This window comes from Muntiacus reevesi, chromosome 5 (genome assembly GCF_963930625.1).
Source record: "Muntiacus reevesi chromosome 5, mMunRee1.1, whole genome shotgun sequence".
NCBI lineage: Eukaryota > Metazoa > Chordata > Mammalia > Artiodactyla > Cervidae > Muntiacus > Muntiacus reevesi.
In genome coordinates this window covers 48,312,512-48,370,558 of record NC_089253.1, presented here as the reverse complement: position 1 = coordinate 48,370,558, position 58,047 = coordinate 48,312,512, and the positions used below count along the sequence as shown (strand labels likewise).

General features: G+C 54.6%; 2 protein-coding genes across 10 annotated transcripts; one reads left to right on the top strand and one right to left on the bottom strand.

The window, feature by feature from the left end:
• Positions 1–14,401: 14,401 nt before the first annotated feature.
• Positions 14,402–40,993, top strand: PTDSS2 (phosphatidylserine synthase 2). Of its 2 annotated transcripts, none has more exons than XM_065938116.1 (12): positions 14,402–14,623; positions 20,510–20,611; positions 27,525–27,607; positions 31,077–31,144; positions 36,756–36,890; positions 37,176–37,226; positions 37,624–37,737; positions 37,889–38,007; positions 38,320–38,434; positions 38,505–38,650; positions 38,750–38,935; positions 39,054–40,993. In XM_065938116.1, exons 1-12 carry the CDS (start codon positions 14,442–14,444, stop codon positions 39,211–39,213), a joined length of 1,461 nt encoding a protein of 486 aa, XP_065794188.1. In that variant the 5' UTR covers positions 14,402–14,441; the 3' UTR covers positions 39,214–40,993. The 2 variants fall into 2 exon arrangements, with proteins under 2 accessions (XP_065794188.1, XP_065794189.1); XM_065938117.1 differs by having other exon boundaries at positions 38,877–38,935; positions 39,054–39,209.
• Positions 40,987–57,766, bottom strand: RNH1 (ribonuclease/angiogenin inhibitor 1). 8 transcript variants are annotated; one of them, XM_065938112.1, is made up of 10 exons: positions 57,685–57,766; positions 49,003–49,108; positions 43,463–43,633; positions 43,152–43,322; positions 42,635–42,805; positions 42,374–42,544; positions 42,116–42,286; positions 41,682–41,852; positions 41,375–41,545; positions 40,987–41,176 (listed from the first exon to the last, which is right to left on the bottom strand). In XM_065938112.1, exons 2-10 carry the CDS (start codon positions 49,086–49,088, stop codon positions 41,089–41,091), a joined length of 1,371 nt encoding a protein of 456 aa, XP_065794184.1. In that variant the 5' UTR covers positions 49,089–49,108; positions 57,685–57,766; the 3' UTR covers positions 40,987–41,088. The 8 variants fall into 8 exon arrangements, with proteins under 8 accessions (XP_065794184.1, XP_065794183.1, XP_065794180.1 ...); XM_065938111.1 differs by having other exon boundaries at positions 57,629–57,758; XM_065938108.1 differs by having other exon boundaries at positions 57,598–57,738.
• Between the last annotated feature and the right edge of the window lie 281 nt (positions 57,767–58,047).

Sequence of the window (58,047 nt, the reverse complement as noted above, 5' to 3'; positions counted from 1 at the left end):
AAGCCAGGGGGGTGCGGGGCCACTTGCTAGCCGGAGGAGGTGGGGGGTCAGGAGTGAAGGCCTGAGAGGGGCCGTACCCCACCCGTGGTCAGGGCAGCAGCTGGAGGCGGCTCTGGGCCACCCGAGGGAGATTGTCCTGGGGGCGGTGGACTGCCCCCACCAGGGAGGGGGGGTGCCCAAGCTCTGACAGCTGCAGGGCGCAGAGCAGGGGCTCAGGAGAGAGGACCGGCAGGCATGCCGAGCAGCATGGGGGCAGCTGCAGGAGCGCAGGGACCACTTTGGTGTCGTTGGGTCAGGATGCTGGAGTACCACGCTGTGCAGCCCAGGCAACCCATGCGGCCGACCCGCGGATGACAGCTCTAGGTTCCCCGGGGGATAAGCTACCCCCCCACTTGTCTGTTTGGGGGACCCCATGGCAGACTGTGACGGCAGCAGGGACTGAACCCTGAGGTAGCAAAGGCAAGAGAAGGAATTGGCAGCACAAAACTGTGAAACTCTGAAGGAGGAGTCTGGACAAATGTATTAAGATTCGTGTGACAGAAGACCCCACGAAGTAGCGGCTTAAACAAGCCTGTATACCTCTCCCTCCCATAAATGACATCTGGAGGCAGTCCTCCCAGGACCGGTTCGTAACTTGTTGGTTCCCGAAAGCACATGGATCCACCACATGGCTCAAAATGGCTCCCAAGTCCCAGGCATCAGGACAAGCAGACAGCAAGGAGAGCAAAGGGTGGAGGAGGGGCATCCCAGGCCGCCTGTGGCCAGCCGGCTCACCACACCCTACTGCACGGAAGCCGGGGAAAGTGCGGCCACTCTTCCTGAGGAGGAAGGTCGTTGTTTAGTCACCAAGTCGTGTCCAACTCTTGCGACCCCGTGAACTGTAGCCCACCAGACTCTTTGTCTGTGGGACTGCCCATGCAAGAATACTGCAAGGGGATTTTTCTCCTCCAGGGGATTTTCCCGACCCGGGGATGGAACCGTCATCTCCTGCATCGGCAGACAGATTCTTCACGGCTGAGCCACCGGGGAAGCCCAAGGAGAAAGGTGGAAGGACCCTGACCCTAACTCAACCTGCTCAGGGCAGGCAGCATACACTAGTTCCCCACTCAGACGTCACTGCAAGCGTCAGCAAGCTGCCCTCTCTCTCACTGGTTTCATTTGGCGTTCCCAGTTTCAACACTCCAGAAACGCTGCCTCGTCTCATTCCTGCCTTCCAAGGGTCTGAGAGAAACGAAACTTGTATCCAGTCCAGCCGCCTTGCAGCTCAGGCACCTCCACCTGTGGCCCCCGGGGCAAAGGCAGCACCTCCTTCCGGGGGAGGGCAGGAGGGGGGACCCTGGCCTCGCCCGCAGAGGACGTTCCTCCCAGTGAAGGACAGAGGGCAAAGGCGGATCTCATCCAGTCCTACCTGGAGAGGAAACCGGCGTGGCTCTTCGGGAAGCAGTCCAGCAATAAGGATCTAAAGCCTAGTAAAGTGTTTATACTTTGGTCCATTAATTTTTTCTAAACTATCCTAACAAAAATCCAAAATATTGAAAATATGTATTAATATGTCCTTTGAGCAAAAAGTATAAACCACTTGAAAGTGAAAGTCGCTCAGTCATGTCCGACTCTTTGCAACCCCATAGACTATACAGTTTATGGAATTCTCCAGGCCAGAATACTGGAGTGGGTAGCCTTTCTCTTCTCCAGGGGATCTTCCCAACCCAGAGATCAAACCCAGGTCTGCTGCACTGCAGGCGGATTCTTTACCTGCTGAGCCACCAGGGCAGCATGGGAACCCCTTTGGATGATCAATAATAGGGAAAGGGCTTCCCTCGTGGTCCAGTGGCTAAGCCTCTGCAGTCTGATTGCAAGGGGCCTGGGTTCAATCCCTGGTCAGGGAACTAGACCCCACACGTCAAAACTAAAAATCCTTCATGCCACAGCAAGGATAAAAGATCCTGCATGCCCCAACTAAGACCTGGCGCAGCCAAGTAGAAGGATAAATAATAAACACATTAAAAAGTAGAGCAGTATCTGAGCAAACATAGTGTATTCACATGCTGCTTAAGCAGCCATTAAAAATGGTGCTTTCAAGCCAAAGAGTTTATGACAACATAAGAAAATGCTTCTCTTATACTGTTAAGTGAAAAAGACGTAAGTGTAAACATGTATACATTTTTATCTCAACTAAGTTAAAATGCAGTAAAATAAGGAAAGAGTGGGTTTAGCACTTGATATTTACGTTTTCCTGTGGATGGAAGAGGGCTGCCCAGGTGGCAGAGTGGTAAAGAATCCCCCTGGATTTGCAGGTTCAGTCCCTGAGCTGGGGGGAACTCCTGAAGGAGGAAAGGGCTGCCCACCCCAGTACCCTCACCTGGAAAACCCCGTGGACAGAGGAGCCTGGTGGGCCACAGCCCGTGGGGTCGCAGAGTCGGACACGACTGAGCGGTTGCACAAGCAAGCACGTGGACGGTGCAACTGTGGGTGGTGGAATTGTGCTTCTCTGCAGAGAATTTGCTTCCTCCGACACACGTCACTTTCATAAGCTTTATATTACTAAATGTACTTTGTTGTGTGAAAGTCTATGATTATGAACTTTGTTCAGACTCAGCCCCACTCTGGGCCTTGGTTTGAGTACGTCCCGTGAAGAAGCCACACCCTGGCTGTCGGCAGGGCTGACTCTGCCCTGTCTTGGGCAGAGAACCTTAGTTGAGGTCCATATGGGCTTCTTACTCTTCTCTGCAAACCCTGGACCCTGCCTCCTCCCAGTCCAGAAAACGCTGTCCACCTGCTGTCTTCCCTCCCAGGGCCAAAGTGCAGCAGGAGGCAGATCCCCCGTTGCCGCTGTCTCTAGGGCGCCGCCCCACGGAAGAGCTCCGAGTGACCAGTCAGCCAAGAGAGCCCCAGGCTCATTCCCACCCGGGCAACCTGGTCTCCCAGCCCCAAAGGCCTGGACCCTGGGCGTGGACAAAGATCCTCTGGGATCTTGCTGGGGACCCTCCCCAGAGGCAGCACGGTCGGATCGGCTGAGGCCAGACCCTCCTGAGTCCTCCCCAGCCCAGTCCCACCCACACACACACCAAACTCCCAACGCCCCCCTCCTCTAGTCTGCGGGAAGCAGGCGCTTGCCTCCCACACCAGGATGGCAGTGGAATGGGGACCCAGGCCGCTGATGTCCTCACCCAAGGGACACTTCTGTCTCCCTGCTGCTCCCCACCAATGCCTCTGGGACTTTTACATTTCCACTAGTTCCTGTTTTCTTTCCGAGGGAGCAGGAGCCCTTCTTGGTTGAGTTTAGAGACCTGCTGTTTCAAGTCCCTCCATCAGCCCTGAGAAACTCCCCAGTGGCAGCTGTGCATGGAGGGGATACAGTTCTCCATAAGTCTTCATCTCTGCAGTTTGTTGTGATCCACACAAAGACTTTGGCACACTCAGTGAAGCAGTACGTGAACTGTGAACTTCCAGATGTTCAAGCTGGATTTAGAAAGGGCAGAGGAACCAGAGATCAAATTGCCAACATCCATTGGATCCTCGAAAAAGCAAGAGAGTTCCAGAAAAAAAATCTACTTCTGCTGTATTGACTACGCCAAAGCCTTTGACTGTGTGGATCACAACAAACTGTGGAAAAGTCTTCAAGAGATGGGAATACCAGACCACCTTACCCGCCTGCTGAGAAATCTGTATGCAGGTCAAGAAGCAACAGTTAGAACTAGACATGGAGCAACGGACTGGTTCCAAATTGGGAAAGAAGTATGTCAAGGCTGTATATTGTCACCCTGCTTATTTAACTTAAATGCAGAGTACATCATGCAAAATGTCAGGCTGGATGAAGCACAAGCTGGAAACAAGACTGCCAGGAGAAATATTAATAACCTCAGATATGCAGATGACACCACCCTTATGGCAGAAAGCAAAGAAGAGCTAAAGAGCCTCTTGATGAAACTAAAAGAGAAAAGTAAAATGTTGGCTTAAAACTCAACACTCAAAAAACTAAGATCATGTATTCCAGTCCCATCACTTCTTGGCAAATAGATGGGGAAACAATGGAAACAGTGACAGACTTTATTTTGGGGGTTCCCAAATCACTGCAGATGGTGACTGCAGTCATGAAAGTAAAAGACACTTGCTCCTTGGAAGAAAAGCTATGACCAACCTAGACAGCATATTAAAAAGCAGAGACATCACTTTGCTGACAAATGCCTGTCTAGTCAAAGCTATGGTTTTTCCAGTAGTCATGTATAGATGTGAGCGTTGGACCATAAAGAAGGCTGAGTGCTGAAGAATTGATGCTTTGAACTGTGATGTTGGAGAAGACTCTTGAGAGTCCCTTGGACTGCAAGGAGATCCAACCAGTCAATTCTAAAGGAAATCAACTCTGAATATTCACTGGGGGGACTGATGCTGAAGCTGAAGCTCTAATCCTTTGGCCACCCAATGCAAAGAGCTGACTCATTGGAAAAGACCCTGATGCTGGGAAAGATTGAAGGCAGAAGTAGAACGGGGTGACAGAGGATGAGATGGTTGGATGGTATAACCGACTCAATGGGCATGAGTTTGAGCAAGCTCCAGGAGTTGGTGATGGATGGGGAAGCCTGGCGTGCTGCAGTCCATGGGGTCACAAAGAGTCGGACATGACTGAGCGACTGAACTGAATGAAGCAGAAGTAGATGTTTTTCTGGAACTCTCTTGCTTTTTTGATGATCCAGTGGATGTTGGCAATTTGATCTCTGGTTCCTCTGCCTTTCTAAATCCAGCTTGTACATCTGGAAGTTCTTGGTTCACGTACTGTAGAAGCCTAGTTTGAAGTATTTTGAGCATGATCTTGCTAGCATGTGAAATGAGTGCAATTGTGCGGTAGTTTGAACATTCTTTGGGATTGGAATGAAAACTCACCTTTTGGAGTCCTGTGGCCCCTGCTGAGTCTTCCAAATTTGCTGGCATATTGAGTGCAGCACTTTCACAGCATCATCTTTGAGGATTTGAAATAGTTCGACTGGAATTCCATCACCTACACTAGCTTTGTTCATAGTGATGCTTCCAAACAGTATCCACCCTTTTGTTCCAGGAGGACTAAGACTTGATGTGAGGTGTACAGTTGTTGGCTTACCCAAAGTGAACTTTTTTGCCTCTTTTAGCAGTTTGCTGGTGACAGCTACTGCTCCTAAGCAGGGAGCCAGCCATTGGCTGTGGAGTCCAGCTGTTTTGAAAGATAAGCTGCTGATTGGGGAATGTCTCCCATGCCCAGGGCCAGCCCCTGCCTCTCATGCACACATAGTTTGAATTCTTCCTGGAAGTCAGGCAGGCCTCGGACCAGTGCAGTCATGAGTTTGTTTCAGAGTCTCATAAGCCTTTTGGCAATTTTCTGTCAAACCAGAGGTTCAGAATCTGCATCTTCCAAAGCACAGTATAATGACTTTCCAATTAGCCCAAAGTTTGGTATCTACATTCAACAAAATCCCACCATTCCGAGGAAAACCCTGGAGTTGTCTTTGGCTTTTTGGTCTGTACTCCAGTTTTAATAATTTGTTAGTTTCTCTAATTTTAAACGGATTCATCATTTGGCTACCAATAAATTATAAACAGACTTCTTATAGGCCTAAGACTCACACTCACGCAATAGAACAAGCCACAAAGATCAGATAGAACATTTACATCTCAAAAACACATAGAACGTAAGTTTCCCCTACGAGGTCTTTGTTTAAAGTTGCCAAGCCAGTTTGCTTTTTTTTGTAATCACCTTAATTACTTACTTATACAATAAAAAAGAATTCCCTGGAAAATCATTTTTTTATATGTGTGATCACCTTTAATTTCCAACTAAGTAAACACTTGTCATAATTATAGGTTGACCAGTCACTTAGGATTTTCCCTAGGGACTCTGAGATGGAACTTTGGAGGAAGGCTTCCCATTCTAGCTTGAGCAGTTAGTGTCAGAAGTCTGCGTGCACAAATCAAAGTATACAAACCACACTACGGGAAGTCACCAAAAACAAAGTGAATGGCAAAGAGATGCCCAGAAATCCAAAAACCAAATGGCAAGATTGCCCCAGATGTGACTTCCAAGTCTCACTAGGCCTGTGACGCTTCTCCAAAGTGGCACCTTACAAACGGGGCCCCCGTTCTTAGGAAGAAACCCGCAAACTGGAACTGCACCGGTTCCCCAAATGGAAAATGTCAAACAATCTTGATCTGCACCTTAGGGGACTTACCAAAAACTAGCAGGTGTCATGAAGAACCAGACGCCCTCTTCCTGATCCTCCAGTATTTAATGTTTCTGAGTGAAAGCCTGGGCTGACTCGATGAGAGAAGAAAAGGTGTCCTCAAGGCAGCAGACACCTTGGCAGCTGCAAACGCAACCTCTCTCCCATTCTCGGCTTCAGCCTGGAGGTCCACAGTCAAGTCAACAGGTTAGGTATGACGGGGCACAGGTTCAGAGAAACCCCTCAACCTACTGCTCTCCCAAAGGAGGCCAGCATAGGGAGAGACACTGAGCATTCGATCTAGCCAAGGTCCGTGCAGGGACGCCTGCCCACGATCAGATCCTGGATGAGCCCCCACAGTTGTTGCTGGCCAAAATCTTCGCTTTCTCTGCCAATCAAAGCTATATAAAAAAAATTACAGAGACAGAGTTTGAAAGAAATAGAAAGGTGGCTTTAATTCTCATCCAGCAGAGAGGGGAACACAGTAGGATCATGCCTCAAGAACTGTGCCCGCCCTCTCCTTCCCCTATGAGGCGTATCAGTTCAGTTCAGTCGCTCAGCCGTGTCCGAATCTTTGCAACCCCATGGACTGCACTGCAGCACACCAGGCTTCCCTCTCCATTCTTGGAGAGGGAACTTGCTCAAATTCATGTCCATTGAGTCGGTGATGCCATCCAACCATTTCATCCTCTGTCGTCCCCTTCTCCTCCCTCTTCAATCTTTCCCAGCATCAAGGTATTTTCCAGTGAGTCAGTTCTTCGCATCAGGTGGCCAAAGTATTGGAGTTTCAGCTTCAGCATCAGTCCTTCCAACAAATATTCAGGACAGATTGACTGGTTTGATCTCCCTGAAGTCCAAGGGACTCTCAAGAGTCTTCTCCAACACCACAGTTCAAAAGCATCAATTCTCGGCATTCAGCTTTCTTTATAGTCTCACATCCATACATGATTACTGGAAAAACCATACCTTTGACTAGATGAACCTTTGTTGGCAAAGTAATGTCTCTGCTTTTTAATATGCTGTCTAGGTTGGTCATAGCTTTTCTTCCAAGGAGCAAGTGTCTTTTAATTTCATGGCTGCAGTCACTACCTGCAGTGATTTTGGAGCCCCCCAAAATACAGTCTCTCATTGTTTCCATTGTTTCCCCATCTATTTGCCAAGAAGTGATGGGACAGGATACCATGATCTTAGTTTTTTGAGTGTTGAGTTTTAAGCCAGCTTTTTGACTCTCCTCTTTCACTTTCATCAAGAGGCTCTTTAGCTCTTCTTTGCTCTCTGCCATAATGGTGGTATCATCTGCATATCTGAGGTTATTGATATTTCTCCTGGCAGTCTTGATTCCAGATTGTGCTTCATCCAGCCTGGCATTTTGCATGATGTACTCTGCATTTAAGTTAAATAAGCAGGGTGACAATATACAGCCTTGACATACTTCTTTCCCAATTTGGAACCAGTCCATTGCTCCATGTCTAGTTCTAACTGTTGCTTCTTGACCTGCATACAGATTTCTCAGCAGGCGGGTAAGGTGGTCTGGTATTCCCATCTCTTGAAGAATTTTCCACAGTTTGTTGTGATCACACACTAAAAGGCTTTGGCGTAGTCAATAAAGCAGAAGTTTTTCTGGAACTCTCTTGCTTTTTCGAGGATCCAATGGATGTTGGCAATTTGATCTCTGGTTCCTGAGGTGTCTAGGGGCTTATAGAAGATGAGGGCTTGTAGTCAGAAGTCAGTGATGAGGAACAAAGGTGTTAGGATCTTGATATCTTCCTCTTGCATTGTTTCAAAGACAGTCATAGACTGGTATCAGTAGTCAGTAACCCAGCAATTGAGCCTGGCAGTTCAGGGGCTCGGTGGCCTTCTTTCTGATATGTAACTACAAGGGGAAGGGTGTTATAAGGGTAAACACCAGATACAGGACGTATTTAGCACAAAGGAAAATCGGTGCAAAGTGTAGCTCCACAGAGTTAGGGGGAAGAAAAGCAAACTTAGTTACAGACATACAGAGTTAGGAGCAGTTAAAGTCAAAGCTATGGTTTTTCCAACAGTCATGTACAGATGTGAAAGTTGGACCATAAAGAAGGCTGAGTGCTGAAGAATTGATGGTTTCAAACTGTGGTGCTGGAGAAAATTCTTAAGAGTCCCTTGGCAGCAAGGAGATCAAACCACTCAATCCTAAAGGAAATCAACCCTGAATATTCACTGGGGGGGACTGATGCTGAAGTTGAAGCTCCAATCCTTTGGTCACCCGATGCAAAGAGCTGACTCATTGGAAAAGACCCTGATGCTGGGGAAGATTGAGGGCAGGAGCAGAAGGGGACGACAGAGGATGAGATGGTTCGATGGCACCACCAACTCAATGGACATGAGTTTGAGCAAGCTCCAGGAGATGGTGAAAAACAGGGAAGCCGGGCGTGCTGCAGCCCATGGGGTCACAAAGAGACAGACACAACTGAGCGACTGGACAACAGCCAGCATGTATATGTCAGTTCCCGTCTCTGAATTTACCCCTCCCCCTATTCTCCCCTGGTAACCCTAAGTTTATTTTCTACATCTGTGACTCCATTTCTGTTTTGTGAATAACTTCATTTGTACCATTTTTTATATTCCACATATAATCAATGTCATACAGTATTTGTCTTTGTCTTACTTCAGTTAGTATAATAATCTCTAGGTTCATGCATGTCACTGCAAATGGCATTACTTTATTCTTTTTATGGCTGAGTAATATCTCATTGTATATATGTATCACATCTTCTTTATCCACTCCTTTGATGGGTATTTAGGTTGCTTCCATGTCCCGGCTGTTGTAAATAGTGCTGCAGTGAACACTGGGGCGCATGTATTGATTCAAATTATGGTTTTCTCCCAATATATGCCCAGCAGTGGCATTGCTGGGTCATATGGTAGTTCTCTTTTTAGTTTTTTAAGGAAACTTCATACTGTTCTCCATAGTGGTTCTACCAGTTTACATTCCCACCAGCAGTGGGAATTCCCACCCACATCCTCTTGTTTGTAGACATTACGATAATTGCCCTTCTGACTGGTGTAAGGTGATACCTCACTGTAATTTTGATTTGCATTTCTGATAGTGATGTTGAGCATCTTTTCATGTACTTTTTGACCATCTATCTGTCTTCTTTGGAGAAATGTCTATTTAGAGTGTCTGCCCAGTTTTTTATTGGGTTGTTTGGGTTTTTTTGACATAGAGCTGCATGAACTGTTTATATATTATGAAGATTAATCCCTTGTTGGTTGTTTCTTTAGAAAACATTCTCCCATTCTGTGGGTTGTCTTTTTGTTTTATTTATGGTTTCCTTTTCTGTGCAAAAGTTTTAAGTTTAATTAGGTCCCATTTGTTTATTTTTGTTTTTATTTTCATTAGGAGGTGGACCAAAAAAGATCATGGTGTGATTTATGTGAAAAGTATTCTACCTATGATTTCCTCCAAGAGTTTTATAGTGTACAACCTTACATTTAGGTCTTTGATCCATTTTGAGTTTATTTTGTGTATGGTGTTAGAGAGTGTTCTAATTTATTTTTGTGTATGGTGTTACATGTAGCTGTCCTGTTTTACCAGCATCCCTTATTGAAGAGGCTCTCTTTTCTCCACTGTATATTCTTGCCTCCTTTGTCATAGATTAATTTACCCTAAGTGTGTGGGTTTATTTCTGGATTATCTATCCTGTTCCATTGACGTATGTTTCAGCTTTTGCGCCAGAAACACAGTTTTGATGAGTGAAGCTTTGTAGTATAGTCTGAGTCAAGGAGTCCGATTTCTGTCTTTCTTTCTCAGGATTGTTTTAATTACTTTATTTGTTTTATTTTTATTTATTTGTTTATTTTTGGCTGTGCTGGGTCTTTGTTGCTGCTCGGGCTTTTCTTTAGTAGCAGCAAGCAGTGGCTGCTCTCCATCTGTGGTGTGCGGGCTTCTCACTGCAGGGGCCACTCCTGTTGCAGAGCGCAGGCTCCAGAGCAGCGGCTCAGCAGCTGTGATGCAGGGGCCTAGTTGCCCTTCTACACGTGGAATCTTCCTGGACCAGGAATTGAAACTATCTCTCCTGCATCAGCAGGCATATTCTTAGATTCTTAACCACTGGACCACCAGGGAAGTCCCTGACTTCATTTTAAAGGAGCTCTCCCTTCATTCACTTTCACACCTGCCACCTGATCACCTGAGCCGCAAAGTGTGTGGGCCTTGTCGATGCCCTGCCTCTCCGCCTCTAGCCAGTCTCCAAGTCTTGCGGTGGAAGGGCTGAGAGGGCTGCATCCAGGGCGAGGCATCATGGTTAGGTCAGGGGCTTGGTGGAGGTGAGCCCGAGATGTCAGGCTCCACATGCAAAGCTGCAGGTGCAGAGGTGTCTGCGGAGTAAGGGCTTCGGGGGAGAGGCTCCAGGCTCCAGAGGGGAGGAAGGCACTGGGTGAGTGGGCTCCCAGCCTTTCCATGCCTCAGCTTCTCCTCTCTACGCCAGAGATAAACATAGAACCTAAGGGGATGCAAAGATGAAACCAGTTACCATTTGTAAGGCTGTTGGGAACTCTTCTTGTCCTGTAGCCGGAGTTCCATGGCCCCAGCTACTGGCAGAGTGTGCCTGCCCCACCCCGCCTCACCCCATTCCCATCCCTCCAGTCTTATTCCTGCCACCCCAACTGGTTCTGAGCCCAGGGCTGCACGCTTGACCCCAGGGTCCATCTCCACACTGGGCCTCTGCACACTGGGGAGGTGGAGGTGGCCCCACTCAGCCTCAGGAGAAGTTTGGTGCAGTTTGGGGGAAATACCCAGATCCAGGAAATGATCCTGACAGCACCAAGATGCATCTAGAATGTGAGTAACAGCCCTGGGCTCAAAAACAGGGGCTCGAAGGATGGTTCCAGGCCCTGAGGGCAGGAAAGGAGGGAACCAGGCCTGTGGGGCACTTGCTGGATAGACAGTGTCAGCAGGAGCTGGCCTGCTCATGGGTCCAGCATCACACACCTGGGCAAAGGAGATCCAGCACATCAGCCTCTGCAGGCCAGTGCCATGGAGACCTCACGTCCCAGTCCCCTAAAATGCATCCAGGTGATGCCAACCTCATCATAACTCCCTATCCCCTCAGGAAGGATATCACGGTCCAGCCACGGTCTTCCTCTCCAGCCCCACATCCATTCACTGGCACACACACTCACACACACCCTTGAGGATGGCCACAGCCAAGCTGGCTGCCCAGGCCACCCTGGAAACCCCCAGTGGATGGGGTCCTGGCTTGGGGTAGGGAGTGGCCCAGGGGCAGGCAGAGGGCAGCATCCAGGCCCAGGAAGTCCTGACTGCACCCTTTCTGGGGCCAGCGTGTCCTGGCACGTCTGTTGGTCCTTGGACTGTTGGGAGTTGGTGGTCAGGAGCTGAGGCTCCACATTACAATCAGACCCCTTGCATGTTGGGAGAGGCTGCAAAGAGGGAGCTTGGAAAATACGTATATGTATATTACTAACAGCTTTATTGAGATATAGTTCATATACCACATAATTCCTGCATTTAGAGTAAACAGTTCAGTAGTTTTAAGTATACTCACAGATACATGCAACCATCACCACAGTCAATTTTAGTACATTTTCATGGCCCTAAAGAAAAACCCAGGGACTTCCCTGGTGGTCCTGTGGCTAAGACTCCATGTTCCCTGACCCAGGGGGCTCAGGTTCAGTCCCTGGTCAGGGAAGTAGATCCACAATGCTACACCTAGGAGTCTGCAACTGAGAATCCCACAGGCTACAACTAAAGATTCCATGTTGCCTCAGTTAAGACCTGGTACAGCCAAATAAATAAATAAACACATATTAAAGGAAAAAGAAACCCAGTACCCTTGAGCAATCACTCCACATTCCCTTCCTAGTCTGTGGTGACCACTATTCTCACCCATGATTTGCCTGTTCTGGTCTCTGGATATTTCATATAGGTGGGTAATATAACACATAGTCTTATATAACTGGCTTCTTTCATAGCATAATATTTTCAAGTAAAATGGACAACAACCCATGTTCCAGCATGTGTCAAAACTTCATTCCTCTTTATGGTTGAATAATTTTCCATTGTGTGGATATACCACGTTTTTTCATGCATTCATCTGTTGGACATTAGGTTGCTTCCTTTTGGGGAGTTATGGATTATGTTGCTCTGAATATTGTGGAATTAATTAAAGCAACTTCAGCTAAAGTTAGAGTTGGGACAGGCCTGCACGGGAAACTGTCAAGCCCTCTGTGCATTATCAATCACCCCAAACAATAAGAGATACCCCCGTCACCTCTGACAGTACGGCATCTCTATTTACTATCTAGTAGAAAGAAGAAAATTTCTCTCTGCTTCATTCTGATTGCAGTTGAGATCGCAGTGCTCCAACCTATAGAAAGCCTCCATACCTTGGACCTCCAGCTCCTCCAATAGACTCTGTTTATCACAGTCCATCCCACTTCCCCCTTTTTCCTATAGTAGCAAGTCCCCCCTTCTTATTCTCTGGATTTGCCTATGGTTCACATATCTTGAATTGCAATTTCTCTATATTTCTGAATCAACTTTTGCTGATAAAGTAACTGGTTATTTGTATTATTGAAGTTGATATATGTGGTGTCAGAAGTGGGATCTGGAGGTGAATCCCAAGAGGTGAAATCGACTGAGGTGTTGAACCAGGCTCCCTGTGCTTATCTCTTCTGTGGGTCACCACCAGCTTCTGATTTGACAAGTCTCCTCTCAAATTCTGAGCTCTGCTCATTTTGCATTTTGAGCCCTCAACTTTATTCCTAACCCTAACCCTTTCATGGGTATGATGGTTTTGTCCTTGGTAAGTACTCAATTGTTTTCTGGAGAGCATGTAACAAGGTTCTCTTTGGGGGATTGAGGTAACTGTGATCTAAGAGTTCTGTTTTATTCCTTTTGGAATCTAGGCTAGGACTCTGGCAACTTTCTTGGGTTTTCAGAAGAACTTAGGGAAATGGGATCCAGTCATTTGAATGCTCTGAGGGCAGCCCTCCTTTGGGGACTCCAGTTGGTTTCATGCTTAAAATCAAAGAACCTCCCCATATAACCATTTTTTTAACTAAGTGGGTCAAACAAAGTAGACTGTAATTACAATGGCCATTATGGGAAACTTGATCTCCCCAAATTCATTTTTCTTAAGATTAAATTGGAAGACTGCAGTTCTAAAATTAAGCAAAATTGAATGGCATATTTATTTTCATTGGTAGTGCAAACAGAAAAAGACCTACCTCCCCCTATACCCCCAACAGGAAGGCATCTCTCCTTCACATTCAGCAGGAGAAAGCTTCTCTCCACTTCCCACAGCCCAGCCAAACAGAGACCACAGAGGCTCAGCCCCCTGAAACCTCCTTATTTTGGATCCCCAGCTCCTCCAATGGACTCTAGTTATCACAGCCTCTATTCCCAGCTCTCTCTTTTCCCTAGAGTAGCAGGTTCCCCCACCTTGTTCTCTGGATTTACCTTTGGTCCACCACTGCTCACATACCCTGAGTTGCAATTCCTCTGCTATTCCTAAATAAGTCTGCCTTTGCTGGTGAAATAACTGGCTAATTTATTATTAAAGGTGACAATATCCATGTACAGTTCTGCATGTTTTCATTTCTCTTGAATATGTACCTAGGAACGGAATTGCTGGGTCACATGGCAACTCTGTCTCACCCTTTGAGGAGCTGCCAGACTTTTTCAAACTGGGTTCACTGAATATTTTTGCAGGGTGCTCTGTCTATATTAATAATCTGAGTCAACCAAGATCAGCACGTCTACTCATCTCTTAAAGAACTACTCTTTGGCCACCAAGAGGCTAGAGTCTGGAGATCCCAGTGAAGACTGGGAGAACACGCCTGGGGACAGGCCGCCTGGGGAGGAGGGTTTGGGGCGTGGCTCAGGGCAGACAGCCCAGGAGGAGCTGCCTAATCTGGGGCAGCCTGGGCGCCCCTAATTAGGGAGACGTCGCTCCTCCCGCAACTCACGCAGCGCTAGTTACCTAGCGACCAGGTGGCATCCCTCCCAGCAAGCTCTGTTCCTAACGCATGACATCGGAGACTACGAGTCCCAGGACACCCCGCGCCCAGGCGCTCAGACTACAAGTCCCACAATGCACCGCCCGCCCTTTTCTTGCCGCCCCCCGCCTCTGCTCTCCAGAGACCCTGCGGAGCGGGCGCCGCGACCCCTTCCCGGCGCTCTTCGCGCGGTCTCGCGCTGACTCGGGTGCGTGGGGTCAAGGCGCGGGGCGGAGCGGCTGGGGCCCGGGCGTCATGCGAAGGGGCGAGCGCCGGGGCGCCGAGGGGCCGCGGCCGGGGTCCCCGGTGCCAGGGGGCAAGGCCTCGCCGGAGGAGCCGCCGGACGGCGCGGCCGCGGGCGGAGCGAGCGGGCCGGCCGCGAGCCGCCGCAGCACCGAGTCCGAGGTCTACGACGACGGTACCAACACCTTCTTCTGGTGAGGGACGGCGGTTCGCCGGGTGCCGGCGGGGTCGCGAGGGGCGTGGCCATGCCGCGCGGGTGGAGTGTGCCCCGGGACCCCGAGACCGGGCTCTCGCCGCCGCCCCCCGGACACGGCCTGCCGGGTGGTCCAGCCCCCACCTTTGACTCCTGTCCCCTCTCCCGGGAGGGTTTGGCTCCGAAGTCACCTCAGAGCGGGTTTTCCTGACCTCCCTGCCCGCAGTACCCCGCTGCCCTGCCTCCGGCCCCTTTCTCTGATGGTGCGGATGCCCTGTGAAATGACACCCTGCTCCCCTGGCGAGTGGGGTAATATCCGCGCCGCACTCCACGCCAGGAGCCCAGCGGACGAGTGTGGAGGGAAGGCGCTTCCTCTCAGTGGCCCCGCGCCAGGCCAGTCCTTTGACCCCTCTACAGCTCTGACCTGGCCAAGCCTCGGCGTCAGGCCGTCCTTAGGTCTGCCTTCATGGGGGAATCACCGAGGGAGGGGCAGCCAGGAGCAGAGTTGGAAGAGTTCATGGGCAGAGTTGGGCGCTTTTGCGTTTGAGGACCCAGGAAACCAGCCTTGGGTCAACAGGTCCCAGACATGGCTCGTGCACCTGATGACCCAGTGACCTTGGGCTACCCTTTGCCTGTCTGAGCTTCTCTTCCGTTGCTTGTTAAGAGGGACCCTGGAAGGTGTGCTTCTTGAAAGGAGGGCTGTGGCTGTTCTTTGCTGCTCAGCTCAGGTCCACCTGAAGTTGAGTCCCGTGATGGGCCCTGGGGACAGTGGTGGCTTTGGACCATAGCCCACAGGGATGCTGCATGGAAGCAGCTTCTTCAGCAGGTCTGGGAAACCTCAGAGGAGGTGCACGTGGGGCCACATGTGTCATATCTGACCAAGGAGAGGCCGCAAGGGGAGGGTGTGGTGGGGGAAGCAGCCCTCTGATGAGGTCAGTGTTATCTCCTCTGTTGTGCAGGCAGCTGCTTCAAGGGTGGGGTGGGAGAGGGGTGGGTGACGCGACGACCGGCCCTGCTTTGGGAAGCTGCTGTGCACCAGTGACCTGAAGTCAGAAGGATGGGGAAAGGATGGGGTGCCTTCCTCAGTGAGGGTGCAGCCCCAGAGCTAGTGACTTGAGCACTGTGGGACCCTGCTGGACATTCTGTGAGCGGACCAGGCCATCCGCTGTCCTGCTTGTGGGGCAGGGCCCCTTCAGACTGCAGGACAGAGGGCACAGTCCTCCCACACCCGAGCTGCTGGCCACTGAAGGGAGACAGGTCCTGGAGTGGTGGCCAGGCTTGCTTTTCTTCTTTCCCATTCATTCATTGCATGTCTTGGGGGATGCCACTTGCTGCTTTAGGGCATACAGCAGAGAATGAAACAAGAAGCTTAGATTCTGGCACAAGCAGGCTTCCTGTGCTGGCCAGGGGTTGCTGAGCCTTGCCCTGATCTCAGAAGGCAGAGAGTTAGAAGAGCGAGTGCAGATATCTTTAGAAGCACAAGTGTCAGCCCATGGGTCCCTGCCCATGGGGACACAGAAAGGCCTGCCGTAGTTGGGCTATCCTGTGGGGAGATCTGATGGAGCCTGGAAGGCTCTGAGGAGGGCATGCGCCAGGGCTGCTGGATCCTGGGACCTGCCTCTAGGGCGGGTGCCCCAGCCTCTCCCCCACAGATGTTGGGGTGCTGGTGTATGTGGTCTTTGTGGCATCCCGGGCTTCTGCCCTCACCTGAGTAGGGGAAGAAGCCTCATGTCTCCGTCAGGCAGGTCACCAGACGCTCACCGGCGAGGATGACTCTTTTACTGGTAGGGCCCAGCCACTTTCTGTGTCTCCCATCGTCGACTTGCTCTGCTGGGATTTTAAAAAATCTTTCAGTTTAATTTTTTGTTTTCGGGAGTTTTAGCAATGAGTGAGACCAAGAAATTAAAGACTAAAAGGTATATATTTGTGGAAATGACTATATGTTCCACAGTTACTCAAAATAACTCTTCCATGTTCAAAACTTTGTTCTAACAGTTTTCGTTTTCAAAGAAGTTTGGGCTTCTTGGGGGTCAACTTATCAGCCACACAGTTTGGAATTCAGATTGAGCCTCGGCTTCCGAGTCTGGGCTGCTTCAGGCTGGAAGGGGCAGAGGCCGGCAGGCTCCATGGTGACACCGACCCCTCTTCTGCCGGCCGTGGTGCCTTCGGTGGGGGACACCTCAGGGAAACGTCAGGACCACAGATACTGGGGAAGCATGCAGAGATACAGCAGCTCAAACCGTCTCAGCGTTGTTCCAATCGCTCTTAGAGACCCAGTGCCCTGACAGGTGCTTCTAAATGTTACCGCCTGTAGGTGGAAGATAGGTGAATCAACACTGGGTCACCATGCTTCAAGTCAGGGAAGAGATGGATGGCTGTGACGTTTGGGAAACGCTCGTTGTGTGCTCACATCTACAACACTGAGCCTTCGGTGAGCGCCCTAAACTGATTCTCGGGGCTCTGCTGTTAACAGTACGCTTTAAAAGTAGCGATGAGAATCTGCAGGGCTTGTCTCAGATGCCCCAGGTTCCGGGAATGCCTTCTCAGTCATCGTGTGTTGGGGTTGGCCAGCTTCGCCCACATCTGGGCAGCATGAGTTGCCAGCTGATGCCTTTTTGGTCAGGCTGGTCGTCGGCCCTCGGTGCCTCTCGCCGGCCTGGAACTGGCCGTCTGGTCGTGGCCTTACCTGGCTGTGCGCTCAGCCTCACAGCCACGCCTTCTTATCTTCTCTAAGTGGTTTGGGAGGCTGCCTCCCTGCCCACGCGGCATAGTGAATTGGTCATCCCGAGAGGGGCTGACAGCTGGGCATTTTCCACTGGTCGTGGCAGGGAGCCCAATGTCCTCATGCCCTCACGCTGGCCCAGTGGCCGAGTCACAGGATTCACGGCCGAGTGATCCCTTTGCCAGGATCCCGCGTCCCCTATTAGCCAGGCAGCCAGGCGATGCTCCGGGAGCTCTGGCGTCTGGAGGGACATGGAGTCTTCCTGTGTCCTGAGCCCCAGCGTGTTGTCATTGCAACATCTCTGTTCACAGTGAGCATTCCACAGCATTCCCAGCCCTGGCATACACACTTGGCCACATCGAGTCCGCCTTGATCCATCCAGCCTTCCGACGTGGGCCCTGGTGGCCTCGCTCAGCGTTCATGAGGACAGTGCCTGGAGTGTCTTCCTTCCCACTTCGGTGGCTCTCTCTTCCTGGCCACCAGGTTTCCCTCGGATGTCACTTCCCTTCTGTCAGGATAACTTCCCATGGTGTTTCTTGCAGGGCAGGTCTGCTCCCCAGATTCCCGCCTTCTTCGTCCGCCTTCACTCCTCAGGGTTGGGGATGCTGCTTCAACATTTCTTTCACTGCTTTACAAATTTTGTCCCACTTCTGGGCTCTGTGGTTTTTGAGGAGAAATCTGAGCTCAGACTTGGTGTTTGAGCTGAAAAGGAGCCTGGCTAGGAGTCTGTGCTGCAGGGGCCTTTGGGACCAGTTCTAACACCTGATTTCTGACTTCATTCCTGTTTTTTGCTTTTTTCCTCTGAAAATGTTCACCAGGGTAAGTGTGGCCCCTGCCTCTCGGGGCAGGCAGATGGGCGTTCTGTAGCGCAGGGGCGTCCGCCTCCCTCGGGGTGCAGGCTGCAGACACCCGGGGCTCGAGCAGCCGTCCTGTGGCTCCACCCCATCCCCCACAGGCAGGTGTTGGCAGGCCTGGAGCTGGACACCAGCGGCCCTGAGTGGCTCTGCTCAGCCCTGCTCTACCCCTTCCTCCAGCCACGTGGGCCCCGCTGATGGCCCACCCTGTGCTGGCCCTCAGCTCTTGTCTTACAGGCCTGGACCTGCATCTCCAGGTCCAGGGGCTGCTGTGAGGCCTTCCCCGATTCTGCGCCCCACCCCTACCCACCTCATTTTCCCCCATATCCAGCCCTCTGTTTGTCTTGCTCCAAGAGCGACAGCTCAGGAAGGCAGGATTGGGGTTTGTTGGCGCGTGGTAGGCATTCTAGCCAGTGTGTTGTCTGTGTTGCCTGGGAGCACTTGCCCTGGGCCTCCTAGACTCACAACACGGGTGTGGTGTCGGTGTGCTGGAGCCGTCCTGGGCAGGGCTCAGACCCCAGGCCCCCATCACCAAGCTGAGTGACCCTGGCAACGTGGTTCAGCTCTGAGCATCCACAGGGCCAAGGTGAGGGGGAGTCCCATGCCTCGTCATTGTCAGCTCAGCCCTGGTGCAGTCTCAGCGGCTCTGCTTCTCCTTGTGCAAACTGGGTGGGAAGGGTGGGCCGTGTCCTCGACCCAGGAGAGGCAGCTGAGCTTGCCGAGTCCCTCTGTGTGTAGGCCGGCGTCCAGCAGCAGTTGATTTTCTGGGTCACCACCTCCAGGGAGCCTCAGGAGTGACGGCCTGGACTTTGTGATGTCATCTGCGCCCGTCTCGGGCCCTGAGACACCGTGTGAAGTTCAGCTGGAAGGCTGAGGTCCTGGAGTTCCCTCACAGCCTCAAGCTCACATGTGAATTTGTTAATATTGAATTGTATTAGAACAGTTAAAATAGGAGTTTGTTCACTTCTGACAGTTTTAAATGCCAGTGTTGTTAAAAGAATGAATGCAGTGTCTGCTTTCTTCACTTGGAGCTGACTTACCTGAATGTGACTGTTTCTGTTTTCATAATAAAGAGCATAAAATAACAACTGAATAGATGGAGAGATGATGGAGAGATATTCATTGTCTTGTGGGTAGGGGAACTTGCATGTAGTGTTAGTCACGTATCAATTCTTCCTGTACCAACCGAGAAACTGCAGTTCCAATTAGACTCCCAGTAGCGTCTTTTGTGGCAGCTGTCAGACTGCTGTCGAGTGAAGATGGGAGAGAAACGAGCTGGTCAGGACGGGGGAGTGGGGGGCCTGCCGGAGGCCGGGCTGGGGGCTGCTGCAGCATCCCCATGCAGCCTCACTGCTTGTCCGCTCCCACTGGCCAGCGAAGCTGCACGCCTTCCATGTGTTGCTGGCCAGTTAGGTACCTTTTTCTGTGAAGTGTGTGTCGAGTCTTGTTTGCATTTTCAGGAGATTGTCCTTACTGTTGAGTTGTTAAGAGCTCTTCGTGTGTTCTGGGTACAGAGGCCTCTGTCGGGCACGATTATCTTGAATGTTTTCTCCAAGCTCGTGACTGACTCTTCCATGTCTTCCCTGTTTCACGGGGTTCTGACGGCAGGCAGGGAACTGACGCTCGGTGGCCAGTCCTGGGCTTACTGCTTCCCACATGTTGTCCGCCTGTTCTTCAGGACATCCCTCAAGGCTGGAGGTGTCTCTCCAAGGACACACTCTGCTCTTTTGGGTCTAGGAGTTGGGTCTCTGCCTCTTTTGCAGACAGCTGTTAGCAGGCAGGGGCTCCGGCAGGCACGTGGTGCTCAACACAGTGTGGTGGCTGCGGCCGTGTTTCCAGTCAGGCAGGCCTGCTGACTGCCGAGAGCCACCTCCTTGCTCCTGCATGGGGCTCTGGAGCCTCAGCCAAGTAGCCAGGTAGAGGTAGGGGCTGCTTCCCAGCCCGTCTGGGCAGCCGTCCCACGCCCTCACTCTGGGTCCCAGGGCCTCTCTGCACCTGTGTCTGCGTCACCCTCACGGGGCTCTCGCACTCGGTCACAGCATAAACTGCGAGGTTGGTCTCTCGGCGTCATCTGTTGTGTGACTTGAGCTGTGTGACTTGTGGCCCGGTCCCTCTGAACAAGAGCTGCCCCCTGCTCCCCGCTGCATACCCGCCCAGCCAACACGCAGGCAGAGGACCGTCCAAGCATCACGAGACTGGCAGCCAGCCGTCAGTGGGTTTTGAGCTGCAGGTCAAAGATGGAGTGCGCTCCTTGAGGGGCGTGTCTCCGCGTGCTCTCCGTGTGCTGATGCGGGCTGTGTTTGCATTGCAGGCGGGCCCACACCCTGACCGTGCTGTTCATCCTCACCTGCGTGCTGGGCTACGTGACTCTGCTGGAGGAGACGCCGAGGGACACGGCCTACAACACCAAGAGGTACCCGCCCAGCCCGGCAGTGGGCAAGGGTCGGCACTCCTGGGGCTCTGGGGCCTTGCAGCACTTTCAGCCCCTCTTCTACGCGGCCCAGCCCGGCTCCAAGACGGGCTTGGGTTCAGGTCAGCTTCGATGGTGCAGCATCCCCCCCCCATTCACCTGGCACCCCAGACCTCGCCTGAGCGTCTGGCAGGCCAGCTCAGCGCTGATGCCGTCCCCTGGGCGGCGCCAGGCCGCACGGCCCAGGCTCAGCCCCGCTAGGCTGTGCCGCCCTCTTAGGCTCAGTCGCAAATGCTGCTGTCACCTGAGGCCCCCTCCTTGGGCTCAGGTGGTTTGCTAGAGTGGCTCCCAGAGACCAAGGAGCATTTTGCATGTTTATCATAAGTTACCACAGACTAAGGGACCCCCAGATGGGGAGGCGCGGGGCGGGTGGGGGCAGGGGTGCTGAGTGCCTGCGCACCCCCGAGACCCCTGGGGTCGCTCACCCGGCCTCTGGGCTCTTCGCGCTGCGCGGTTGACTGAGGCGCAGGCCACGCGCGGCACCCTCCCCAGAGGGCTGGCGGGACCTGTGCTTGGCTCCCCTGGCAGCACCTCCCATCTGGAGGTGGGATTCAAAACATAACGAAAGACAGCTTTGTAGCCCTCAGCAGTTAGGGAACTCCAGGGGCTTTAGGAGTTCTGGCTAGAAACAGAGGAAGACCAAATCCATATTTCTTGCTGTGAGTCACAGTGACTGTGAGTTTGAGTGTCTGGGCTTTCTGGAAGGCCAGGAGTGTTTCCATCAGTTAGCGCTGCGCCCTGCACTGTGCTGATAAGAGGCTGTTGGGAAGTTTTGGCCCGGCGTGAGGAGTGTGGCTATCTTGTCTCGTCTCCAGAAAGAGACTAGTTGGCAGGATTGTGTCCTCTGCCTGACTCCAGTAGCTTCCGGGGCCAGTCTCAGAAGTGCGTGGGGAAGATTAACTGGTTTTAGAACTCGTTTCTGTGTATTTTCTACACTGGATGGACTCACCTCTCCCCTCTGGTCCCATGAAGCCCCGATGGCTGTTCCAGTCCTGGGACCCAGGCCGCACCTGCTCTGGGAGGGCAGCTGGAGGAGGCCAGGCAGGAACAGAGGCGGAGGGCGCCGCCCAGAGCCGCCAGGAGACTGTAGGTCAAGTTCGGTGGGTGGACTGGGCTTGTCCTCCTCCGTCCGTGGGGTCTCGCCCTCCAGCCGGACTGTGACGTGGACACGAGGGTCCAGGACACGGGAGGCACGTCTCGCCCTCCCCCATGAGGTGCAGGCCTCCTGCCCGGGCTCCTGGCTCCACGCTCTGTGAGGTCCCCCGCCTCCCTCCTGCCTCCCCGTTGGCTTTGCTGGGCCTTCCTCTCGTTCCAAGCGCTACGTGCCAGCCCCTGAGTCTAGCACCTCTGAGTGCCCCGCCCTTCCAGCCCTCCATGGTCACACTGCAGGCCGGCACACGGGGAGTGGGGCCTGGCGCCGAGGAGGCAGCTCTGCTGCTCTTGGATCGCTGGGTGGGCCCCTGGGGCTGCCCCTCCCCCACCGCAGGGGGCCCCAAGGATTCAGGGGGCAGTGAGGCAGTCTGGCCGGGGCGCTGCACTTGCCTCGAGGGGGTTTCTGAGAATTTGGGCGCTCGCCCCGCGTGGAGGGCTTGCACCATCTCCTGCGCGCAGCCATGCAGGAAGCCCGGAAAGCAGAACTTGGTCAGACTGAAGAGGTGTCCCGTGTGGCTGTGAGGTTGGGCCAGAGGCGAGCAGTCCTGATGTCACTGGGCAAGCATGGTCCCAGGGAACAGCCACCCTCACCTCCCCCCCCAATACAGAGTGTCTCGGAACACCATCCCGGGGGCAGGGCTGGGTCTCACCAGACGCTTGCTGGGTGAGTCACAAAGCCTTGCTGCCAGGGACCCCCACTCCAACCCCCAGTGTCAGGGGGGGCTTGTTGGCTGCCCCCAAGGCAGTGGCCCCAGGACCCCTGTGGGCACGTCCCCAGCTCTTCATCCTGCGCCGGCCTTTCTCCTGAGCCGTCTGTGCCCGAGCGAGGGTACAGGGGGTGCCCCCAACAGGGCGCCTGGGTCTCTGCCGGGTCCCCGTGTGATTTCAGCAGAGGCGGGGCTGGGGAGGGCAAGCAGGTAGGAGTATGGAGCCCCAGGCGCTCCTCTGCCCTCTCAACCACTTCAGGGCAAGAGAGCTCCCTCCAGGCCCTTGGGGCTGCCATGGTGCCTGGAGCCTGTCCTGGAAGCCTGCAGGCCCCAGCCTGCACCTGACCGAGGCTCTGCAGCTTCTCCCAGGGACGGGCAAGCGTGCAGGAGCCCTTAGACCCCAGAGGGGGTCCCGCCTGCTCCCCGAGTCAGCACCTCACACAGCCTGGGCTGTGACGAGGCCCCCTGTGTCTCTGGAGGCTGCTGGGGCATGCTTATTTTTATTTTTTATTATGTCAGAGCTCTTGATGTTTGCTTCCCAAAAGTTATGGTTATTTTTTTATTAATATTTATGTTGTTAAAACTTTAGGAAATTGGTTTGCTTTCCCTAAACTTTCAATCTTGCCACTTTTTATGGATCTAACATGTTCTATCACTTCAGGAGGGTAGATTTCCTTCCTCAGCCAACTTTACTGGCGTGTCATTTAATACAACGCGCACCTCGTTAACACACGCTGCCACGAGCTGGAGGCGCGAGCTGGGCCCCCTCTAAGGCCGTGGTCAGGCTGCACGGCCGGCCACAGGCCCCTCTGACCTGTGAGTCTCGGCCGGCACGCGCCCTCGTGTCTCATGGTTCTGTGACACCCGTGTTGCTGTGTCTGTCAGCAGTCTTTCTGGTCTGTTTCCAGGGGGTGGTCTACCGTGTGGACACGCCCCAGTTCCTTGGCTCATTATCTGCTGGTGACCCTTGGGATGTTTACATACATATGCACATCAGTTCAGTTCAGTCGCTTAGTCGTGTCCAACTCTGCGACCCCATGAACCGCAGCACCCCAGGCCTCCCTGTCCATCACCAACTCCTGGAGTCCACCCAAATCCATGTCCACTGAGTCGGTGATGCCAACCAACCATCTCCTCCTCTGTCATCCCCTTTTCTTCCTGCCTTCAATCTTTCCCAGCATCAGGGTCTTTTCAAATGAGTCAGCTCTTTGCATCAGGTGGCCGAAATATTGGAGCTTCAGCTTCAACATCAGTCCTTCCAAAGAACACCCAGGACCGATCTCCTTTAGGCTGGACTTAGTGCACTTGTAAATGTAGAGACTTATCAATACGCGCGCAGTGTCGATGTATGTTGCCTCTTTGTGACAGAAACGCACACAGCGTACCCACAGCACTTAGGAGGGGCCGGCCAGAGGGAAGAGGCCGCCCAGCTGCAGCGCTGGCCGCACGCAGGCGCAGGGGTCGGCACAGTGTTGCTGGGGGAAGCTCAGGCAGAGCCCAGAGCCGCACGTCCTTGACGGAGGAGAAAGGCAAGTCAGCAGAGAAAGAGTGTTGGACACGGGGCCTTGGGGTAACCAGGTCTGATGTACTTTGCACAGGAATAAATTCAAAATGGATTATAGACCTAAATGTAAAATAGGAGACTAAAATTTATTGAAAAAAACACAGGAGAAAATCTGGTGATGGGTTTGATGATGGCTTTTTTTGTTCGTGCCACACAGCCTGTGGGATTGTAGTTCCCAGGGATCAATCTGGCGCCCCCTGCAGGGAAGCAGGTGTCTTAACCACTAGATCTCCAGGGGAGTCCTGACGGCTCTTTAAATAGAATGCCAAAAAGAGGCTCTGTGGACTTGATGAAAATGAAAAACTTCTGCTCTACAAAACACATTGCTGAGACAGCAAGAAGACAAGCCGCAGGCTGGTGGGGGACATTCGCCAGACGTGTGCCTGACGGCATGTCTGTCTGCACTGTACAGAGAGCTCCAGACCTCCGCACGGGGATTCAGCAGCACAGGCGAACCTGGTGGGAGGTCTGGACGGATACCAGCAAGGACGTGAGCGCGGGAAAGGACACGCAGCCCCGTGCGTCTGCAGGGAGCGCCGCCGCACACATGCCCCAGCGGCCCCAGCGGGCAGCACCAGGTGCCGGCGATGCCTGGGGCAACAGGAGCATCCGTCACAGGACGAAGCAGAAAGCAGCAGCTGTGCATCTTGGTGTTTACCCAGAGAAGCTGAGCACTCACGGCCACAGAACCCGCACTGGGGCGTCAGAGCAGCTTCGTTTGGAAGCACCAAACTTGGAAGCCCCCAAAATGTCCTCGGTGGCTGAATGGATGGACAGTGGACTGCATTCATTCATATAATGGAATATTATTAAGCAGTAAAAAGAAATGAGCTGCCAAGCCATGGAGACAGAGATGAAGCTTAAATGCCTATTGTTGAGTGAAAGAAGCCCATCTGGAAGGCTGCATGCCATGTGAGCCCAGCACTGTGGCATCTGGACACGGCAGAGCTGTGAGGGGAGAGAGGAGTGGTTTCCCGGGACAGAGGAGTGTGAAGAGGTGGAGTATGGGAATTTTTGGAGCCTTGAAGCTGTCGAGTTGATGTCGTAATGGTGAATATAGGACTGAACAACACCAACCTAAGTGTGCAGCTTTTAAAGACTGTTTAGCAGGCAGAGGACCCCAGGCAGGAATGCGACGTGAAAGGAGGAGCCCCTGCCTTAGCTTGAGCACGGAGCCTCAGGGAGGGGCCAAGGGCAGGCGCTGACCACAGTCACCTGAGAAAATTAAACGCTCAGGTGTAAATAAAAAATACGTGTACAGGATCCACATAAGAAAAACTACAAAATTTTGAGGACTGAAATCAAAGATCTAAATCAGGGGACCGATAGTCCATGTTCGCTGATAGGATCTCAGTATTGGTGAGGTGTCATTTCTTCTGGACCTATAGATTCAGTGAGATCCCAACCAAATCCCAGTAAGTTACCTTGTAGACATGAGTGGGGTCTGCAGGCATGAAGGCCCAGGATGTGCGCAGAGCACTGTGCCCTGGGGGTGAAGCTGGTTCCCACGGGTGTGGGTTAGCAGCAGGGTCCCTGGGACCCTGGGCACTGTGCCCTGGCACCACACAGGTGGCGGGTGGGGGCCGAGAGCCTCAGTGCTGGGGGGAGGTCGCAGGCGACCGAGGGGAGAGCGACCGTGGATGAGGGATGCTGCTGGGCATCAGTGAGGACTCAGGTGCAGGGCAGTGTGGAGTGGGCTACACACAGGAGTATTTGTAGTGTGCGTGCGTGCAGCGTTGGCACACACATATCTTGTTGTTCTGTTGGCCAAGAGGGTCCAGAGGGAAGGAGCACATGGCCGCCCAGATCTTGGTTCCTAAGACCATTCATTCTCCAGTAAAGGAGCCAGACTCCCTGGAGAAATGGCCGATTCCAGGGCTGGGACAGGGAGCCCCCAAGATGGGCCTGGGGTATCTTCCAGAACCAAAAGGGAGGGAATGCTAAAAAAAAACCCACAGAGATAGGGTGTGCCAAAGAGACTCGGCAGCTGAATGAAAGCTCCCAGCAGCCAGCGCTGGAACAGTTTGAGCAAAGAGATCATTCAAGTGCTGAATTATAACCCAAGTGTAATGTAGATGCCCTCGAAGCCATGCTGATGTCAGAGATGAGTCAGGAGATGTACCTCCGGCACAGAAGGGTTCCTGTCGGACTGTGGCGCTACTCCCCACCCCCATGCAGGGTCCTGCCTCCCAAGGGCGAGGGGGACACCAGACAGGCACCCTGCGGGGGTCCAGTCGGCACCACTGGTCCGGGTTGTGTCCATGTTGATACGATGGGAAGATGATGATCTTAACGTCTGTAGTCTCACTTCGAAAAACCCTGTAACCCTGATCTAATCATGAACAGCAACAGCCTTTGTTCAGGGGCGCCCACAAAACACTTGCCCAGTCTTCCTCAAAACTGTGCAGGTCATCAAAACAGGGGCCGTCTAAGAGCCTGTCAGAGCCCAGAGGAGCCTGAGGAGCAGGACTCATGTGGGGCCTGGGTGGGGGCCTGGAGCAGGAAAAGGACATTAGTTTAAAAACTGAGATCTGGAAAAAAGAAACACTGTGGACTTGAGTTATTGTGTCTGTGTTGGTTCACTGGTGACAGGCCCCAAACTGATGGATGTGGGAAATTCTACATCATCTGTAACTTTTCTGTTCTGAAATTAAAAGATTATTTTAAAATGTATTATATCTGCTTTCCTCTAAAAGTGCTTCTGGTGGACAGGTTTTCCCAGGTAGTCTCGGGGTGGGAGGGCATCTCGGCCCTTTCGCTGGGTTGTGAAGCGTGGCCGCCGCCCCGGGAGGCTCTGCGTGCGCTTCTTGAAGCCAGTCTGCGCCGACCGCCAGGGCTGGTGCCGGGGCTCGGAATCCTCAGGCCTGCTCCTGGGCCGCGTGGGGGTAGCCATGGCCTGGAGCGCAAGATGGGGACTGGCTCCTGTGGCGGGCAGGGTGCCGTGTGTGTCTGTGTGGCTTTTGCCGTCTCCTGCTGGGCTCCTGCTCGGCCTGGACACGCAGCCCTGGGGTGCAGGAGCCACCAGAGGCCTGCCTGCTGGAGCAGGAAGCCCTTGGACCCTGATAGCATCTTTCCTTCTAGGGCTTCATGATCCCTGGACCATCATGGGTGGACTTGGAGGGGTTTTTTGTTTGTTTGTGGTGTGTGTGTTTAGCATGCAGCCTGCCTTAGTGGTGTAGCGCTTGATGGTACACAGAAGCCAGCCCCGGGGCCAGGGCCTCCTCCCAGGGTGGTGCTGCCTCCGGGGGCCATGCAGGCCAGGGCGGCGGTGCTCAGCCACCAGCTTCACCACGGCTGAGCCTCAGCTCTGCCCCACTGGGGGTCGGGGCGGTCCCTGCCGTGGGTGCCCCAGCCTCCCACCTCCTGCCTGGGAGGGGCCGACCCAGAGCTCCACGCTTCCGCACACTGAGGGCTGTTTGTTCTTTATTTGCAGAGGTATTGTGGCCAGTATTTTGGTTTTCTTATGTTTTGGAGTCACACAAGCTAAAGACGGGCCATTTTCCAGACCTCATCCAGGTAACTTGCCATTTCTTTCTCCGTGTGTGCCGAGTGGTGGTGCTGTTCTGAGGGTCGCGCTGTGTCTGTGCTGCTGCGTGAGTGTCCTGCCCCGCCCCGTCCGGCCTGCACATGTCGGCGAGGCGGGTGGACGAGACCGGCTTTGCTGGAGTCGGGAAGCCCCCTTCTCTGCGCTCGCCCTCCCCCGTGTGCCCCCCCCTCCCCGCCCCGCTCCGGGCCCTTCTGTCCCATTGCTGCCCCCCCTGTGCTGCTCAGGGAAGTCTTCCTGGGGGCGGAGGGGCCTGGGGCCGCGCAGGGCGCTTAGCGTGGCTCGGCTCTCCGCTGCAGGGCCCCCCCAACCTTGCTGTTCACGGTGGGGGTCCCTGGGCGCCGTGTGCAGCCAGCTCTCCTGTTTCCACCATCCCGCCTCCATCCCAGGGTCATACTTTTAGATGAAAATAAAAACCACTCATGAAAGTAACCACCGTTAAGTTTTAGTGTGTTTGTATACATGTATACATACACAGCTGTGAAAACAATTAGCAGTGGGACTGCACTTGTATTCCATGTCATCACTGTTCACTTCAGGCTTCACACAAGCACATCCTTGTGAACATTTTGAGAACTGGAGTTTTGGTGGCTTCAGTCCTCATCTGAAGTGCTACACGCACGAATCCCACCCTAGAATGATGGTGTTGCTTGGCGGTTTCCAGTTCCGTGGTGATAAACTAGGCTGTGGTGAATTTCCACGTGTGCACATGGGTGCCCCATCCGATTACCTGTGGAAGCGGCAGATTAAGGGTCCGTGTTCGGTGTTGCCCAGCTTCGCTCCAGAAGGGAGGGCTCAGGGGTCACGTGCCAGGGGCTCTGAGCCGGGGTCTCACTGGCCGCTCGGCCCCTCGAGACGTTGGTGTGGGTGAAGCCTGTGTGGCCCCTGCCCGGGCGTGGGGCGGTGTGATTGTCCTGGCCTCCCTCACTCGGGCTGCAGGACCGCCTCCACTGGTTTGGGCCTGTCCAAGAAGGGTGTGGTCTCCTAACCAGAGTTAGGGAGGAGTGAGCTCGAGTGTCAGAATCCAGAGCCAGTGAGAAACCAGGTTCAGTGCTTGTCAGACTGGCGTGGGAGGGAGAACACGAGTGCTGGAGGCTCCTTCGGGACCTGTTCAGGGTGTGGGCAGCAAGGCCACGTGGGCGCCAGGACTTGGTGAAGTCGCTGGGGGGCAGGACAGGCGGGGCCCGCCTGGTTGGCCCAGCAGGACTTGGTCGCGTGGTCGAGCCCGACGGCTCTGGGCCAGGTGGGCCCGGCCGGCCTCCCCTCCACGGTGTCTGAGTCTGTGTTCCGACCGTGGCCTTGCCCTTCTTTAGTTGCTGTACGTAAACTTTCTCTGCCAGCTCTGGTTAGTCACCCGGGGCCTGTCCAGGACCACCTGCCAGACGTCTTGTTCACCTGGTGCTCGGTGGGAAGCCCTCAAATCCTGAAATCAGGTTGCCTCTGCAGGCCGGAGGACAGCGTGATCTCCACCACCCCCCCTCCTAGGCCTGGCTCAGGTCACTCCTGGGGGAGCAGACATGGGGCTCCAGGCCCACCGGTCTGGGGAGCTGATTTATTTAGAAACTGGAATTGGGTCTGGCCTGTTAAAACGGCCCCCTTCCTTTCATGATTTTTATTTTTATTTGTGGCTGTCTCTGAAAGCTGGATTAAGTAGGCACGTTGCCAGTGCTGTTGAGGTGGCCAGTGTTGATGTTTAGGAAGAAAAGTGCTCGTTGGGGAGTGGGGCAGACAGACTCAGGGAACCAGCTTCAGGAGCCTCTGGGTGGTTCAGGGAGAGCAGGGCGGTGCTGGGGGGTCGTGTGGAGACCCTGGCGGAGGGATGGACAAGGGCCGCTGAGGGTGGGGGTGCATAGGCCTGGACTCCTGGTGGGCTCCACAGTCAAGTGGTGGGGGCGTGGGGGGCCTTTCTGACCCACGTGAGTGTGGACAAGGCAGGACAGAGCCGCCCTCACAGGCAGCAGCCGGTCACCACAGCTGTGTCCCCCCGCATCCCCCACCACTGCCCTGGAGCTGCTGCTGGAGCCTCGAACCAGGGAGAATTTTCCAGGTGTCCCCATCTTCAAGAGCATGAAGAATGCTTGTCACTTCAGCTGTTTACTTCCCGAGTACATAGCCAATTTTCCCAAGAATTCACCAGCCTGTGTTTTCTGCCTGTGCGAGACTGGGTGCTCACAGATCTCCTGGCAAACATGCGGGGCCGGCTCCAAGGCGCCGGGCCACCCCAGGGCTGGGTGTGTGCACAGCTGAGCCCAGGCGGCTGCCCCGGGATGCAAACTCAGGAGGTGAGCGCCGCACACGCCCTGCCTGCCTGCGGCACGGCCTGGCCCGGGTCCCAGCGAAGCTCAGGGTGGGAGGGCATGTACCATGGTCATGGGTGACCTGAAGTAACTGTGGAATAACCGTGGCCAAGTGTGTGTGCACAGCTTATTTTTTAATTAGCAGTTAAAAGTAGCCTGGTGGTGGGCTTTTTTTCCCCCACAGACATAAGCATAGGGAAAGCAGGTGTCTTAGGCCTTATTAAACAGGTTTATGAAGATTCTTGGAGCAGCTCTAGACCTTCCCTTTCCCACTGTCTCATCTGCCAGGGAAGGCTGAGTTGAGAGAGTGGAAGGCGGGTGGTGAGGGAGAGAACCAGCTAACAGAAGGGCTGCTTCTTCCAGCTTTGTTGGGATGTGATTGACACATGACGTGAGCTTAAGGGTTCTGAGTGATGACTTCATGCACATATTGCAGAATGGTCACTGCAGTGTGGTTAGTTAGCACCTCTGCCACCTCGTGTAACCTCAGCTGTTTTTACGGTGAGAACACTTTAAGATGGACTCAGCAACCTTAAAGCATATAATGTACATGCCACGTGTCGCCAAGGGACAAGCGTGCTGACCGGAACTAGGACAGTTTCCTAAAACAAGTCATCATCCCAGGAATTCGGGACCATTTAATGTTAGAAAGTGTGTTAACATCACTCGTCACACTAACACTGAAGGTAAAAAACGGATTCCCATGAATGTAGAAGACTAGGTTTTCATATTCGTTCATGACAGAACCGATTCGACAGCACTCTGGGATTAAGAGATTTTCTTAAACTTGACAAAAAGTCTCTACCAAAACCCTGCAGACCTACTTAGTGATGAAGGTTAGGAGCGTCCCCAGTGGACACAAGACAAGGACCTTTGCTTGTGTCCAGTGGTTTGTGGGCCTTCTCTGCTGCGGCAGTGAGACAAAAATGGAAGATTAGGGACAGGAATGGAAGAAAAGGAAGGAAGAGCATACCGGAGAGAAACTGTACGCTCACCCCTGGGTGGGAGCTCGCTTCTGAAGTCTCTGCTAGGGGCCCGAGAGGGGCCTGGAGCAGGGCCCATGCATGTCGGGTGTGCAGGGGCCGCCTGAGGGTCTGGGGCACCCCGGGGCGGGCACCCTTAACCCTGTGTTCTGTCTCTGCAGCTTACTGGAGATTTTGGCTCTGCGTTAGTGTGGTCTACGAGCTGTTTCTCATCTTTATACTCTTCCAGGTAAGCGGTTTTTCTTGGCTACATGAATGGGGGCAGTTCAGGTGGGTGTGAGGTGGCAGAGAAGGCTCTGGCAGCAGACATGGGGCGCTGAGCGGCGGTGGCGGGCCGGGCCAGTCGCCGTGGCCTCACTTCGGTCTGTGGATGGCCATGGCTGCATGTGCGTTGGTCTCTTCTGGCATGTGTTCGGCAAGGTGGTCAGTGGGAGGAGGTTGGAAACTCATCTCCTTAGGAAATCTTGGATCAGGATTTGTTGCCGCCAACATCTGTCTGATAACACTCCTTGCTCTGCTGGGTTAAGCAAGTGTGCCTTTGAGGGTGGACTTCAGTATTCAGTCTCAGAACCGTCAGCAGCGGCTGAGTGAGTTATCATCACGTGGGAAAGCCTGCCTTTAGGGAAGGCGTGCAGGGCCGGGGATCGTGCCGCTGTGTGTGTGTGCATGCCAGAGTTAGCCTGGCCCCCTCGGTCCCGCCCTGCAGCCAGTCTGTTCCCTGCACCCCTGCCGTTCGTCTCGGACACTCGTGTGAGTGGAGCCGCGTGGCCGTCTCGGCCTTGAAGCTCACCCGGCTGCCTGCCAGCACCCGCTCCCCTGCCGTGGAAGGTGTTTCTGGTGGAGGCACCGCCGTCTGTCCCTCCAGCAGTGTGCGTCTGGCGTGGGGCGGGTGTGAGAGGAGCCTCCGGCACAGGCTCTGCTGTGACCTGGCCCTGGGAGTGCTCCTGCGTCGTGGCGGGTCAGCCCGGTGGCCGGGGCCCTCACAGCTCTTGCCGTCATCAGGATCTTTTATTTTAGCCAGTGTCTTTTCATGGGTTTCACTGCATTTCTAGAATGGCTCATGATGTTTACCAACTTCTCCTGCATTTATGACCCAGAAAACAAGCATCCTCTTTGGTGAAGCGTTTATTTTTGCCCTTTTTAGAAATCTGGCAGTTTGTTACTGTAGTGTTACGATTTTTATGCTGTCCCGGCACAAGGCCCTCTGCCGGCTATGGCTTGCACGTTCCTTCTCCAAGGCTGCAGCTGGGCCTTGTTCTTTTAACAGTGGTGGGCCTTGTGTCTTCTCTTTTTTTGCTTTTGATGTCATGTGTAAGACTTCTTTGTCCAAGACCAGTTTATTAAGATGTTCTCCCATGTTTTCTGTTAAAACCATCATGGTTTTATATTTTACACCAAGATTGTTCATTCATGTTGAGTTTCTTTTTACATTTTGTTCTGGAATAATTAGATTCACGGGAAGTTGTGAAAAAATTGTACAGGTAGGTTCTGTGTTCTTTTACCGAGTCCCTCAACGTTTTGCATAAATACAAGATAGCATGTGTACCTGCAATTAACACAGTATTGTAAGCCAGCCATTTTTCAGTCCGTGTGTCGTGTCTGACTCTCTGTGACCTCATGGACTGCAGCACGACCGGCTCCTCTTCCTTTACTGTCTTCCGGGGTAAATTCATGTCCACTGAGTCAGTGATGCCATCTAACCTCATCCTCTGCCGCTCCCTTCTTCCTTCAGTCTTTCCCAGCATCAGGGTCTCTTCCATGAGTCAGGTCTTCACATCAGATGGCCAAAGTACTGGAACTTCAGCTTCAGCCTCAGTCCTTTCATGAATATTCAGGGTTGATTTCCTTTAGGATGGGTGGTTGGATCTCCTTGCATCCAAGGGATGCTCAGGAGTCTTCTCCAGCACCAAGTTCGAAAGCATCAATTCTTCGACTCTGTGTTTTTTTTATTGTCCAGCTCTCAAATCCATACATGACTACTAGAAAAACCATAGCTTTGACTAGACTTACTTTTGTCGGCAAAGTAATGTCTCTGCTTTTTAACATGGTGTCTAGGTTTGTCATCACTTTGCTTCCAAGGAGCAAGCGTCTTTTAATTTCATGGCTGCAGTCACCATCTGCAGTGATTTTAGAGCCCAGGAAAATAAAGTCTGTCACTGCTTCCACTTTTTCCCCTGCTGTTTGCCATGAAGTGATGGGACTGGAGGGGCTTCCCCAGTGGCTCAGCAGTGAAGAACCAACCTGGGATGCAGAAGGCGTAGGAGGCCTTGGGCTCGAGTCCTGGGTCAGGAAGATCCCCTGGAGGAGGGCATGGCAATCCACCCAGTATTCCAGGCAGTATTCTCGCCTGGAGAATCCTGTGGACAGAGGAGCGTGGAGGGCTACAGTCTGTAGGGTTGAAAAGAGTTGGACATAAGTGACTGAGCACGCACGCGTGATGAGACCGGATGCCATGGTCTTAGTTTTTTTAATGTTGTGTTTTAAGCCAGCTTTTTCACTCTCCTCTTTCACTGGCAGCAAGAGGCTCTTTAGTTTCTCTCCACTTTCAGCCATTAGAGTCAACTATGCTTCAATTTAAATATATATATAAGACAGTATCAAACCAAGAAATTGACATTGATGCAATCCACAGAGCAGTTTTACTCACATGTACGCACACACACGTGTATGTAGAATTTGGTATAGTTTTGGGGAGGTTTATTGCAGTGCATTTAATTAAAAATATTTTTTAATTTTAGTAAAAAAGAAAAAAAAACATAAAATTTACCATCTCAACCATTTCCAGGCGCACAGCTTGGGACACTGAGACATTCACCAGGCTGTGTTACCTTCCCCACCGTCGTCCCCAGAATCTGTTCATCTTCCCAAACGGACACTCACTGCCCTCGCCCCCCCCCCCCCACTTCCTGTGTCTATGGATGCGACCCTTCCAGGGGACCTCCTGTCGGGGGAAGTGAGACAGCATCTGTCCTTCTGTGACTGCATTATTTCTCTGAGCATCATGTCCTCAAGGTCCATCTGTGTTGCCGCCTATGACAGGGCTTCTTCCCTTTTTGAGACTGAGCAGCGCCCGTGGGGTGTTTATACGACGTTTGTGTGTTCACTTATGATGAGTGGGCACTTAGGTTGCCTCCACTTTTGGTGAGTGTGTGTAACGCTGCTGTGAATGTGGGTGTGTGAGTGTCTGTTCAGCCCTGCTTTCCCTTCCTCTGAGGACCCGCCTGGAAGCGGGACTGCTGAGGAATCCTGGTTAACCTCTAGAGGAGCTGCCGGACTGTGACACCACAGCCCCACAGGCCATGCACAGCTTCCAGTTTCTCCACGTTCCCCCAGCTCTTGGTGTAAAGTGGTGACGTGTCTCCTGTGGTTTGATTGCTCATGACGCTGAGCATCTCTACACGCGTTTGTGGACATCGGTATGTCTTGGGGAGACCAGTTTTTGTTCTGGTTGATTTTTATTAATGGTCCCTATTTTCTTTTATTCATTTAAAAGACACTATTTTAAAGCAGACTTACAGGATTGTGAGGTTGGTGCAGAGAGGTTGATTCCAGTAGTCCTTCACCGAGTTTCTCCTGTTAGGAACGTCTTGCACTAATGTGAGTCGTCTGTTACAATTGGTCATTGTTAAGTAAAACCCGCACCTTCTCACAGTTTATCCTCTTCTCTGAGGCACAAGATTCTCCCCTTAGGCGGGTCTCTGATTTCTCCCGGCAGTGCTCAGTGGTTTTCAGAGTGCATCGCTAAGTGTCACTCTACAGACGCTGTCCTCAGTGGGCTTATCTTGGCTTCGCGTTGCTCTGCTGGTCCTGGATCTGGAAACACAGCCTGTTTGCTCTGTGCTGTCAGCTGCACCTGACTCATTCATTCTCACAGCTCTGCTGCTGTTCAGGGGCTTCTGAGGGGGTCTCTGCAGGAAAACGGGGGTTCACGTCGTCCTCACCAACCTGAGTGTCTGTCTGTCATCTCTGGTCTCACTGCCCCAGCACCAGCCTTCTCACCCCCAACTTCTCAGTAGGGAGCCCTTACCAGATGCCCTTTATCAGTGGAGGAAGTTCCACTCTTCCTAATTTGTTGAGTGTTTTTATCATGAGAGGCTGTTGAATTTTGTTGGTTTGATGCTTTTTTTTTGTATCAGATGACATGATCATGTGGGTTTTTGCCTTTATTAATGTGATGTGTTAATTCATTTCCTCATTTTGAACCAGCTCAGCACTCCTGGGATAAATTCACTTGGTCATGGGGTATGGTCCTGTGTATATGCTGCTGAATTTACTTACCCAGTATTCTGCAGAGGATTTTTGCGACTGTTTTCATAAGAGACACTGTCTGTAGTTGGCCTGGAATGTGTTTTTCTGGCTTTGCTATCAGGGTTGCAGGGGGTGTGTCTGGTGTTCCTTTTAGGATTTGACACTTGATCCTGATCCTGACCCCTGACCACTGGTGATAATCCAGATCCCTGGCAGGGGTGTCTGTCAGGTTCCCCCACCCCCTGCCCTGAGGAGGGAGGCCCCTCACAGGAGTGGAAGCAGCTCCACAGCCCAGTGGGGGGCCTGTGGGGGGGGTGTCTTCTCCCCAACTCGTTTCTGACATCAGTGCCTCCTCACAGTTATCTGTGTTATCCTCTGGGTTGTAAGTCAGAATTTGATCCATTGCTCAAATTGTTCCAGTTTCAGCTGCCAGGAGCTTTCACATGCCCCATCTTTGTGGGTTCCCGGTGTTTTGTTTCATGTTTCTGAGCACCTTCCTCCTTTTGGTGCTGGAAGACACCCCCACCCAGGCCCATCCTGGGGCCCCCTGCCCCAGCCCTGGAGTCAACCATTTCTCCAGGGAGCCTGGTTTCTTTAGAATGGTCTTAGGAACCAGGATCTGGGCCCTGTCAGTCAGCAGCGTGGAGCCATGTGGGTCCTGGCCTTGGTGTGCGGATTTCCTGCCTGGCTGCTGCCCTGGCCCACAGGGTTCAGGGGTCAGTCGGCCTCCTTGGCCTCTGCTGGAGTGGAGGTTCCTGGTCTGGCCTCTGGGCTTGGTTGACGAGCCCAAGGCTGGGACGGCAGCCAACTTCCTCCGATGCCCTGAGACAGACATGTTACGCTTGTGCTGCTCGCTTCTGAGGCGTGAGTGTCCAGGGCTCTGAGTCCTGCTGTCCTGGCACCAGAGTCCAGGGGCCATCCTGACTCAGGATGCAGTGCTGACAGTGCTGCCCTGCTTCCTGGCCCTCAGATCCCATGTTCCCAGAGCACGTGTGGGGACATTTCAGTTGTTCATGGCGTCACCTCAGTCGTGTGACAAGATGCAGGTCTGGGCATCATCTGTCCGCACACCACAGACCACATCTGCTCACCGGCCTGAAGCCTCCTCCCTTTGTGCCCCTTGGCTGGTACTCGGGGTCCTGATGACGGGGGTCTGGGGCCCCAGCTGGTGGCCAGAGGGGGTAGAGGGAGGAACAGGGCTCTCTTGCTGGGGGTCCTCCCCCAGTGGGGGTGACACCCAAAGTCTCTGTGCTGGGTCTAGAGGCATGTTTGGCTGACGTTGGCACCTTCGTGTCAGGAGAGGCTGCCTAGGCACCGTGTGAAGAAGCGCATCCCATGATGCCGTTCCTCTCTGTGGGGTCTGGACCCCGAACAGACTAGGGTAGGGGAGGGGGAGATGGTGATCTGAGCCTCTCCATGGGAGGCACACCTGTGACCCCACGGGGGCATGGGGACGCCCCCGGACCTGAGACACCCCCATTCTGCCTGGCCCCAAGTGGGGCCACACTGAGACAGGTGCTTCCCCTCCCGGTCGGTGGGCGCTGTCTGCACACTGCAAACCCGCCCTGTTGACGCGGGCACTGCCTTTGCAGACCGTCCAGGACGGCCGCCAGTTTCTGAAGTACGTGGACCCCAGGTTGGGGGTCCCGCTGCCAGAGAGGGACTACGGGGGAAACTGCCTCATCTACGATGCGGACAACAAGACCGATCCCTTCCACAACGTCTGGGTGAGTGCCCAGGAGACGTCACCTGACTGGCCTCGCGCTATGGGGGCTCATCCTGGCAAGGCTGTACCACATCCTGGGCGTGACGCTTGGCGGATTATTGAACAGGCTCCTAGGAGCTGCCCCAGGTGTGGGTGTTTCTGGAACCTGAGTCATTCTGCAGACGGGAGGGGGCGGGGGACCCGGGGGCTGAGCAGCTCACATGTGAGGGTGCCCTCTGGCAGTGGCAGGGTCCCCTCCCAGCTCACACTGGGGGACCAAGCATGAGGCCTGCATCTGCCCCCACAGGACAAGCTGGACGGCTTCGTGCCTGCACACTTCATCGGCTGGTACTTAAAGGTAGGTACCTCCTTGTTGGACAGGACACCTGGTTTCAGGCCCACCCTGAGCTCTGGGTGGTTTGCCAGCCGTGCGGCGGGCGGGGCCCAGCCCACAGTGCTGGATAGGCAGGCTGCTGGGCTTGGGGTCCCAACCCGACCTCATGTGTCCTGGGCATTGCAGCGGCCAGCAGAGAGCACAGGAGACTGTCCCTGGGTGGGATAAACCCGTGGCTCATCGCACGCACCCCTAGGCTGGGGCACCCCTGAGAGTTGCCTTGGCGTCCTGAATCGGGGCAGCTGGAGCGGAAGCTGGGCAGCTTCCTGCCTGCGTGTCACCTGAGGACTGTGGGGAGGGGAGGGGCGGGCTGTCCCTGGGGGTCCCCTGCTGAGAGCTGACGCCCCGGCCTCGGCCACAGACCCTGATGATCCGCGACTGGTGGATGTGCACGATCGTGAGCGTGATGTTCGAGTTCCTGGAGTACAGCCTGGAGCACCAGCTGCCCAACTTCAGCGAGTGCTGGTGGGACCACGTAGGTGCCTCCCCAGACCTGCCGCAAGCCCGTGCCCCCATCCCCGCCAGCCACACCATGCAGGGAGGAGGGCAGCTCTGGGTCCCCTCCCGACAGGGCTGTCGGTGCTGGGGGCCCATGGCGCCACCTCCCACCTGGCTCCCACCCCCAGTGGATCATGGACGTGCTCGTCTGCAACGGGCTGGGCATCTACTGTGGCATGAAGACCCTCGAGTGGCTGTCCCTGAAGACATATAAGTGGCAGGGCCTCTGGAACATTCCAACCTACAAGTACGTCTCTAGAGCTGCTGAGCTGGTGGGCCTGGGCCCTGCTGTGGGCCCTGGGGGGCCACAGGCGAGGATCATGCCTCCTGTGGACGCCACCTGGGATGTGACCCTGGGATATTGCTCTTATGGCGACCAGGACATCAGCCATCCTGGCCACCCAGCTCCTTGTCCTCCCTGCCAGCCCTTCTGGGGTCACCCCTCCCGGGCTGCCTCCCCCTTGTGAAGAAGTAAAACTGTCCAGGAAAAAGCCTGGGGGGGGCGGGGAGATGGGTGTGCCCCGAGCGCACTGCCCTAGCTGACGGGCGCTGGTTCCAGGGGCAAGATGAAGAGGATCGTGTTCCAGTTCACGCCCTACAGCTGGGTCCGCTTCGAGTGGAAGCCGGCCTCCAGCCTACGCCGCTGGCTGGCCGTGTGCGGCATCATCCTGGTGGTAAGGCCGGCGAGGCTGGGCTTCCCGTGCACCGCAGCCCGGGCTCCCCGCCACCCTCCTCTGCCCCCAGTTTCTGTTGGCAGAGCTGAACACCTTCTACCTGAAGTTCGTGCTGTGGCTGCCCCCCGAGCACTACCTGGTCCTCCTGCGGCTCGTCTTCTTCGTCAACGTGGGCGGTGTGGCCATGCGGGAGATCTACGACTTCATGGACGACCCGTAAGGGCCGCGTGGGGGCGGGGCCTGGGGCCGGGTGGGGGCGGGGCCTTGAGGGCGGGGCTTCCCTCGGCCTCGGCGCAGCCCCACCTCTGTCCGCAGGAAGCTGCACAAGAAGCTGGGCCAGCAGGCCTGGCTGGTGGCTGCCATCACAGTCACGGAGCTGCTGATCGTGGTGAAGTACGACCCGCACACGCTGACACTGTCCCTGCCCTTTTACATCGCCCAGTGCTGGACGCTCGGCTCCGTGCTCGCCCTCACTTGGACCGTCTGGCGCTTCTTCCTGCGGTGAGCGCCGCGGCCCCGGGTGCCCTGCCTGCCGCCCCAGGCCCTGAGCTCCTCTGCGGAGCAGGGTCCAGGGACCCCCGTGGGCTGGCCTGTGGTGACGCACCCCTGCTACCCGCAGGGACATCACCCTGAGGTACAAGGAGACACGGCGGCAGAAGCAGCAGAGCAAAGAGGACCAGGGCAGGGCGGACGGCAGCGTGGACGGGCGCACAGCTGGGCCCGATGACGCCTCGGGGCCCGAGGAGGCCGACAGAGAAGGGGTGCCGGCCCCACACTGACGCCTGGGCCCTCGATCCTTGGTGATTCTCGCCGTGAACCTTCCGACAGCCGCAGCCCTCAAGGTTCCGTTTCCCTTTTCTCCCGTGTGTACAGTGGCACTGGGCTCGTCGTGTGTGTGCGGTGTGTGTGTGCACGCACCTGGGTGTGTGAGTGCTGGAGCGTGTGCTCCTGGCTCCAGGGCTCCCCCCTGGGCCTGCCGGTCCCTGTGGAGCCAGAGCCCCTGCCCCTCTGTGCAGTCAGCCTGGGATCTTCAGGACCCAGATGGTATGGCCCAAGCAGTGGCATCGTGGTACCCGCCTGCTCCCTGGGCCCCACGGGTCCCCCACGACCCCCTGGCGGCCTGTGTGAAGGATAGTCGTCCAGGGACACCCTGAAGAGGCTGAGGGAGGGCACATTCCATTCCTCAGGATCTTCCATCTGACCCTCTAACCTGGAGGGTGTGTGGATGGTGCTGGAGGCAGAGAGACCCAAGGCCTGGCCCCCACTGTCACGAGAGTAGGTCATGAGGGTCTCTGTGGCCCAGAGTTGAGGTCTCCTCCACGAGCAAACAGCAAATAAAAGCCATGGTGGAGGCCTGCAGTTCCATGTCTCCTCGCTGCCCCTCAGCCCTGTCCTCCCCTGTGCCGCCCTGCCCCGCCCTGCACCCCTGGACACAAGTCCTGGCAGGCTCTGGTGAGATGTGGGTAGTGCTGGGCCCCCGCTGCCCCCCAGAGGTCGGTGGACTGTCTCGGGCTTCATACACACAGATGAAGAGAAGCAAGGACACTCCCAACATTCCCAGGGGCGGCGCAGGCCCGGCTCTTGGAGCACCACTGCTTCAAAGCTCTTTTCCTTGGTATTTTATTTTTGGCCTGTTAACTGCTTTTTGGGAGAATTTCAAACCTAGAGTGAAGGATTGACCTCACACCTGTGCCCACCCCTGTGCTTGTGGGTTGAGCTGTTGAGCTGTTTCTCAGCCTCTGGCTTCGGGGGGCTTCCTCACTTTGGGAGGAGACACAGGGCCTTGGTGTCAGCTTTGATCTGGGCTCAGGGCTGATGCCTTCCCACCATTACCGGGGCACGAAGCGTCCCGTCTGCTGGGCTCCCCCTGGGGTTCACGGTCACTCTGGTCCCACTCCACCTCCTGGCTTCTGCTGTCCCCAGGAGCCCCCCTTGATTTCTGGCCCCTTGAGCATCTCCCACCTAGACTGGGACCACTCATTTCTCTGTGGAGCCTGTTCCTTCTGGGGGAGGGTAAGAAGCCAGGGTCCCGGGTAGGGCACCTTGAAGGGCTTTGTAGCGAAGGCAGGAAGTTAACTGCACATGCTTCCGACGCTCTGAAAGCTGCCCAGAGTCTACAGCTGGTTTGTGCTGCTCAGGGCAGGTCACCCCTATGGGTTCACCCACAGCACGACCGAGGCCAGTTCGATGGGGTGGACCCTGCCCTTCTGTCCACTGGGCTCCAGCCTCTACCCAGAGAACACGCGGGAGCCAGGCCCCGGGAGCCAGCTCCCACACAGGCAGCGGGGGGCGCTGCTGGCTGAGGCAAGGCAGGGCCCCTTCCAGTGCCCCTCAGTGCAGGCGGGACACTTCACAAACCGGAGGAAGGCCTGGGCGGGTTGCGGGGGCCCTGCCAGCACCTGGGAGCTCAGGCTGGAGAGGGGCCTGCCGGGCACACTCCGGGCCTGGACCCCGGACTCCTGACCAGCTTCAAGCCGCTACAAGCGCTCGTGAAAAGGTCACTCCCTCTACACCAGCACCTCCTGGGGACAAGTATGGACAAAGACGCCTGCTGCCAAAAAAGAATTTTAATAAAGTGCCTAAAATTCTCTGCCGGAAATGAGCTGATTTGACCTTTTCTCAAGTTAAAGCCAGGACTCCCGTGGGGATGAGGCTCAGGAGATGATCCGCAGGCCGGGCTTGCTCTCCTCCACGGCCTGCAGGCGCTCGTCCACTGCCTGGGTCCAGTAGATGTCGTACAGGCTGCGGGGGCGGGGCGGAGGGTGGTGAGAGGAGCTGAGCTCCACGCCCCAGGGCCACGCCCACCAGTAGATGTACAGGCTGCAGTGGGGGGGTCAGAGGAGCCGTGCCCCCCTCCCCCCACCCACCCTGGCACTTCACCTGCCTGCCCCTGCCCACCTACACCCTGCCACCCCTGCCCCACGCCCCGGGGCCACTCACACCAGCTGCTCCAGGCCGCAGGTGGGCTGCTCCAGGCTGCCCAGCAGCTGCAGGATGCCGGGGTCGCCCAGGGCGTTGTTGCTCAGGTCCAGCTCCCGCAGGCTGCGGGTGGCCAGCAGGAGTGAGGCCAGGTCACCACAGCTGCTGTTCGTCAGCTCACAGTCACCCACCCTGGGCAGAGGGCAGAACTGCGGTCAGGCAGAAGGTGCATCCCCCGGGCGGCCATCAGGTCGAGGGGCGCCAGGGGGGTCTAGGTCCTGGCCGTCCCCACCGTCAGCCCCAGTGGACGTAACCCCCAGCAACTCACCAGAGCACCCGCAGCACGGTGCCCGGCTGGCCCAGGGCCTGACACAGCACGTGGACGCCCGCGTCACCCAGCGGATTGCTGCTCAGCTGCAGCTCCAAGAGACGCTTGTTCTGGGTCAGCACTGAGCCAAAGTGCTGGCAGCAGGCGGCCGTGAACCCGCAGGACTTCACCCTGAGGGCGGCAGGAGCTGCAGTCGCCTCGGCCCACACTTCTGGGGGGCGCTGGGAGGCCCCCAGGGACCCGAACACAAGCCCTGAGTGCCCCCCGCCCCCGTCCTCAGGTGGCCACAGCGCCCTCCTGCCAGGTCCTCCAAGGCCCCAACGTTGCCGCTCCCCATGCCCCCTACGTCCGACCCCGAACCCCTGGGGCCTTCAGCCCCCATGCGCCCCACGGCCCCAGCACTGCAGGGCCTTCAGCCCCCGAAGCCCCCTCACCACAGGGACTCCAGCTGGCAGCCGGGATGCAGCAGGCTCTCGCACAGCAGCTGGGCACCCTCGTCGCCCAGGCTGTTGCCCGTCAGACTCAGCTCCTTCAGGGTCTCCTTGGCCTGGAGGATGCGGCAGAGGTCTCTGCAGCTGCTAACGGTGAGGTCACACTCCCAGAGCCTGCGGGGTGGGGTCCCCGTCAACACAAGAGACCCTGACACGCTCAGGGGGTGCCTGTCTGCCCGCCCCGCCCGGGGGCGGACTCACCACAGGGTCCTGAGCTGGGAGCTGGGGCTCAGCAGCCCGGGGCACAGCTCTGCCAGGCCCGCATCGCCCAGCCGGTTGCTGCCCAGGTCCAGGTCCTTCAGCGAAGCCTGGGAGGCCACGATCCCACACAGGTCCTTGCAGTTGGCTGCCGTGAGGCCGCAGTTCTCCAATCTGGGGACACGAGAGGTGCCGGGAGCTGGGGTGACCCTGCCCCCATCCCGCCCAGCCCCCGACCCCGCCCCGCTCCCGCCAGGAGCTTACTTGAGCGTCTCCAGCTGGCAAGCGGACTCCACCAGGCCCCGGCACAGCACCTGAACACCAGCCTCACCGATGTCGTTGTTGCCCACCACGAGCTCCTTCAGGTCCCGCGTGGCCCTGAGCACCGCGGCCAGGGGCTCGCAGCTGGCGGCTGTTAGGTTGCAGTACTCCAGCCTGGGGGCAAGCAGCGGTCAGCCCTGAGCCTGGCCCAGAGGGCCCCATCAGGGTCCCATTTCCCCCGCCCTGGTGATGAAGACGGCAGAGACTGGCGGGCTCCCATCTCCCTGGTAGAGACCCCAGAGGAGGACACCTTTCGGCCTCAGCCTCCTCCGGCCGACCCTGACCCCATCTATGTTCCCCAGGGCCACAGGGCTGCCGCCTCAAAGCTCTCTGCAGGCAATGAGCTGGGAGGGGGCCTGCCCAGGCAGGCACTCTGCAAAATGCAGGGGATGGGTGAGAACAGGGCTGGGGGTGCCGGGGGCAGGCGAGGCCATGCAGGGCCCCGGGCAGGCGCACTCACTGCAGTTTCTCCAGGCGGCACTGGGGGTCCAGGAGCCCCTCACAGAGCAGCCGCAGGCCGGCGTCCCCCAGCGGGTTGTCGCTGAGGTGCAGCTCCCGCAGGGTGGGAAGGGAGCGCAGCACGCCAGGCAGGACCCCGCAACCAGCCTCCGTCAGGCAGCAGTTCTGGAGGCTGGAGACACCGGCCGTCAGGGGGCCGAGAGCCACCCAGCCCCCCCACGAAGACAAGCCGCCCTTGGCTGTGGGAGGCTCAGGGCCCAGGAATGCCGGCGGGCGTGTCCCGCGCTCGCAGGGCCCGACCCCGCGCCTCACCTGAGTTTCTGGATCTTGCAGGTGGGGCTCTGCAGGCCCTGCAGCACCAGGAGCACCCCGCCGTCGCCCAGCTCGTTGGTGCGGAGGCTGAGCTCCGTCAGGGACGGGTTGGCCTGGAGCGCGGAACCGATGTCCTTGCAGCGCACCTCCGTGAGGCCGCAGTCGTCCAGCCTGTGGGCGGACACACAGTCACCGCACACAGTGGACTGGGGCCGTCCGGTGACAGGCCAACAGGCAGGAAGGCCACGGGGCTCCAAGCGGAGGAAACAGGCTGCGAGTGCCAGACATTTTTTCTCTCTCTCAAGCAGCAGGAGGAAACAAACTACAAGTGTTAGGTTTTCTTCTCCTTCTCTACACAAATTTTTTAAAAAGGTTTCTTTTAAAACTGTGTTGCCATGACAACACCTGGTTCCACCAGAACTTTTCTCAACCCTGAGCTAACCAATGCATTATTCTCATGCAAATGTTTTTCTTAAGCTATGTTAATGACCTGTGTATTCACCCTAGACTCTGTCTTCAAGTCGGTTCTGCCTAAGAGTCTTAGGCGGAACCAACTTAACAAACCAGTATGTTTTACTCAAGCAAATGTTCTCAGCTATGTTACTAACACAATGTCTTTACTTGGAAACCTGCCTTTCCTCAAGATTTATGTCAATTGTTTTATGGCTCGGGATGACTCACCAGGTGCCAATGTTATCTCCAAATGCATGTTGTGGGTGAGGGACCTGGTGCCAGTCTCCTTTTGGGGACACCTCCTTTCTCTAATTCAGTTCAGTTCAGTAGCTCGGTCGTGTCTGACTCTTTGCGACCCCACGGACTGCAGCATGCCAGGTTTCCCTGTCCGTCACCAAGTCCCAGAGTTTACTCAAAGTCATGCCCATCGAGTCAGTGATGCCATCCAGCCATCTCATCCTCTGTCGCCCCTTCTCCTCCTGCCCCCAATCCCTCCCAGCATCAGGGTCTTTTCCAATGAGTCAACTCATTTGGCATGAGGTGGCCAAAGTATTGGAGTTTCAGCTTCAGCATCAGTCCTTGAACACCCAGGACTGATCTCCTTCAGGATGGACTGGTTGGATCTCCTTGCAGTCCAAGGGACTCTCAAGAGTCTTCTCCAACACCGCAGTTCAAAAGTATCAATTCTTTGGCATTCAGCTTTCTTCACAGTCCAACTCTCACATCCATACATGACCACTGGAAAAACCATAGCCTTGACCAGACGGACCTTTGTTGGCAAAGTAATGTCTCTGCTTTTTAATATGCTCTCTAGGTTGGTCGTAACTTTCCTTCCAAGGAGTAAGCATCTTTTAATTTCATGGCTGCAATTACCATCTGCAGTGATTTTGGAACCCAAAATATAAAGTCTGCTCTCTTTTCATTTTTCCCTCATCTATTTTTCATGAAGTGATAGAACCAGATGCCATGATCTTAGTTTTCTGAATGTTGAGCTTTAAGCCAACTTTTTCACTCTTTCACTTTCATCAAGAGGCTCTTCTTCACTTTCTGCCATAAGGGTGGTGTCATCTGCATATCTGAGGTTATTGGTATTTCTCCTGGCAATCTTGATTCCAGCTTGTGCTTCATCCAGCCCAGCGTTTCTCATGATGTACTCTGCATTTAAGTTAAATAAGCAGGGTGACAATATACAGCCTTGACATACTCCTTTTCCTATTTGGAACCAGTCTGTTGTTCCATGTCCAGTTCTAACTGTTGCTTCCTGATCTGCATACAGATTTCTCAAGAGGCAGGTCAGGTGGTCTGGTACTCCAATCTCTTGAAGAATTTTCCAGTTTATTGTGATCCACATGGTCAAAGGCTTTGGCCTAGTCAATAAGGCAGAAATAGATGTTTTTCTGGAACTCTCTTGCTTTTTCAATGATCCAGCAGATGTTGGCAATTTGATCTCTGGTTCCTCTGCCTTTTCTAAAACCAGCTTAAACATCTGGAAGTTCACAGTTCACGTATTGCTGAAGCCTGGCTTGGAGAATTTTGAGCATTACTTTGCTAGTGTGTGAGATGAGTGCAATTGTGCGGTAGTTTAAGCATTCTTTGGCATTGCCTTTCTTTAGGATTGGAATGAAAATTGACCTTTTCCAGTCCTGTGGCCACTGCTGAGTGTTCCAAATTTGCTGGCATATTGAGTGCAGCACTTTCACAGCATCATCTTTTAGGACTGGAAATAGCTGAACTGGAATTCCATCACCTTCACTAGCTTTGTTCACAGTGATGCTTTCTAAGGCCCACTTGACTTCACATTCCAGGATGTCTGGCTCTAGGTGAGTAATCACACCATCGTGATTATCTGGGTCGTGAAGATCTTTTTTGTACAGTTCCTCTGTGTATTCTTGCCACCTCTTCTTATCTTCTGCTTCTGTTAGGTTCATGCCATTTCTGTCGTTTATTGTGCCCATCTTTGCATGAAATGTTCCCTTGGTATCTCTAACTTTCTTGAAGAGATCTCTAGTCTTTCCCATTCTATTGTTTTCCTCTATTTCTTTGCACTGATCACTGAGGAAGGCTTTCTTATCTCTCCTTGCTAATCTTTGGAACTCTGCATTCAAATGGGTATCTTTTCTTTTCTCCTTTGCTTTTTGCTTCTCTTTTTTTCACAGCTATTTGTAAGGCCTCCTCAGACAACCATTTTCCTTTTTTGTGTTTCTTTTCCACGGTGATGGTCTTGATCCCTGTCTCCTGTACAATGTCACTAACCTCCATCCATAGTTCAGCAGGCACTCTATCAGATCTAGTCCCTTAAATCTATTTCTCACTTCCACTGTATAATCATAAGGGATTTGACCACTGTATGGTCTAGTGTTTTTCCCTACTTTCTTCAATTTAAGTCTGAATTTGGCAATAAAGAGTTCATGATCTGAGCCACAGTCAGCTCCCGGTCTTGTTTTTGCTGACTGTGTAGAGCTTCTCCATGTTTGGCTGCAAAGAATATAATCAATCTGATTTCAGTGTTGACCGTCTGGTGATGTCCATGTGTCGAGTCTTCTCTTGTGTTGTTGGAAGAGGGTGTTTGCTATGACCAGTGTGTTCTCTTGGCAAAACTCTATTAGCCTTTGCCCTGTTTCATTCTGTACTCCAAGGCCAAATTTGCCTGTTACTCCAGGTGTTTCTTGACTTCCTACTTTTGCATTCCAGTCCCCTATAATGAAAAGGACATCTTTTTTGGCTGTTAGTTCTAAAAGGTTTTGTAGGTCTTCATAGAAACGTTCAACTTTGGCATCTTCAGCATTACTGGTCGGGGCATAGAATTGGATTACCATGATACTGAATGGTTTGCCTTGGAAACAAACAGGGATCATTCTGTCGTTTTTGAGACCGCATCCAAGTACTGCATTTTGGACTCTTTTGTTGACTATGATGGGTACTCCATTTCTTCTAAGTGATTCCTGCCCACAGTAGTAGCTATAATGGTCATCTGAGTCACATTCACCCAATCCAGTCCATTTCGGTTCACTGGAGGTGCAGATCAGCAGTGGACTGCCACAGGGACTGGGGCTCTGGGGGCTGTGGACGGGTGTGGTATCAGCCCTCTTGGAGGAGGCCACCATTAACCCCACCGTGAGCCGCCAGGACTTACACAGGACCGGGAAACAGACTCTCAGAGGCACAATTGCTCGGTCATGTCCAACTCTCTGCGACCCCATGGACTTTACAGTCCATGGAATTCTCCAGGCCAGAATAATGGAGTGGGTAGCCCTTCCCTTCTCCAGGGGATCGTCCCAACCCAGGGATCGAACCCAGGTATCCACGCTGCAGGTGGATTCTTTACCAGCTGAGCCACAAGGGAAGCCCTTTCTCTAATTAGCAGACTGCTAGTAGCTGTATAACATCTAGCTACAGACTAGCGGGGGGCACTCTTTCTGCCCCCTTCTGATGTCTGTGTCAGAAGTTGTCTCTATCTCCTTTATGCTTTAATAAAACTTTATCACACAAAAGCTCTGAGCGATCAAGCCTCGTCACTGGCCCTGGACTGAATTCCTCTCCTGCGGAGGCCAAGAATCCCAGCGTCTTTCACAGCTCAGTAACAACCTTTCACTGGGGCCAAGAACTGAACAACGTAGGTCACAACACATCTTAAAATGAAAGAGAAAAAAGGGTGTGGATCATCTCATGAAACTGTTAAGATAATGGCACGTGTAGGGACGTGTGCCTCCACATCTTCCACAGGGCACAGGCAGCAGGTACGGCGCCCGTCCACCTCCAGGAGAGAAACCAGACCCAGAGAGAGCAGCTCGAGAGCACAGCCCCGCTGCAGGTCTCGAGGAGGCCAGCGCGGAACGCACCAGAGCATGACCCAGCACCGCATCCACCCAGCTAAGCAAACAATCGAGTCCACACAGGTGAGTGGAATGCCAGCCCTCACCCGGAAAAGACAATCAGTGTGGAAGGGATTCAGGAATTAAAACCCCAGCTGGACAAAGTGCCAGTAACGCTGTCTGGCAAGACACACCAACAGATGCAAAGATGGGTGGGCAAAGCTCTGAGCAGAAGCAAAATATTAGCAGAGCCTGAAGGTGTCTCACCCCGAGAACCGGCAAGCTCCCCTCACCAGCAGCCGCGGTGACCGCCAGGGGTGACCATGGGGCACAACTGGGACAGCATCCCCACGGTGCAGTGCCAGGCAGGACAGAGTCCTTCTGCTGTCTTCCCAAAGACGGGTGACTCAACCACGGGGCGGTGTCAGAGGGACTTTCACCAGAACCCCAGCGAGCAGACCCCCACCGTCAGGCGGCCAAGGACAAGGGGGAGAGAGAGACCATCACAGACGGAAGTGACCGTGGGGGCCTGCACAACACACTTGGAAAAGCCGGTGACATGAGTCCAGGCTGTGGCGGGCGCCTCACCTTGACCAGCGCCCCAGGTGACGGGGCACAAGGGACCCTGCCTCGTCTTTGTGACTCTTCCATAAACCTAAGACTACTTCAAATAAATCCAAAAGGAAAACGTGAAGCAGACAGGCTCTCATCTCTTGCTGTCTGAGGAACTTCTGGGTTCCTGAGGAGCTTCTGGGTTAGAGGGTTAGTCTGGGCTCAGATTCCCAGCCACAGCCTGGCCACGGCAGGGGGCAGACTGCCCCATGAGTGGGCTGCAGCAACTTCACGCCCAGAGGAAGGGGACGCTCTGACCTGCAGACTCAGCCAGAATGGGTTTACCTTCAAATGGCTGGAAAAGTGCAAAAAAGAGTGATACTTCACGCCGCGGAAAACCATGCAAGGTTTATATCATCATCTACAAGTGTAAGGCTTCTCTAGTGGCTCAGCCAGTAAAGAGTCTGCCTGCAAAACGGGAGACCCAGGTTCGATCCCTGGGTCAGGAAGATCCCCTGGAGAAGGCAATGGCAACCCACTCCACTATTCTTGCCTGGAAAAGCCCATGGACAGAGGAGTGGGGTGGGCTACAGTCCATGTGGCCACAAAGAGTCAGACATGACTGAGCGACTGACACCGTGACTTTCACTAAGTGACGTGACCCGGGAGCACAGCTCGCCCCGGGACGGTGGCCCCCCGAGTGGGCGGGCTCAGCGCTCCTACCTGACCACCTCGTATTGCTGGATCAGAGGCAGCAGCTCGGTCCAGCGGGCATCGCTCAGCTGCTCACACTGGATGTCCAGCTTCATGGTGCGGAGCAAAGGGTTTCCTGGCAGGGGAAGAAGGAAAACATTTCAGCCAAGCTCTCAAGGTTTGACGGGCCAGAGCCACTGACGGGGAGGACCCCACAGGACCCCGGACGCCTCAGGAGAGGCTCCTGCCTGCTGCGTTTCCCCACTTCAGCACCTCTATCCACCTCACCTCCAGGATCAGGAGTGGGACACCACAGGCCGCAGAGTTTAGGGGTGCCGCCGTGGGAGCAGAGGCAGCTCTCATCCCCCAGCCCCCACTCGTAGCCTCCTGGGCACCGCCCGCCCAGGAGGAAGTGGAAACCCATGCCCACCACCCAAAGCTCTGCCTCTGCCCTGCCTGAACAAGGGCGGGTGGGGAGGAGGGGGCCTGTGGGCCAGAAAGCCTGGAGACTCAGCTGGGGGCACAGGGGCTGGAGCCGACCCCCAGGACGCACCTGGGCCCTCCCCTCCCCAAAGCAGCTGTGTGGGGGTCAGGTGCCTGTTGTCACAGGCAGCTCCTCAGGGGCACCAGCCTCAAGGGCCCTGGACAGGATGCAGCAGGTGGGGTGGGGACCCCAGGCCCAGTGACCTGCACACGATGGTGCACTCTTGAGTAGCCACCCGGGGTGCCTGCTTCCACGATCCCCTCTGGGAGCTGGGAGCTGGGGCAGGGCATGTCCTCCGCCCCACCCTGACTCAGCCCAGGGACCTGCCCCCGAGAAGCCAGCTCACCAAGGAGGCTGAGAGGAAGGAGGCCTCTGGCTAGCAGGTCTGGGTTAGGAGGGCACAGGCCCTAAAACCTCAGCAGGGCCACGCACAGAGCCTGAACAAAGAAAGAACCAGAGCCCCAGGCTGCTGCTGCCTGTGGTCCAGAAGGTGGGGCCCGCAGAAGGAGCCCACGGGGAGCCAGGAACTGGGGGGCTGCCCAGGTTCAGGGAAGGGAGTGGGTTTCATGCAAAGAGCAACTGTTTATTGAAGACCCACGCCTGGAAGCCATGCCTTCCCAGCACTCTGGAAACAGGGTGACCCAGGCCCATGTGAGATTCCTGGCCCTCTGCGACCTCACGTTCCTGAGAACAATGTCTCACTCGTGTGTGTCCGTGCCTCACACGGTCCTGGCCTGGCTGAACGGGGGACGCCCCCTCCCATCCGCAGGCTGATGGAGCCCACAGTGGGCAGAAAGCCAGCCCAGGCAAAGGCTCTGGTTCCTTTCCTGCTGGGAGAGCTCTAGCGCCAGCAATCAGGCAAGAGTCACATACTCACGTCCGCACGTCCTAGCAGGGCGCCTGCTAAGAAACTGAGGCCAGGGCACAGGTACCTGGCCACATCACATGTCATCACCGGGACGGGCCATCCCTGGAGAGGCCACCCAGCTCACTGCCCAGAGCACATGAGCAAAACCAGATCCACCTCACCCGCCTACCCAGCCCAGGGTGTGGCCAGCCAAACCCTGACTCAGAGTCCTGTCATCCCAGGAAGGAGGCCAGCAGGCGGTCCCAGGCCCCACGGACCAACGCTGCTCCCCACCTGCGCCCTCGCCCTGAAGCTCCCTGGCTCCCAGCCTGACAGGAGGCCACTGGCCTCTCCCTGGCAGGAAGCAGATACCAGCAGCTGAGACGCCCCAGCCCTGACCCGACTTCTCCTGAGCATCCCTCCGTTGACGCCGGGGCCTCGTAGCCTCCAATGGACACCCATCCCTTTGAAAATCCAGGAGAAAGTATAAACATCCCCCAAAGACGCTGGGGCCAGGGCCAGCCCCCTCACAAGCCCCCGGCGAGGCTGCCTAATGTGGGCAGGAACAAGCACGCGTCCCGCCCACGACCTCCCTGGGAATCAGGACTCCCACCAGCTGGGCTGCTCCCCAGCCCTGAGTCACGGCCCAGGATCTCAATAACCGCCCCGAATTAACGCTTAAAAGTGCGGCGACTTAAAAGCTGCTGCGCAAGACCGCGCCGGACACACGCCTGCGTCCCTTCCGCCTTGGGAACGGCCCGGCCTCCCCGCGGCGCAGCGCAGTTACCTCTGCGGGGCGCGGAGGGCGGCAGGGAGCAGGGGGGGGTGGGGCGCTGCGGCCCGTGCGGGGCCACCCAGGGCCTCCACCGCCCTCCACGCCCGCCGGAGGCCCCGCATGTGTCCCAGGGTCTGAGGTGAGCGCAGGGGCGGGCCTGGGCCACCCTAGGGAGAGGACTCCCGATGCCCCCGGCCCCCGGCTTTTCTCGGGCCCGGGAATCAGCCGCCCCGCGGTCAGTGGCCAGAGGACCCCGAAATGCAACGGGAGCCCCGCTGCTCCCCGGATCGCGGACCTCACCTCCAGCCGCCGCAGACGCGAGGGCCAAGCTGCGTCTTCCGCCAGGCGGGAGTTAGGGTCACGGCCCAGGGCGGGGCCCTGTGGGCGGGGCCTGACGGCGCCGGGCCGCCCTCGCCCCCCAGAAACCCCACGGCGGGACCTCAGCCGTCCCCGCCTGGCCCGGGGTCTTTCGGAGACACGCGCCGAGCCTGTGCCCCCGAGCGAGGCTGCGCCGCTTTCCGCTGAGTTCCCGGATAGAACCTGCAGTCCCTGTCTGACTTTCCACTTTGTCGCCCAGCACCGGGGCAGGCTGCCTCCTGGGGAGGGAGCGCCAGCAGGAGGCGACCAGGCGCGGGGAGCCGCGACCACCCCACGGAAAAGCGCAACGGAGGCTTCCTCTGCCTTCTCCCACCGGCAGGCGGACGTGGGCGTTTCCCAGAGCACAGAAATCAGATACCTGAAACGGTTCTTTTTGCTGCCAGACAGGAAAAGATGTTATTTGTCCTGGCTGATGAAATGCATGTGAAATGCGTGTATGTATAAGCAGACATGGTGGGGATATGCGTGTGTGTGTGAGCAGACATGGTGGGTGTGTGTGTGTGAGCAGACATGGTGGGTGTGTGTGTGTGTGTAAGCAGACATGGTGGTGTGTGTGTGTGTGTGTAAGCAGACATGGTGGGGTGCGTGTGTGTGTAAGCAGACATGGTGGGGATATGCGTGTGTGTGAGCAGATATGCTGGGTGTGTGTGTGTGTGTGAGCAGACATGGTGGGGGTATGTGTGTGTGTGAGCAGATGCTGGGAGCCAACACACGAGACCCTACCCATGACAAGGTCATGAGGGAGAAAACCTGACAGGCAAGGTGGATCAGGTTTTCAGGGGTTTCGAAAAGGCCAGCTCACAAGATCCCACCCATGACAAGGTCACAAGGAGACAGCCTGACAGGCAAGGCAGATCAGGTTTTCAGGGATTTCGAAAAGCTGCCCCCGGCGCTCACCTTAAAGATGATATCTGTCTTTCTGATGCCTGCCTCAATAGACTACTCCCTAATTTCCATGACACAGGCAGAAGGCCTTCCCCGATCTCTTCCCAAGAATCAATTTAGAACTTTAATCAATAAGTTTCCCAGGTGGTGGTATTTTATGAGATTATCCAGGGTGAAAGGAGTGTTTTAATTTAAACTACTTTGCTGGTAGTTTGTTAGCCAAATGCATTTATGCCCTTGGTACTAATATGCATGACTGCTTATAATACCCTAATCATAAAATAGCATAGAGAACCTGATTATATAAAAGCCCTAATAGACATAGAGCCTTTTTGAGGGGTGAAGGAGTCCTATTAGAAATCATAAGAAAAGTTATTCTAAAGGTGGTTATTGGGTTGACGTTTGCTTGCTGTGTTTTTCTTGCTGTGTTTTTGCTTTTAATGTGCTAAGGTTGTGTTATAGAAACCATTGTTAATATAGTTAAAGATCTAGAGAAATAAGAACTTAGCCCTAGTGTGGTAACAATGAGATGGTTGTTAATTGTCAGCCAGGAGTGCAAGGCAGAAGCTGCCTCACCAAAGTCGCAGAGTCAATGTGGGGTAAACCTCTTAGATAAACGCAACTGACAACTTCTGCAGAAGGATTAATTTTTGTATTAACAAGGTTATATTTCTACTCTGTACTATTGCCCTATGAGACTGCTACCTTTCAGTTAAGATCACCATAGAAACGGAATATAGGTTTATTCACCTGACCTGCATAAAATGTTAATAGCCCCAAGGCCAGATCATGTGCTAATAATTACTATAGAATTAGAAAGCAAAAAACATCCTGCTTTTCCTAAAAAAACAAAATGATGTAATACTAATCCTGTGTAAGCATGAGTAAGCATCATGTACCTTGAAAAGGTTCTGAGTGAGGGTATAAAACCTGTTGTCAAAAAGTAAAACACAGACTTGGCCCTATCAAGGCTGGTCTCACGTGTCTTCTCTCTCTCGATGACGCCGTTCATCCTGAGGGCACCCCCTGGATCCTGCCGAGGCTGGACCCCGGCAAGCAGACATGGCGGGGTGTGTGTGTGTGTGTGAGCAGATATGATAGGGTGGGGTGTGTGTGTGTGTGCATGTGTGTGTATGTATAAGCAGATATGGTAGGGTGTGTGCGTGTGTATGTGAGCAGACATGGTGGGGTGTGTGTGTATGTATAAGCAAATATGATAGTGTGGGGGGGGGTGTGTGCGCGTGTGTGTGTATGTATAAGCAGACATGGTAGGGTGTGTGAGCAGACATGGTGGGGGGGTGTGTGTGTGTGTAAGCAGACATTGTAGGGTGGGTGTGTGGGTGTGTGCGTGCACACACACGCACACAAACATGGTAAGTGTCCTGGGAAAGAGAAATAGGCATGGCTTTCCTGACAGACGAGAAGCCACTTTGGCCAAAGCCATTTCGTGATCTAAGCCTGGGCAGGATGCTGGCTCTTAAACAGGTCTTAGTAATAGGTCTTAAGGGAAAAAAGGAATGCAGAAACCAACACTGCTATCAGGTGAGAGAAGCAACAACAGCAAAGGTGGTCCACCAGCTGTAAAGACTCTCCATTCTGCTTCACTGGTGACGATGAGCCTGAAGTCTCAGCCACCAGACCTGCTGGACCGAAGGGGTGGAGATGACCTGCTCTGACCCTCCTGGCTTCAATCACACAGCCTTGGACTCTGGCGGGAGACAGTGCTTTGGGAAAGTTGACCGGTGTTCTCCTTACTTGCTATGAACTATAAATCCTTTCTTCTCCCAATCTTTGGCTTGTTCGTGTCTTTTGGCTCAAGATCCACCATGAAGCAAACCCAGTTTTTCAGGTAGCAAATGTGGAGTTTGGCTTATGTAAACACTACACACCCCTCCATTTCTGTGTGTCAGTCAAGAGGAATATTCACGCGTGAGCCAAGGAGACATGTTCAAAATGTCTACAGAATTTTGCAGCTGTCTAAACCTGGAAACAATCTAAATGTCTATCAGTAGAAAGACGTTAAAGGCACCATAACACACCTGTTTCACTCCCCTCTTGGCCTAATAGTAACAAGTGTCATGACTTGACGCACCCTTGTGATTGCACGGCAGCCTTCAGCAAAGATGGTTAGAAAACTTCAGGGGGGTGTGTGTATTACTCACATGTGTTGGAATTTTCACATGGCACACCTGGGGCGCCACAGTGAGGTGGGGACACGTGGGGGCGGGTTGGGGAGGGCAGGCGGATGGGGTTCTGCTTTCATCAGGGTTGAGTATGGCAGCCTAGGGGACGGAAAACCTACGCACCCATCCTCCAGAAGAAAACGATCTGACATCTGTGATCCACTCCTACTGCTCCCGTCCACACAATACCACTTTAAAAGTAAAAATGAGATATAAGAAACAGTAGGCAGAATAACAGCCCCCAAAGATGATCATGCCCTAATCCCCAAAGCGGCAAGTTACCTTAGACGACAAAGGGGTCTCTGCAGATGCGGCCAAGTTAAAAGCCCTAAGATGGGGAGACTATCCTGGACTACCTGGAAGGCCCGAGTAATCAGAAAGACCCGTAACAAGAGAAGTAGACGAGGAAAATCAGAGAGGAAGGGCGACAATGGGAGCAGCAGCTGGAGTTGCCGCGCCTGGAAGGTGGAGAAAGGCAGCCTCTAGGAGCTGGAAAAGGCCAAGCCCAAGGTTCTCCCCTGGACCTTCTGGAAGGAATCCGCCTGTGGATACCTTGATTTTAACCCCCTAAGGCCCATTTCAGACTTCTGACCAAGGCAAGAAGGTAGATGCTCCCCTTCCGTCCCCAGGGTAAAGCAATTGGAAATTCATTCCCTGTGGAGGAAACCTGAAGACAAGAATAACAAGACAATTAAGGGAGGAGGCTGGGCCCTACTTAAACAACGTCTCATTCTTGAAGCCAAAAGACCTCCCCTAACACAAAGAGAAAGGCTCTTTGGAGGTCAAAGGGGAATGATGCCAAGCTACTCACAGGGCTCTGTGGTAGACTCTATCTTGGCTAAAAGTTTCATGGGCACACATGGGAGAGTCTGTGACATACCAAACGTGAGTACGGCAAGGCTGTATATTGTCACCCTGTTTATTTAACTTATATGCAGAGTACATCATGTGAAATGCCAGGCTGGAGAAAGCACAAGCTGAAATCAAGATTGCTGGGAGAAATACCAACAACCTCAGATATGCAGATGATACCGCTCTAATGGCAGAACATGAGAGAAACCAAAGAGCCTCTTGCTGGTCAAAGAGGAGAGTGAAAAAGCTGACTTAAAACTCAACTTTGAAAACAACTACAATCATGGCATCCGTTCCCATCACTTCATGGCAAATAGAGGGGAAAAGTGGAAACAGTGACATATTTTCTTTCCTTGGGTTCCAAAATTACTGCGGACAAAGACTGCAGCCACAAAATTAAAAGACACTTCTCCTTGGAAGGAAAGTTATCACAAACCTAGACAGTGTAGTAAAAAGCAGAGACACTGCTGACAAAAGTCTGTATAGTCAAAGCTATGATTTTTCCAGTAGTCATGTATGGATGTGAGAGTTAGACCATAAAGAGGGCTGAGCACTGAAGAACTGATGCTTTTGAACTGTGGTGTTGGAGAAGACTCTTGACAGCCCCCTGGACTGCAAAGAGATCAAACCAACCTATAGTAAAGGATATCAACCCTGAATGTCATTGGAAGGACTGATGCTGAAGCTCCAATACTTGATGATGCAAAGAGCAAAGTCATTGCAAAGCCCCCGATGCTGAGAAGACTGAGGGCGGGAGGAGAGGGGATGACGAGGATGAGACGGCTGGACGGCATCACCGACTCAACTGACAGGAGTTTGAGCAAACTCAGGGAGACAGTGAAGGGCAGGAAAGACTGGTGTGTTGCAGCCCACCAGATCACAAAGGGACAGACACGACTTAGCAACTGAACAACAACAAAGAATAGGTATATATACGTGAATACACATAGGTATGTGAATAGACATGTAAGCAACCCAACGTCATGGCCACACTGTGTCACTGTGAAGGAGGAAAGGAACAGGCTGAGCTGGCTCCATCTTGAAAAAGAAGGAAGCTCCATATTACACTTTCAGTGAACTTTGGACTACGTGCCTGGTAGCCATGGGGATAACATTACCTGTGGCCAAACTGGACTCCCAGACTGATAAACACCAGATTCCAAACCGAGACTTCCCGTCGCCAAAAAGACTGCAATAACCCCCTAGGTAGTCAATCACCTCTGTGATCTTTATGGACCCCTTGCTGCAGGCTACCTGCTGCCCCCTGTGATTATGAATCACGGCTGTAACCTGACTGTATCTCCCTTTAACACTTTCCAAGCTAGGGTTAAGGAATCTGGGGATGTGCGCTTGAGCAGTACACTTAAGATATACAAGGTTTTCACAAAAGTTGGTCAGGGTCCCTGGCTAAAGAGACTCTGCCTCCGACCGCTGGTGTACTAAGCTACACTCCACTATCCACGCTGTCCTTCTGAGCGACTGTTTCCCGGAGCGTTTGACTGTAACAACTGTTCAGACGTATTCAATCTCCGCAACCTATCTCCACAGGCTGACACTGACTGGTTTCAGCCAGCCCCTGTCACAAGCCGAGCCCACAGCCACCGAGGCGCTATGCCACTTGCGTCATTCTCTTCACCACGGAAGCTGCCCGCCCACCTCCCCGGGCCTCGGGCCAAAGCTGCACCAGGCCGGGTGGCTATCCCAAGGCCCAGCACAAGGCTGGGCGCCCCCCGGGCGAGTGCGCTCTACCAGGGCTGTCTGTCCCTCCCAGGGTTGCTTCTGTGGGGAATAAGGTCGGGGGTTACTCAACTTGAGAAGGAAAGTCTGATTGGCCAGCCCTCGGTTCTGTAACTTGCAGGACCCCAAAAAGCCGATCCCACAACCACGCGGGAGAAGCGAGCCAAGAGGCAACGTGCAGGCGCAGACCCAGTGCCGCGCGTCAGGAGGCGGGCCCGCAGGGGGGCGCGCACACCCGGAGGCGCACTCGGGCGCCATGACGTCATCGGAGCGCGCCGGTGTTCGCTCCTCCCGCAGGGGCCCGCCTCACTGGCCCCGCCCCGAGACGCCCCGCCCCCTAGGCCCGCGGCGGGGCAGGGGGGACCCGACCCAGTGAACCCCTCGCCCCTTCTCGCAAGCGCGCGTCTCCCCGGGCTGCGTAACCTCAATGGCACCCGGCGCGCGTCCACACAGGAAGACCAAAGCGGCGTCGGTAAGAACTGACCTCGGGCCGGTCAGTCGTCTGTTTGGCCCACCTGCTGACAGACTGCGGGAGTGATTGACTTAGACACGACGACGGACGGTCACCAACCTGGAGACCCGGAGGAACACGGCCTACTTCCGACCTAGGGGCTGCCTTGGGGCCCGCGCTGGGGTGGGGCGCAGGGTGGGGGCGGGGCCTCGCGTCCGCGGGACCTGGTGGGGGCGGGGCCGTGGGCGTGCCTCACGCAGTGTCGGGGCGGGGCCTGAGGGGCGGGGCCGGCTGTACTCACGCCCCCCACCGGACAGGACCAGATCCTCAGACCCGCAGCGCGCGTGGTGGGTGGGCTTCTCAGCCCTCCAGGTCCGACCTGGTGAAGATGAAGCCTCGCAGGGCCCGGGCCGTCAGCGGGTCAGTTCTTTGACTTGGAGCAAAGTCTGGATCTCAGGATTCGAAGAGCACTGACAACTGGAG

What these genes read in the sequence shown, in the direction of transcription:
- RNH1 (XM_065938107.1), bottom strand. Translation starts at nt 50,408, where the DNA reads ATGACATGTGATGTGGCCAGGTACCTGTGCCCTGGCCTCAGTTTCTTA. An exon ending in GCTAGGACGTGCGGACGTGA is followed by an intron (nt 49,109 to 50,329) that starts GTATGTGACTCT and finishes TTCCCCTGCCAG; the next exon opens with GAAACCCTTTGCTCCGCACC. An exon ending in CAGCAATACGAGGTGGTCAG is followed by an intron (nt 43,634 to 49,002) that starts GTAGGAGCGCTG and finishes GTCCGCCCACAG; the next exon opens with GCTGGACGACTGCGGCCTCA.
- PTDSS2 (XM_065938116.1), top strand. Translation starts at nt 14,442, where the DNA reads ATGCGAAGGGGCGAGCGCCGGGGCGCCGAGGGGCCGCGGCCGGGGTCC. An exon ending in TCATCTTTATACTCTTCCAG is followed by an intron (nt 31,145 to 36,755) that starts GTAAGCGGTTTT and finishes CTGCCTTTGCAG; the next exon opens with ACCGTCCAGGACGGCCGCCA. An exon ending in GCGAGTGCTGGTGGGACCAC is followed by an intron (nt 37,738 to 37,888) that starts GTAGGTGCCTCC and finishes TCCCACCCCCAG; the next exon opens with TGGATCATGGACGTGCTCGT.